This window comes from Lolium rigidum, chromosome 6 (assembly GCF_022539505.1).
Source record: "Lolium rigidum isolate FL_2022 chromosome 6, APGP_CSIRO_Lrig_0.1, whole genome shotgun sequence".
Taxonomy (NCBI): domain Eukaryota; kingdom Viridiplantae; phylum Streptophyta; class Magnoliopsida; order Poales; family Poaceae; genus Lolium; species Lolium rigidum.
Window position 1 is genome coordinate 129,127,269 of NC_061513.1, and position 63,439 is coordinate 129,190,707.

Below are 63,439 nucleotides of genomic sequence, written 5' to 3' on the forward strand. Positions count from 1 at the left end.
TTGCCGATTGTAGGCAATCGGCTCATTCCCTGAATCCCGGGCGAGTTGTCCGAAGAAGGGGCGATCACGCGTGCCTATTCACGTCGTCTTGCTCTCTCGACTTTTCCTTGGCGTGGCGCTCATATCGCTCCTCGTCGCGATCATGCCAACGGTGTCTCCTGGCGTCCCTAGCCAGACGATCTCTTTCATCATCGTCGTTGTATCGCCGGCGTTGGTCATATTGACCCACATACTTGTTGAGGAAGTGATCAGAGAGAGGTCGCTGATATCGTACGTTCCTCACTTCTTCCTCTGTGATGTAGCGCTTGCCATCGTGACGGAGCCGATCGCGTGGAGCGGCTTCCTCTGTGTCCTTGCTATGAGAGCAGCTGCCCTCATCTCCGTCCTTACCAGAGTGGTGCCCAGGTCCTACCATGTGGATATTGCACGAGAATCCTGGCTGGCACCCTCCATGGTAGGTGCACTCCACCATGTTAACGGCGGGGAAGGGGTGTGTGTTGACCTTCATGGCGTACTGGCTGAAAATTAGCCGCCCTTGTTCTATCACCATTTGGACCTGCTGACGCCACACCCTGCAGTCGTTGGTGGCGTGGGTGAACGTGTTATGCCACTTGCAGTATGGCTTTCCGTTCAGCTCTTGCACCGTGGGGATCTTGTGGCCTTCGGGTAACTTTAGTCGCTTCTCCTTGAGTAAGAGGTCGAAAATTTGCTCGGCTTTGGTCACGTCGAAGTCAAACCCTTTTGGAGGACCTTGTGGCTTCACCCATTTACGGGACACGGGGCTTGCCCCGAGTCCATTCAGCCATGCTACCTCTTGATCTCCCGCAGCACCTTCATCTTCATCCGCCTCAACCGGGACCATCGCACGCTTGAATTTATCCTGGTAAACATCTGGGTGGCGCTGTTCATATGCTGACAGCCTCTGCACCATGTGCGCCAGTGAAGGGTAGTCTGCTTGGGAGGCCACGTCTTTGATCGATGATGAGAGACCCACCACCGCCAACTCGACTGCTTCTTTTTCACTCACATGAACCGAATAGCATCGGTTCCTAACGGTCCTGAAGCGCCGGACGTATTCTCGCTTGTTTCCTCGCGCTTCGTCGTGCACTGTGCTAGATCGGCAATGCCGGCCTCGGAAGCCTGCGAGTGATACCGTATGTGGAGCTGCTCTTCCAACCAGCTTCCAAGTCCGGATTGAGTGCGGTGGAAGCGATGTGTACCACCCGAAAGCCGATCACTGTGAGGGACCGTGCGAAGAACCTCACGCGCAGCTCGTCCGATGCTTGAGATCGTGCCCAGCCGTGCCAAATATCGGCTCACATGCTCGATGGAGCCGGAACCATCCGATCCATTAAACTTGGTGAAATCAGGGAGCCGATATTTGGGTGGTAGCGGGATCAACTCGTACTCATTGGGGTACGGCTTGGAATAGCCGATTGTCCTCCTTTCGGCATCATGCCGAGCCGGTCTTTCGAATTGTACAAATCTGATCCGCGGTGATGGCTGCGAGCGTCGAACTGCGAAGATTCGCCGGGGTGGCATACTTAGCCAGCCATGCTTGCTTTTCCAGCTCGAGCCAAGCTGCGGGATCCGAGCTGCGGAGGTTTGTCGGAGTGGCATACTTAGCTAGCCACGTCACGCTTCTCAAGATCTCGTTCCCGAAGTTCCTCCTCGCTGTTCCGGAAGTCCCTGCTTGTTGCACTCTGGTTCGAGAGTGCCCGATTCTCTGCGGTCGGCACGTATGCGCACGTGTATCCGTGAGGGATCTCCTTAGGCGCCTCATGCAAGAATTGGTAGTCACTAGGGTCACCACCGATCTTGTAGACGACGTATGCCGATGAACTCGGCACTTCTGGTGCTGCCAACGCGAACGGCAGCGGTGGACGGGACTGGAGTGGCATCTCTCCTTGGTGAGTCCCCAGAGCTGGTCCTGACGGAGAGTACTGATGGCTCATGATTTCCTGGATCACGCGCAGAGCGACACGCTCCAAAGTGTTCACCAGGCTCTCAGAATGGCGGTGCGGCGAATGAGCCACCATGAAGTTAATCTCTGACGCCGCGACACTGGTGCGTTCTTCGGACGGGGTGGACATGTCCACTCCATCGAGCGCGCCTTCAGGTGAGAACCCTTTCCACCTGATGCCATGAGAGCGGGTTCTGTGAAAAGAGCCGATGAGGTCGGCTTCGAGGACCGCTTTGATCTCGTCATGCTTCTTCTTGAGCTCGTCGGTCGGATCCTCGTACTTGGTCGGAGTGCCTTCCGCCATCTCGGATGTAGATGGCGATGCGGTTGATGTCGAAGATAGTCCCACCGGGCGTGCCGAGAATGTGTTGCGGTCAGAAACCCACGGGCGGGCAGCGACGGGCAACACCGTAGAGCCGGGAATCTCCCAGGACTGCGGCTGGCCCTGGTCCCTCCGGCGACGGCCCGCAAAGCCTTCGGCACGCACGTCCGATGCTGATGCAAGGGCGTGCCACCTGACCTATACCTGGTCGGGGAAGGTGTTGGATGATGCCTCGCTTAGTTTCCTGCATGGCATACACGTAAACGTTAAATACGAGCCTCGATCGGCTCTCGGGTTATCTCGTGAATCGGCTCAAGGAGCCGATCCACCCATGATGCGTACGAGGTGTACGATCGGATGGTGGTCCTGCTTGATCAAAACAAAGCTGAAACGACCTACTACGATTTAGGGTTTTCACCGCATAATCGGAACATCCTACTCGTGATTGAGCACTGGCGGCCACGCACGGTGATCGTAAACCGACCCTAGACAAGGCCTAAAAACCAACACGAAGTTGATCCTCGGAACATCCTGTCTAGGGCTAGCAAACTACACCCTACGCGCCCTGGATCCTTCAACCCGTTTGTAAGGCCTAACCATGCAGATATTAAACTAATCCTTGAAGAACAAGGAGCAATCATAATGGATCGGATCTACTAAATAATGATCAAGCGGGGTGCCGCCCTTACACCCAAGATAGGTGTAAGGGCGGCTAGATGCCTAAGGGTCGCACGACGATAGCATATGATACGAAGAACAATGCTAACCCTAAAACATCTATGATAACTACGTTGCTCGCCATCAAAAAGGCTTCGAGCACGAGCAACGCATGAACGACGAATAAGCGGGTGCTTGCCTAGATCGCAAGATGCGATCTAGGCAGCATGATGCTTACCCGGAAGAAACCCTCGAGACGGGGGAGTTGGCGATGCGCCTAGATTGGTTTGTGGTGAACGTGATTGTTGTTTATTTCATAAACCCTAGATACATATTTATAGTCCGTAGACCATCTAACGTGGGAATAATCCCAACCGGGCACGAGCCCAAACTCCTTCTAACCGACACGTATCCTACTATGTTACAGATACACGGGCAAACTAGCCCAAATTTGGTATATAAGGCCGATTCATGTATTTCTTCTATGTATATTCTTCAAGCCCATCTTCAATCGCGGCCCACCTCTGATCCGGTCAAATTCTGGTGATAACAAGGTGTGCTTGTACATGGGCGAGCGCTGCGAGTGGAAGGTGCAGCTCCACTGGAGGGTCGAGCGCCCCGGCTTCATCAAGTCCTAGAGAGAATTTGCCGCAGGCTTGGTGTAATGTCCCAGGTTTAGAGACGATCGAGGGGTAGATTTAAGAAAGGGATGTGCATTGCATTGCAAATTCTGGGGAAATTTCGCGCTTTTAAAAAAAAACAGCATCGAAGGGGGACAAGTTTCTCTCTCGACACCTTACAGGGTTAGGGTTTCGAGAGTGCGACAAACCTGTTCCTTATTCAACTAAACTAGGGTTTTGAGGAGAGAGGGGAGAGTTTGCATCACAAACTTAAGTTGCATGATTGAATTACAAGTTAAGTTGTTTGATTGAATTCAAACCAAATTTTACTTTGAATTTCAAATTCAAACATTAAATAATCATCACATAATTCAAATTTGAGATAATTTCACAAACAATTACCATTAAGCAATGATACAAGTAATACAACTATTACATTAAGCTCAATAAGGAAAACTTGGGCTTTATTGATCATCACACACATAATACATTGTCACTTACAATATTCAAAATTGGAACAAATAAATATTACAACATATTACAAGAATTGGACAAAATGGAAAATGAAAAGAAAAGAAAAGTACAAATTAATGTTCTATCCTAACACTACAAGCTAGTCTTCATTTAGCCTTGTACTTGATGATCTCCATGATCCTTGGAGCATCGAGTTGATCCCACGCAAATAACAAACATAAAGCATATTATGCCAAGTGGCATTGCCACTTGGCGGGTTAACAAACAAATGAAATGAAGTGGATATGCTCAAGTTTACGCCGAGCGGATCCATGCCATGAGATAGGACCAAGTCCAAGTGCACGACACTTGCACACACACACAACCAGGCAGCACACAAGGGCTGTGTGCATGTGTAACACACACACACCGGGGTGAGTCACCACAAGCCTGCTGGTGGTCTTGTCAACCAACAAGAGCAAGCCGACGGCATATAAAAGCTTTTCCCAGCCAAACCCTAGTCATTGGATCATCCATCGTGCAGAACTGAACTTGTTCCTACTTGTCTAAATTAGGGTTTTGAGAAGAGAGCAGATGATAATTTCATTGAAATCTTAAGTTGTATGATTGAATTACAAGTCAAGTGGTATGTTTGAATTCAAACCAAATTTGAATTTGAATTTCAAATTCAAACATCAAACAATCATCACATAATTCAAATTTGAGATAATTTCACAAACAATTACCATTAAGCAATAATATAAGTAATACAATTATTACATTAAGCTCAATAAGGAAAACTTGGGCTTTATTGATCATCACACACATAATACATTGTCTTTACAATATTCAGATTTGAATTATGGAATCACAACATATTACAAGAATTGGACAAAATGGAAAATGAAAAGAAAAGAAAAGTACAATTTAATGTTCTATCCTAACACTACAAGCTAATCTTCATTTAGCCTTGTACTTGATGATCTCCATGATCCTTGGAGCATCAGGTTGTTTCCCTGCACACAAACACAAAGCAAATAAAAACAAGTGTTATGCCAAGTGGCATAGCCACTTGGCAGGTTAGCAAACAAATGAAATGAAGTGGATATGCTCAAGTCTCTGCCGAGCAGATCCATGCCACAGATAGGATCAAGTCCAAGTGCACAGCACTTGCACACACACACAACCAGGCTGCACACAAGGCTGTGTGCATGTGTAACAACACACACACACCAGAGTGAGTCACCACAAGCTGCAGGTGGTGCTGTCGACCAACAAGAGCAAGCCAGAAGCATATAAAAGCTTTTCACAGCCAAACCCTAGCCATTTGATTCAACCATCGGCAGAACTGAACTGGTAAGCCACCAAGAACACCAAGAACACCAAGAACAGCTAGAACAGATAGAACAGCCTCACTGTTCAATCTATTCCAGCACACCTCTGAATTAAATCAAGTTTCATCAAGTCACCAGGAGGAGCAGGGCAAGCAAAGCAACCATAAGATCAACACAGAGGCAAACCTCTACACCAACATCACATTCTAGGAGCTGGAGTGAGGTATACCAAGCATCATGGACAAACCAGATGGTTTTGTTCATATATAAGCATATGCATCAAGCACACATAATCAACAGGGTGTGATACCCAAGTTATGTCATCATCTGGCTATTAAGCCATATGGTGCAAGCAAGAGCAGAAAGGCCACTGGTCAATCATCAAAAGGGAACAACAGATATGACAATCATTGCATAACTGAAGAAATCCAGCAAGAGATGAGAGCACAAGTCAGCCTAGTTACACACACTTAGCACCTACAGCTAGATGACCATCAGACCTAGATAGACTATTGTCTATTTGATTTCAACATCAAGAGCCACTGGCAACCCAATAAATGGATCACCCAGAAAGCATTTGGTAAGCAACAGCAAGCCAACAAATAGGGGAGCTACCCTAGGGCAGCACATGACTACTGCCAGGGTCACCTCAAACCCCGGAACGAGCCAAACCAACAAGCCAAATACAAATATCATCACCCTGATTGGGTTCAAAGAAGGGCTAGGGTTCCCAACCACTGTTGGCATCCATCTAGCCAAGCCAATCAATTGTAATGATCATCACTGTATCACAGTTCACATCAATTATCCACTCCATCAATAAAGGCAACACAGATAATTGAAATTAACAAGTAAATCGTGGAACAAACATTTGCTAATGATCCAGAGGATCACTGCAAGCATCAGCTGATGCTTGAGCAAGTACCAGCACTGATCTGTGCCACACACATACACATAAATAGGTAACAGCAATGCACAGGCAATAGGTAGGCAAACCAATACCAGCTGTTAATGATCACATGATCATCAGAGCTTGCTATAGCATGCTAGAGCATGCTAGAGCATCACTAAGCAACAGAGCATGTACCAGATAATTAATTGGCCACGGGTAATCAACAACTGCTTCACAGATAACTAATAGATGAACTGTAATTGTATCCAGAAGCACATCAAATACATGATGTACCCCAGGATCAAGCCTGACATGAATAGCACACACATATAATTAAACCCTCATCACAACCAAAGCCACTAAGCAATCAAATGGATTTAATTGTAACAAGACAGTAGCCATTAGGCAGTCCTTGAGCATTACAAGATGCTCATGAACAAGCCTATAGGAACACAATTAAGCATCTGGCAAGCTTAGTAATAATAACAGAGCCATAGAAGGGAATTTAAGCAAGAAATGGATAGCACAGCAGGAAGGCAAGCTCTGGCATGGCCATGGCGACCATGATCAAGGCTAGTGAGGCAAAGCCGCATGAACAGCACAGCAGCACAAGCACCAGCGCAGCAGCCAAGCAGCATACGCACACACAGTGAGCTAGGCGCAGCAGAGCTACTGGAGGAAGAAGAAGAGCAGGCCAGAGTGAGAGAAAGGAGGGGATTGGAAGAGGCGTACCTGGGGCGAGCAGACAACTGCCGCAGCCATGGCGGCTACAGCAGCGCACGTCGAAAGCACGATGGCACCTGGCCAGGCTAGGCCAGGCTCCGCCTAGCGCCGCAGCGCCCGCACCACGGTGGCGAAGGCCTCGACGGCGCCATCACACCGGAGGCGCCGAAGAGCACCACAGCACAGAGAGGGCGACCGCGATGGGGATCGGCGAAGGGAGCGGCTAGGACCAGATCGACGCCGATGATCTGGTGCACCGTCAAGTGGCGGTGCTGATGCGCCCCATCTCGCCGGCGGCGATGGCCGGAAGCGGCCGGGAAATATCGGAGAAGACGGCGGCGACCACGGCGTCGCCAGAGCTCTAGGGTTAGGGTTAGGACACGGGCGTGAGGTGGTGGGCGAGTGAGCGACCGCTCGGGTCGGTTGGACCCGAGCTGGTTTAGCCCAACCCACTGGGCCACCCTGACAGGTGGGCCCAGGGGCAAAAATGACTTTTCACAATTTAATAAAAACCTGAAACTTTGAAATTCAATAGAAAATTGATAAAAGCTCTAAAAAAATAATTAAAAATATGTAAATGGTTCAGCATAAAATTCTCTATCTAAATAAAATATCAAAGAGAATTTTTGAAGATAATTAAGAATAGGTCTTAATTTGATGATTTAAATAATGATTTAAAACACACATATTATTTTCAATAATGAAAATAAGTCCATAAATACAATTAGAGTTTAAAAACACCTTGACAACATTTCAAGGTTGTATTTTACCCTAAACAGAGTATCCCTAAATTATTCTTAGTATTAACCTCTCACATGAGATAATAACGACATCGGAAGGGGGGAATCAAACCCTAAAACTGGAATCATGCATAATTGCTTCTTTAACCATTGCCCTTATCGGACAATGATGCTAATTTTCAGAACCAGAGGACAAGGGTCAGTCCACACCATCCAACTGCAAAACTTTGCAGTGTTCAGGCAAGTTCATCACTTGCTCATTTCATTTGAGTATTTCTATCAAATTACTTGCAAAGTACTATGATAATCTCTATTGCATAAAAACCAAAACCACTACTTTCATGATTATGAATATGACTATGTGGTGGGCAATGGAACCATGGATTGTGTTGATATGGTGGAGGTTCCATTGCAAGGGTTATATCCATCTAGGATTAAACAACAAATGTCGCCAGTGATTCTTGTGCCGTAATATCCGTGTTAACCATAAGATCCGGAGTGGGACGGAGTAGTCAAAAGTGTTTCCACCTCTCGTTCATCAACGGATGCTCATTACCGGGTGCACATGATCTTGCGAGACTTGATGCAGGGGTGGGAACCCGTAGAAGTCCCAACGGTAATGAGGTCTATGATGGGTTGCATCTGCCGGCGTAGGAATGTATGGTAGAGCCCTGCATTGACGTCGTGGTCGGAGTCCACCCTGAAATCTATGGGAATAATGGGGCCGGCGTGGACCCAGGGTCGGAGTATGCAACAAAGGGTGGGTGTTCGAGGTAGCGGAGGAACATGATTGGCTAGACCTTATACCGGGCCTCACACCGAAGGAAGTGTGGACGGGAAAGCTGCCCGGTTGGCACCAAGGTTAAGATCTCTTATGGGTAAAGCAACACACCTCTGCAGAGTGTAAAGAACTGTGACATGTCACTCCCTGTTCCGGGATGAGGAACTGCGAACGCGGCCGGAAAGGAGCTCCATGAAGTTCTAGTAAACCGGTGAAGGCTGACGGACATAGCTCTTTGGAATAAAAGCAATCTCTTGAAGAAATGTTTATCAAAACTTGCATTGGTATTGGACTTTTCGGTCTAATATCGTAGATAGAGCATTAAACACCTCTTATCTATAATGAACTTGTTGAGTACGCTCGTACTCATACCACTCTTAAATCCCATGCTTAGATTGTCTGAATCATCTGGAGGAGGACTACGACAACAATGAAGGAGCCGAGATCATCGGCTATGAAGAACCAGACCTCTCTGGAGGTATCGAAGGCGTAGACTACCTCATCGTCTACGGATCCGGGGAGGCTTCCGGAGGAGATTAAGCCTAGAGACATTCAGTAGTAGTAGTAGTAACCGAGCAGCCCGAACTCTTAGCATTTAGCTGCTCGAGAAAATAAATGTATAACTTAATGAGACGCTTATATTGTAAGCTAAGTTGGGTTCGCCTCGAACCCAGGAGTATTCCTCTTAGGACCCAAGAGGAGCTCCAAGACGACATGTGTATGCTATTTGTAATAATAAATGAATGAGTTATGGACCTGCTATGTTCTGTTGTACTACTCTGAGGGATGTAATATTTGCGGAATGGTACTTCGTGAATGTTATATCAACGACTGGCATACTACAACATGCAGTGGTATGCAGGGTCACCACATCGAACCAGTAGGAGCCAAGAAGCACGTTGAAGGTTGATGGCGGCGAAGTGTAGTGCGGCGCAACACCAGGGATTCCGGCGCCAATGTGGAACCTGCACAACACAACCAAATTACTTTGCCCCAACGTGACAGTGAGGTTGTCAATCTCACCGGCTTGCTGTAACAAAGGATTAGATGTATGGTGTGGATGATGATTGTTTGCAGAAAACAGTAGAACAAGTATTGCCGTAGATTGTATTCGATTAAAAGAATGGACCGGGGTCCACAGTTCACTAGAGGTGTCTCTCCCATAAGAATAAGCATGTTGGGTGAACAAATTACAGTTGGGCAATTGACAAATAAAGAGGGCATGACCATGCACATACATGTTATGATGAGTATTGTGAGATTTAATTGGGCATTACGACAAAGTACATAGACCGCTATCCAGCATGCATCTATGCCTAAAAAGTCCACCTTCAGGTTATCATCCGAACCCCTTCCAGTATTAAGTTGTAAACAACAGACAATTGCATTAAGTATGGTGCGTAATGTAATCAACACGTACATCCTTACACATAGCATCGATGTTTTATCCCTAGTGGCAACAGCACATCCACAACCTTAGAACTTTCTGTCACTGTCCCAGATTTAATGGAGGCATGAACCCACTATCGAGCATAAATACTCCCTCTTGGAGTTACAAGCAAAAACTTGGCCAGAGCCTCTACTAGCAACGGAGAGCATGCAAGATCATAAACAACACATAGATAATAGATTGATAATCAACATAACATAGCATTCACTATTCATCGGATCCCAACAAACACAACATGTAGCATTACAGATAGACGATCTTGATCATGTTAGGCAGCTCACAAGATCCAACAATGAAGCACAATTAGGAGAAGACGACCATCTAGCTACTGCTATGGACCCATAGTCCAGGGGTGAACTACTCACTCATCACTCCGGAGGCGACCATGGCGGTGAAGAGTCCTCCGGGAGATGATTCCCCTCTCCGGCGGGGTGCCGAAGGCGATCTCCTGAATCCCCCGAGATGGGATTGGCGGCGGCGGCGTCTCTGGAAGGTTTTCCGTATCGTGGCTCTCGGTACTGGAGTTATTATCGACGAAGGCTTAAGTAGGCGGAGGAGATAGGTTTAGGGGCGACGCGAGGGGCCCACACACTAGGCCGGCGCGGCCAGGGCCTGGGCCGCGCCGCCCTAACGTCTGGCCACCTCGTCGCCCCACTTCGTTTCCTCTCCGGACTTCTGGAAGCTTCGTGGAAAAATAAGATCCTGGGCGTTGATTTCGTCCGATTCCGAGAATATTTCCTTACTAGGATTTCTGAAACCAAAAACAGCAGAAAACAACAACCGGCTCTTCGGCATCTCGTTAATAGGTTAGTGCCGGAAAATGCATAAATATGACATAAAGTATGCATAAAACATGTAGGTATCATCAATAAAGTGGCATGGAACATCAGAAATTATCGATACGTTGGAGACGTATCAGGCGTCGACGAAGAACCGGCGGCAGCCGGATCAACCTCAACCACCTCCTCCTCGTCACCCTCATCCTCCTCCTCGTCATCAATCTCTTCGACATTGCACTCCCCATAGAATGCATCGATACCGGTGTCCAAATTCACCGCGGAACCGTTGAGCATGTCCATGTAGGATGTTGTGGACTCAAGATCGAACACCTTGTCTACGTCCATGGTGGGTGGCGGCGGCGCGGGCGGCGCGGGCGGCGCATCGGGCGGAACGGAGGGAGGAGAGGGCGTGGCCTTGGAGGGCGATGGAGGCGCGAGGCCGATGCGGCTGATTGCCTTTGTCCGCACCTTGGCCGGCGCGGCGCCCCTCGGCCCGGCCGCCTTGGTCTTCATCCTGCCCACCTTCTTGGCAGCCGGCGGGGCTTCGCCCGGTGAAGCTGCGGCCGACAAAGCTGCCGCCGCCGCAGGAGCTTCGAAGAATTGCTTCGGAAACCTCTTCCTCTTCAACGGGATGGTGGCGGAGATCATGGCCAACACGACGCCGGCGTTCGGCGCACCTCCGATGGGGACATCGACCACCGCGGCCGGAGGAGATGCATCGCCGGCGGTAGGCGGCTCTTGCGGACGATCCATGGCAGCGGGATCCGGCCGGGAAGGGCGCGGCGAAGGAGATCGGGCGGCGGCAGCGGCGGTTGGCTTCAGCGAAACCCTTCGCGCGCAGTGGAGTGGGTGATACCGGTTTGGCCCTCTATCCCCGCTCCCACCCCACACAAGTAGGGGGCGACGACTGATACGTCTCCGACGTATCGATAATTTCTTATGTTCCATGCCACATTATTGATGATATCTACATGTTTTATGCATACTTTATGTCATATTTATGCGTTTTCCGGAACTAACCTATTGACGAGATGCCGAAGGGCCAGTTGCTGTTTTCTGCTGTTTTTGGTTTCGGAAATCCTAGTAAGGAAATATTCTCGGAATCGGACGAAATCAACGCCCAGCATCCTAGAATCCCCGGAAGCATCCGGAACACCCGAGAGCCGCCGGAGAGGGGACACAGGCCCCCAGATGATAGCCCGGCGCGGCCCAGGGGTGGCCCGCGCCCCCCTGTGGTGACACCGCCTCGTTGACCCTCCGACGCCGCCTCTTCGCCTATTTAAGGGTCCTCGACCTAAAACTTCGATACGGAAAAGCCACGGTATGAGAAACCATCCAGAGCCGCCGCCATCGCGAAGCCAAGATCTGGGGGACAGGAGTCTCTGTTCCGGCACGCCGCCGGGACGGGGAAGTGCCCCCGGAAGGCTTCTCCATCGACACCACCGCCGTCTTCATCAACGCTGCTGTCTCCCATGAGGAGGGAGTAGTTCTCCATCGAGGCTCGGGGCTGTACCGGTAGCTATGTGGTTCATCTCTCTTCCTATGTACTTCAATACAATAATCTCATGAGCTGCCTTACATGATTGAGATTCATATGATGATGCTTGTAATCTAGATGTCATTATACTAGTCAAGTGAATTTTACTTATGTGATCTCCGGAGACTCCTTGTCCCACGTGTGTAAAGGTGACGAGTGTGTGCACCGTGTGGGTCTCTTAGGCTATATTTCACGGAATACTTATTCACTGTTATGAATGGCATAGTGAAGTGCTTATTTATATCTCTTTATGATTGCAATGTGTTTTGTATCACAATTTATCTATGTGCTACTCTAGTGATGTTATTAAATTAGTTTATTCCTCCTGCACGGTGTAATGGTGACAGTGTGTGCATCGTGTAAGTACTTGGCGTAGGCTATGATTGTGATCTCTTGTAGATTATGAAGTTAACTATTGCTATGATAGTATTGATGTGATGTATGCCTCCTTTCGTAGCGTGAAGGTGACAGTGTGCATGCTATGTTAGTACTTGGTTTGGTTATGTTGATCTGTCATGCACTCTAAGGTTATTTAAATATGAACATTGAATATTGTGGAGCTTGTTAACTCCGGCATTGAGGGTTCGTGTAATCCTACACAGTTAGTGGTGTTCATCATCCAACAAGAGAGTGCAGAGTCTAGCATCTATCTATTTATTCTGTTATGTGATCAAAGTTGAGAGTGTCCACTAGTGAAAGTATGATCCCTAGGCCTTGTTTCCAATACTGATATCGCTGCTTGTTTACTGTTTTACTGCATTTGTACTGTCCGCAATATTACCACCATCAACTACACGCCAGCAAGCACTTTTCTGGCGCCGTTACTACTGCTCATACTTATTCACACCACCTGTATTTCACTATCTCTTCGCCGAACTAGTGCACCTATTAGGTGTGTTGGGGACACAAGAGACTTCTTGCTTTGTCGTTGCAGGGTTGCATGAGAGGGATATCTTTGACCTCTTCCTCCCTGAGTTCGATAAACCTTGGGTGATCCACTTAAGGGAAACTTGCTGCTGTTCTATAAACCTCTGCTCTTGGAGGCCCAGCACTGTCTACAAGAATAGAAGCTCTAGTAGACATCAAGCACTTTTCTGGCGCCGTTGCCGGGGAGGAAAGGTAAAAGGCACTCATACTCCGGTTGCAGGTAAAAGTACTTTTATGGCGCCATTGTGTTTGTGCTCGAAGCTATTTCCTTTAGATCCTGCAATTGCATCTTTTTGTTTCTTGTTTACACTAGTAAGGCATAATGGACAACAATGAGCTTCTTATTCTATTTCCTGATTTAAGACATGGATGGTTTGATCCGAAAATTAAAAAACCCATGGAACATATTAGTATGAACGCTTTGAACACTATTGTTGCTAATGATATGGAAAATTCTAAGCTTGGGGAAGCTGGCTTTGATGAGCATGATCTTTTTAGTCCCCCAAGCATTGAGGAGAAAATTTACTTTGATGATACTTTGCCTCCTATTTATGATGATTATAATGATAGTAGCCTTTTGGTGCCGCCTACTATGGAGAGTGAATTTGATTATGATTACAATATGCCTCCTATATTTGATGATAGCTACTTTGTAGAATTTGCTCCCAGTACAATTAATAAGAATGACTATGCTTATGTTGGGAGTAGTAATTATTTTATGCATGAGACTCATGATAAGAATGCTTTATGTGATAGTTATATTGTTGAGTTTGCTCATGATCCTACTGAAAGTTATTATGAGAGAGGAAAATATGGTTGTAGAAATTTTCATGTTACTAAAATGCCTCTCTATATGCTGAAATTTTTGAAGCTACACTTGTTTTATCTTCCTATGCTTGTCACTTTGCTCTTCATGAACTTGTTTATTTACAAGATTCCTATGCATAGGAAGCATGTTAGACTTAAATGTGTTTTGAATTTGCTTCTTGATGCTCTCGTTTGCTTCAACTACTATTTCTTGAGAGTGCATCATCAAAACTGCTGAGCCCATCTTAATGGCTATAAAGAAAGAACTTCTTGGGAGATAACCCATGTGTTTATTTTGCTACAGTACTTTATTTTGTATTTGTGTCTTGGAAGTTGTTACTACTGTAGCAACCTCTCCTTATCTTATTTTATTGCATTGTTGTGCCAAGTAAAGTCTTTGATAGTAAGGTTCATACAAGATTTGGATTACTGCGCAGAAACAGATTTCTTGCTGTCACGAATCTGGGCCAAATTCTCTGTAGGTAACTCAGAAAATTATGCCAATTTACGTGAGTGATCCTCAGATATGTACGCAACTTTCATTCAATTTGAGCATTTTCATTTGAGCAAGTCTGGTGCCTCAATAAAATTCGTCTTTATGGACTGTTCTGTTTCGACAGATTCTGCCTTTTATTTCGCATTGCCTCTTTTGCTATGTGGGATGGATTTCTTTGTTCCATTGACTTCCAGTAGCTTTAAGCAATGTCCAGAAGTGTTAAAAAAGATTGTGTCACCTCTGAACATGTGAATTTTTGATTGTGCACTAACCCTCTAATGAGTTGTTTTGAGTTTGGTGTGGAGGAAGTTTTCAAGGGTCAAGAGAGGAGGATGATATACTATGATCAAGAAGAGTGAAAGCTCTAAGCTTGGGGATGCCCCGGTGGTTCACCCCTGCATATTTCAAGAAGACTCAAGCATCTAAGCTTGGGGATGCCCAAGGCATCCCCTTCTTCATCGACAAATTATCAGGTTCCTTCTCTTGAAACTATATTTTTATTCCATCACATCTTATGTACTTTACTTGGAGCGTCGGTTTGTTTTTTTTTTGTTTGAATAAATGCTTGTGTGGGAGAGAGACACGCTCCGCTGGTTCATATGAACACATGTGTTCTTAGCTTTTAATTTTCATGGCGAAGGTTGAAACTGCTTCGTTAATTGTTATATGGTTGGAATTGGAAAATGATACATGTAGTAATTGCTATAATGTCTTGGATAATGTGATACTTGGCAATTGTTGTGCTCATGTTTAAGCTCTTGCATCATATACTTTGCACCTATTAATGAAGAAATACATAGATCTTGCTAAAATTTGGTTTTCATAATTGGTCTCTCTAAGGTCTAGATAATTTCTAGTATTGAGTTTGAACAACAAGGAAGACGGTGTAGAGTCTTATAATGTTTACAATATGTCTTTTATGTCAGTTTTGCTGCACCAGTTCATCCTTGTGTTTGTTTCAAATAAACCTTGCTAGCCTAAGCCTTGTATTGAGAGGGAATACTTCTCATGCATCCAAAATCCTTGAGCCAACCACTATGTCATTTGTGTCCACCATACCTACCTACTACATGGTATTTCTCCGCCATTCCAAAGTAAATTGCTTGAGTGCTACCTTTAAACAATTCAAAATTTATCACCTCTGATTTGTGTCAATGTTTTATAGCTCATGAGGAAGTATGTGGTGTTTATCTTTCAATCTTGTTGGGCAACTTTCACCAATGGACTAGTGGCTTCATCCGCTTATCCAATAATTTTGCAAAAAGAGCTGGCAATGGGATTCCCAGTCCCGAATTAATTAACAAAAATAGACACTCCTCCATGGTATGTGATTGTTGGACGGCACCCGAAGGATTTGGTTAGCCATGGCTTGAGAAAGCAAAGGTGTGGAGGAGTGTCATCATAATAAAACTAAAAATAAAAAGGCACTCCTTCATGGTATGAGATTGTTGGCAGGCACCCGAGGATTTGGTTAGCCATGGTTTGTGAAAGAAAGGTTGGAAGGAGTGCCACTCAAAAATAAAATAAAATGGGAGCCGCTCTTTGAAGGTTTGTCTGGCAAGGGGGTTAGAGTGCCCACTACCATTCGTTGACAACAACAAACACCTCTCAAAATTTTACTTTTATGCTCTCTATATGTTTTCAAAACCAAAGCTCTAGCACAAATATAGCAATCAATGCTTCCCTCTGCGAAGGGCCATTCTTTTACTTTTATGTTGAGTCAGTTCACCTATTTCTCTCTATCTCAAGAAGCAAACACTTGTGTGAACTGTGCATTGATTACTACATATTTGCATATTGCAATTGTTATATTACTTTACATTGACAATATCCATGAGATATACATGTTACAAGTTGAAAGCAACCGCTGAAACTTCATCTTCCTTTGTGTTGCTTCAATACCTTTACTTTGAATTATTGCTTTATGAGTTAACTCTTATGCAAGACTTATTGATGCTTGTCTTGAAAGTACTATTCATGAAAAGTCTTTGCTATATGATTCATTTGTTTACTCATGTCATTTACATTGTTTGGATCGCTGCATTCATTACATATGCTTTACAATAGTATGATCAAGGTTATGATGGCATGTCACTCCGGAAATTATCTTTGTTATCGTTTACCTGCTCGGGACGAGCAGAAACTAAGCTTGGGGATGCTGATACGTCTCCGACGTATCGATAATTTCTTATGTTCCATGCCACATTATTGATGATATCTACATGTTTTATGCATACTTTATGTCATATTTATGCGTTTTCCGGAACTAAACTATTGACGAGATGCCGAAGGGCCAGTTGCTGTTTTCTGCTGTTTTTGGTTTCAGAAATCCTAGTAAGGAAATATTCTCGGAATCGGACGAAATCAACGCCCAGCATCTTAGAATCCCCGGAAGCATCCAGAACACCCGAGAGCCGCCAGAGAGGGGACACAGGCCCCCCAGATGATAGCCCGGCGCGGCCCAGGGGTGGCCCGCGCCCCCCTGTGGTGACACCGCCTCGTTGACCCTCCGACGCCGCCTCTTCGCCTATTTAAGGGTCCTCGACCTAAAACTTCGATACGGAAAAGCCACGGTACGAGAAACCATCCAGAGCCGCCGCCATCGCGAAGCCAAGATCTGGGGGACAGGAGTCTCTATTCCGGCACGCCGCCGGGACGGGGAAGTGCCCCCGGAAGGCTTCTCCATCGACACCACCGCCGTCTTCATCAACGCTGTTGTCTCCCATGAGGAGGGAGTAGTTCTCCATCGAGGCTCGGGGCTGTACCGGTAGCTATGTGGTTCATCTCTCTTCCTATGTACTTCAATACAATAATCTCATGAGCTGCCTTACATGATTGAGATTCATATGATGATGCTTGTAATCTAGATGTCATTATGCTAGTCAAGTGAATTTTACTTATGTGATCTCCGGAGACTCCTTGTCCCACGTGTGTAAAGGTGACAGTGTGTGCACCGTGTGGGTCTCTTAGGCTATATTTCACAGAATACTTATTCACTGTTATGAATGGCATAGTGAAGTGCTTATTTATATCTCTTTATGATTGCAATGATTTTTGTATCACAATTTATCTATGTGCTACTCTAGTGATGTTATTAAAGTAGTTTATTCCTCCTGCACGGTGTAATGGTGACAGTGTGTGCATCGTGTAAGTACTTGGTGTAGGCTATGATTGTGATCTCTTGTAGATTATGAAGTTAACTATTGCTATGATAGTATTGATGTGATCTATGCCTCCTTTCGTAGCGTGAAGGTGACAGTGTGCATGCTATGTTAGTACTTGGTTGGTTATGTTGATCTGTCGTGCACTCTAAGGTTATTTAAATATGAACATTGAATATTGTGGAGCTTGTTAACTCCGGCATTGAGGGTTCGTGTAATCCTACACAGTTAGTGGTGTTCATCATCCAACAAGAGAGTGTAGAGTCTAGCATCTATCTATTTATTCTGTTATGTGATCAAAGTTGAGAGTGTCCACTAGTGAAAGTATGATCCCTAGGCCTTGTTTCCAATATTGCTATCGCTGCTTGTTTACTGTTTTACTGCATCTGTACTGTCCGCAATATTACCACCATCAACTACACGCCAGCAAGCACTTTTCTGGCGCCGTTACTACTGGTCATACTTATTCATACCACCTGTATTTCACTATCTCTTCGCCGAACTAGTGCACCTATTAGGTGTGTTGGGGACACAAGAGACTTCTTGCTTTGTGGTTGCAGGGTTGCATGAGAGGGATATCTTTGACCTCTTCCTCCCTGAGTTCGATAAACCTTGGGTGATCCACTTAAGGGAAACTTGCTGCTGTTCTACAAACCTCTGCTCTTGGAGGCCCAGCACTGTCTACAAGAATAGAAGCTCCAGTAGACATCAACGACCCGCCCCGTAATCGAAAACAGCAAAAAACGATGCGGGGGCCGTTTTTACGGGACGTGCTAGACGGCCGGTAGAGCCGAAACCCGTATATCGGCGGTTATTATACGGGTTTGCCCCTTTTATGGGGTCTGTTACTCTAACTCCACGCAACCCTAACTCCACGCAATCCTAACTCCCATAGACACAAGCCAGTAAGCCACTCCCCGATGCAGATGGACCTAGCTGTTGTCGCTGCTTGCATCTCGCCATCTGCGACGCGGACGACCGCCTTCTTCGGTAGCTCGTAGCTCTGGCCGCCTTCCTCGACAGTGCGCGCCGCCGCCCGCCCCCACGATAATCCGCTGCGCCCGCCGCCTCCCTTAACAGCGCGTTGCTCTAATCCGTGCGCCGGTCACCTTCCTCTTTCCCACCGACCACCATCCACCTCTCCGCCTCATCTAGCTGTGTTTCAGCATCAAAGGTCTAGAGGCGTTGCTGTAATATGGGTAAATCAGGAAAACCCAGACTCGGACCCGAAGTTTTGGGCACCCAATTTGTTTTTGATAATTTTGGGGGAAAATCGGGTGTCAGTTCTGAATACCCGAAAAACCCGACCCAAAAATTCGGGTAAACCGAATGCCCACCATGATGTAGTCTCTCCGTCCTATAATATAAGATGTTACTCTGTTAATCCATAATAGATGTTGTGGTTTTAGATTACATTTAACTAAATATAAAGTAAAACAATGACAATTATTATGGATCAGATGGAGTGTTACAATCAATGTAGAAGTATATTGGTTGTAATAAAGGGTGCCACATTTTGTAACCCAAGCTACATGTAACTCTCTCTTTTGAAAAAAAATCAAAAATTACATTTTAAAGTTTCAAACAATTTTTGATTTTTTTCTGGGTGTAGGCAATGATTTATTCTATTAATGTGCAAAATCTCAACCCAAAATACTCTGTATTTTTGTCCGTGCAAAAATGACAAAAGCAAAATATTGATCATACAAAAATTTGAAACCTTTAAAAGTTTGGCGGGCTTTGTTATTTTCGTGTGGCACCAAATATAAGGTGTTCTGAGTTGAGATTTTGCACGGTGGTAGAATATATCAGTATGAACATCTAGGACTTTTTCAGAACTTTCTTACTCTTCAAAATGTAGTTTTAATTATTTTTTTCAACAAGGGGGCTAGATGTATCCCAAGCTACACTTGCAGTTTCCCTTTAATAACATATTATATTATGTGACGGTGAAGTAAGCTATAGACACCATAACGAAGATTATGTTTGAAATATGTCCTAAAGGCAATAGTGAAGATTATCATTATCGTATTTATTGTTCATGATATATGAGTCTCTACTAAGCTAGCTCGTTGATTAACAATGGTTATGGTTTCCCAACCATGGACATAAGTTGTTAGTTAATAACGGGATCATGACATTAGAAAAATGACATGATGGACATACTCAACTAAGCAAAGAAATGAGATCACGTCACAAAGTTCATATTGCCAAAGTTGATATATATATATCAAGTAACCTAATCCTTAAACAATGAGATTGTGTTACTCTCGAGCACATGAAAAATGCTTTTAGGGAATCAACCATCACACCGTAACAGGGTGATCATAAAGGTGTCTTTCAGGTACTGTCTGAAGTGCTTGTTGAGTTGCATGAATGAGGACTGAGATTTGTCTATCCATATGACAAAAAGCTAGATTTTATGTAGGCCCAGTCGGTAACATAACACCCTACACATCTTGCAAGCGTTGACTATGAGCTTGATCACATGGATATTGTATTAGGTATGAGTAAAGAGAACTTGCCATACAAGCCCTAGTTATTAATGAATCCAACTTTGTTGTGATCCATCTACTACTTACTCCAGAAACCAATTAAAACCATAGAAAACCATAGAAAACCACAAACCTAATTATCATACTTGTTCTTTATTAAAGAACATGTTCTTCAAAAGTTATTCTTTTGAATTATATAATAAATAAGCATCAACCATGCACTATAGGACTTAAAAATTGACAACTGCTCTTTACTTATTATACAACTACTATTCCTTGGTGTGTATGATTGCTACTATGCTTTTACCACTTGCTTATGATACTAAAACAAAACAACCCTGAATAAGAACCTTGTTTGAGAATCACTCTAAAAGTACAACACAACCAAAACTAATCATTACAACTCACTAATCCTAAATCATCGGGGTTAGTTCACGCTTAGAGCGATTGCATCTCATACTTATGCATTATTGCATCCTTGCCAATCTTTTAAACATCGTCCTTACCGGACGATGATGCTATTTCAGAATTTGGAGTTATTGCGTATCGAAGACCTTGCCTGCATAATCTTGCAGTCAAGAAAGGCAAGTTCATCGCTTCCTCATGTCATTTGAGTATTTTTACTAAATTACTTGCAAAGTACTATGTTTATCACTATTGCATAAAAAAGCAAAACCACTATTTTCATAACTATGAATATGACTATGTGGTGGGCAATGGAACCATGGATCGTGTTGATATGGTGGAGGTTCCATTGCAAGGGTTTATATCCATCTAGGATTAAACAACAAATGTCGTTCAGTGATTCTTGTGCCGTAATACCCGTGTTAACCATAAGATCTGGAGTGGGACGGAATAGTCAATTGTATTTCCACCTCATGTACATCAACGGATGCGCTTTACCGTAGACACTTGTATTCCAAGGGGGCAAGCGGTGGGCTGGGGAAGCCTGCAGTCCCCACGGCAGAGACCGTAGACACTTGTCGCCAGAGGAGCAAGCGGTGGGCTGGGGAAGCCTAAAGTCCCCATGGTTGTTGCAGTCTATGATGGGTTGCATCTCCCGGCGAAGGAGTTCATGGTAGAGACCTGAAGTGTTGTCGTGGTCGGGGGCCGTCCTTAATTGTTATAAGAGCACCGGCGAGGACCCAGGGTCGGAGTTTGCATCAAAGGGTGGGTGTATGAGGTAGCGGAGGAATATGATTGGCTATGACCTTATACCGGGTCTCACACCAAAGGAAGTGTGGACGAGAACTAGACTCGGTTGGCACCAAGGTTAAGATCTCTTATGGGTAAAGCAACACACCTCTGCAGAGTGTAATGAATCGTGACCTGTCACTCCCTGTTCCGGGCTTGGAACTGTGAACGATGCCGGAAAGGAACTCCATGAAGTTCTAGTAAACCGGTGAAGGCTGACGGACATAGTTCTTGTGAATAAAAGCAACCTTTTGAAGAAATGGTTATGAAAACCTGCATTGGTATTAGACTTTCTGGTCTAATGCTGTAGCTAGTGCATTAAACACCTCTTTCCTATAATGAACTTGTTGATTACGCTCGTACTCATCCCACTCTTAAATCCCCTACTTAGATATATGGAGGCATCAAGGGAGGATCTACAGTGCAAATCGAAGACCGAGGAGTCAACAGTTACTTCAAGGAACATGAACCTGTCAGAAGAGTCAAACACCACATTCAACAAGGATAAAACCTAGCTTAGCAATAGAAAGGAACTAGTTTCCTAAACCTATCTCCTATTTAGCTAGAATCTATTCTTAGCCTCTATAGCTAGTTAAATACTCTACAAATAGAGTTCTTGATAAGACTAGACTATGTGTCGTTCTTCTGGAGTTTATTTGCAGTTTCACCTCATTGTAAAGTAGGAGGCTGTGATGATCTTATGTAACAGAGTCAATGTTGTAATTCTATAGACATACCTTGGACCCGCATATGTTTCTGTTGTACCACTCTGAGCGATATAACACTAGTGGAACGGTGTTTCATTGGTGTTATATCAGACTTGCATACTACACCATGCAGTGGTATGCCGGGTCACCACAGTTGGTATCAGAGCAAATGCTTTGACCCTAGGATTAAAACCCTTTAAAGAAGACCTATAGGATTGGTAGTGTCTATAGGAAGTTGTCTTATGCTAAACCAAATCTTCTTATGACTTGAGATGGATATTCACTTGAGAATAATCCTGACACACACGAGTCAACTTTTCTTACCTATCTTTCCTAACTGGAATTAGTTAATGAATTCCAAACACATAGCACACCATTAAGACCCTAAAACAATAGATCAGTAGACCACAGTTGGTATACAATACTTGGTAGTCCAAAGAGAGGATACAACCATAAGGAAGATATTCTATTGGAAGGTGTATACCAACACATGTTATGGTTAAGTAATAACTATTACAACCTGTAATAGGAACGATATCGAGTGATAAAGATAAGAATATTAGGAAGATATCCTACTAGAAGGTGTATACCCAGACAAGTTAGGGGTAAGTAAAATCTATCCAAACTTGTGAAACATTTGATAGTAAGTGATAAATCTAAGTTAGATGAAGTAGTATAGACCATGACGAGTCAATCATGGGAGGTAAGGAAGAGAGATATGAATAATATATGCTTATTTACAAGGTAGAGTTGCTAATCATATATGATTCACCTGAGAGTCATTATGTGATGGACTATAATATCATAAATATTTAGGAGGAGACCAATAAGAAGCCAGTTGTTCAACAACAGTGCAATAATTGTGTTCCAAAACCATGGGAAGTGTGCCAATCACATCATGACCATATGTTTATGGAAGAAACACTTGGAAGTATTGGAGTTATATCTCCATAGTTATATGTTTACAGTATCAATGTTAGAACTTAGACATATCATGTGAGGCAGTCCTCAACAAAATGGAAGTCAATCTAGTACCTCCAAAGGAAACTAGGTTAGCCTTAACTATCCTAGACCACTTTGTTTCAAGTTTATCTCATTACAAATGTGTAATTAAGGTAAAGGTTGAGACAAATAGTAGACTTCTATATATAAGTGCTAAGTTTCACGATATAAACCTATATTATGTGGTGTTATATACTACACATCTCAGCCTGATGTTTAGAGATGTCTTACTCAACTAGTATATTCAGGCTTATGATGGTGTGTACTATATGCACAAAGCTGAATCTTCTTGGATCTTATTGGATTTTCATTGTTTGACTAGATCCATACATGAAGTTTGACTTTGATATGCAAATGCATGTTGCAATATCCAGTTCTTACTTGATGATATAGATCTAGAGGGTAATGGTATTCGTGTGAGGAAGTGACGAATTCTGAATATTTTGAAGACAAGATGAAGGGTCATCAGAAGAAGGAAGTAAAATTGTGGGAAGCAACCACAAAACTCTGAAGGAAGTACCAACCAAAACTCATGCGTAGTCTCAACAGAGGAGTACTTTAGTACATGAGAAGCATGAAGGGGATAAATATGATGATTATGGAGAAGTAGAAGTAGAACCATAATCATTATGGAAGAGGGAATGCATAGGAAATCACTTAGAATACTATATTCATAGTGTCAGCTAGTTGTTTTCTTGCAAAATAAACCCAAAATGAAGGAAAATAATATATGAAATCATAGCAGATATAAGAAGACCACAGTTGGTATCAGAAGACCACAGTTGGTATAGGATCAATACTGGAAGATAGAGTAGAAGATGTCTCGTCCAATTGATCAAAACCTATAATAGAGTCCATTTTTACATAACAAATAGCCACAGTGTTATTCAGTAGTCCACAAATGGATTCTTTGTAACAAGAAGTTGTGAACAAATAAAATTTTGTCAGCCAAATAACTATAACTTATAATCATTTAGTTGAAGGATTCACATTGGATGTCCACAATTGAGTGGATACACCACAAGAATTCTTCACAAGACCTTAGAAGAATATAAACCATAAGCTACACCTAGACCAATATTCTAACCATCAATCCAATGGTTGGAAGAAAAGGAGTTGAAGACAATAAGAAAACTCTAAGGGGTAGAGTAAAGATTGAGTTGGATGTACAATAACTCAATATTTTGAGCAAGAGAGATGATGAAGGTCTGAACTGAGAGGAAGTTCAATCTTATTTCATAAGATTATAGAACGCTACTTTCAGGAGGATGTTAGACCAGAAGTTGAGGTTTATACCTCGAGGAAGTAAGAAGTGGATTATAACTTGAGCAAGTGAATAATATTTACTCAGAAGTACGATAGTTCAAGTAAACTAAGGTTAATGAAGTTGGATGAAGAAAACACCGGAGACCAATAATAGCTCAAGAAGGTCAAAGACTGAAGGAGTTTAACTATACCAAAATCAAATACTAATTGAAAGATTCCTTTCATGGAACCTAAAGGAGTCAAAATAGTTATAGGTATCAACTATAAACCATGATTGGATGGACTAAATGAGTCTAATCCATTTTTAGGGAAATAAACCATCACGACCATTTCCATGGTAAGTACCTTACCAAGTACCATTATTGTAGTTTTGGTAGTAAGGGAAAACACAGACCTATTTATCAATGAGGAGTATGTTATCTAATTAGTCTTCAGTTAAGACTAGCAGCACCAGAAGAAGTCCCAATCATTGAATCTTCAAAGAGAACGGAATTAAGCTTATTAAGTTGGATGAAATTAATGGATAAAAGTAAAAAAGCCATGGTTCAGAGACAGACACTATTGGATTCCAGGAAGGATCTGGACAAGGGATATATTCAATTATATCCATCAAGATCTACATGGAGTTCAAGAAAAGATGTAGTCTGCACAAGTCAGATCCACACTCCGGAAACGTGAGAGAGTTCAAACTTCGAGGACGAAGTTTAGTTTAAGGGGTAGAGACTGTAATATCCCATTATTTGGGGTTACAAAAATAGAGGAAACAGATGTGTGCATTGCATTCATGCATAGAAAATCTGGGGAATTTTCGCGCTTTAAAGTAAAACAGTCACAGTAACTGAAGTTTTACTTGACCTTGGTGGAATTGAAGTAGCTCATCAAGTCAAGCGTTATAAACCTCAATGTGACTTTGTTTAAAACCTTGTTTTGGGTAGAGATAATTTGATCTAAAGGGTTAGATCAAATAGAACTAAAACCAACACAATAACATATTAAACAAGGATCAATTACTTGATCTTGTTAAAGATCATAATGTGGTATTATTTGCCATAACATATGAACATATATTCAATGGTAAATCAAGTAACAATAAAATGAAGAAACCATTCTTCACTTATCTTTTCCATGTCTTAAACTAATCCTTGATCCTACCATGAACCTCATGGTATCCATTTCACTTCATTCTTGGAAACAAGACAAGGAGATAAACTCTAGAAATATATATTCCTCTCTACTACATATTAATATACATCAAACCTAGAGAAGTGAGAGTTCTATGTTACTTATTAGAGGATAATGATAAACCTTGAACTGAACCTTGGATATACATCCATGTATTCAAACCATCACCTTTAAGAGAAACCCTAGGATATTATTTCAGACCATCCCTAGAGAGAGAACCCAATTATGTTAAACATAGATATTGATGATCACATCATTCTCTATGGAGCCTAAACTTAGGTTAGTGTTGAAGTCCTTCCAAATGAGAGAAACCATAGATACCAATTTTTATCTTTACATATTTAAGAATCAAGAACAACCTTGAGCTAAAGTATTAGGTTGTAAACCATTTCCTCTTGGAGTGGTGAGATAACCTAATATCAAGTGAAACAAAATTATATCCATGAATTGATAAAGTAAGAATGAGATTAATCCAACCAAGATAGCCAAGTGGAGTCTTAGCCTAGATACCTAAGAAGATATTAAGAGTACACCCTAAACCCTAGAATAACTATTCGTTTATGAGGGAGCTCAAGTTATGGTGTTACACTCAAGTTAGTGAGGCAACACTTGGATTTGAGGGAAAGAACTATCCATATACCCAGATGATTATATCATCATTCCCTGGAAAGAACCTGATGTCTACGGGTGCTTCTATTCTTGTAGACAGTGTTGGGCCTCCAAGAGCAGAGGTTTGTAGAACAGCAGCAAGTTTCCATTAAGTGGATCACCCAAGGTTTATCGAACTCAGGGAGGAAGAGGTCAAAGATATCCCTCTCATGCAACCCTGCAACCACAAAGCAAGAAGTCTTTTGTGTCCCCAACACACCTAATAGGTGCACTAGTTCGGCGAAGAGATAGTGAAATACAGGTGGTATGAATAAATATGAGCAGTAGTAACGGCGCCAGAAAAGTGCTTTGCTGTCCAGGACTGGCGTGTGGTTGATGGTGGTAATATTGCAGACAGTACGAATGCAGTAAAACAGTAAACAAGCAGCGATAGCAGTATTGGAAACAAGGCCTAGGGATCATACTTTCACTAGTGGACACTCTCAACGTTGATCACATAACAGAATAAATAGATAGATGCTAGACTCTACACCCTCTTGTTGGATGATGAACACCACTAACTGTGTAGGATTACACGAACCCTCAATGCCGGAGTTAACAAGCTCCACAATATTCGATGTTCATGTTTAAATAACCTTAGAGTGCATGAAAGATCAACATAACCAAACCAAGTACTAACATAGCATGCACACTGTCACCTTCACGCTACGAAAGGAGGCATAGATCACATCAATACCATCATAGCAATAGTTAACTTCATAATCTACAAGAGATCACAATCATAGCCTACGCCAAGTACTACACGATGCACACACTGTCACCATTACACCGTGCAGGAGGAATAAACTACTTTAATAACATCACTAGAGTAGCACATAGATGAATAGTGATACAAAACACATTGCAATCATAAAGAGATATAAATAAGCACTTCACTATGCCATTCATAACAGTGAATAAGTATTCTGTGAAATATAGCCTAAGAGACCCACACGGTGCACACACTGTCACCTTTACACACGTGGGACAAGGAGTCTCCGGAGATCACATAAGTAAAATCCACTTGACTAGCATAATGACATCTAGATTACAAGCATCATCATATGAATCTCAATCATGTAAGGCAGCTCATGAGATTATTGTATTGAAGTACATAGGGAGAGAGATGAACCACATAGCTACCGGTACAGCCCTTAGCCTCGATGGAGAACTACTCCCTCCTCATGGGAGACAGCAGCGGTGATGAAGATGGCGGTGGAGATGGCAGCGGTGTCGATGGAGAAGCCTTCCGGGGGCACTTCCCCGTCCCGGCGGCGTGCCGGAACAGAGACTCCTGTCCCCCAGATCTTGGCTTCGCGATGGCGGCGGCTCTGGATGGTTTCTCGTACCGTGGCTTTTCCGTATCGAAGATTTAGGTCAGGGACCTTTAAATAGGCGAAGAGGCGGAGTCGGAGGGTCGACGAGGCGATGACACAACAGGGGGCGCGGCCCACACCCTGGTCGTGCCACCTTAGCATCTGGTGGCCCTGTGGCCCCCCTCTGGCGGCTCTCGGGTGTTCTGGAAGCTTCGTGGAGTTTTAAGACTCTGGGCGTTGATTTCGTCCAATTCCTAGAATATTTCCTTACTAGGATTTCTGAAACCAAAAACAGCAGAAAACAGGAACTGACACTTCGGCATCTCGTCAATAGGTTAGTTCCGGAAAACGCATAAAATCATCATAAAGTGTGAACAAAACATGTAGGTAATGTCATAAAACAAGCATGGAACATAAGAAATTATCGATACGTCGGAGACGTATCAGAACCCTAAGTAATATCTCAGGCATTCTCCTGGGATATAAACTAATGAGGCAACCATGCATAGTAGTCCCATTCAAGAAGTTAAATTAGATGTACTATACCTTAGTTGATCAAGACAATGCTTGATCATGGAAGTGAGAAACCTATTTAATGAGAGATACCTTAGGAATCCAAACCTTGATCATTATAAATTGAGTGATGATCATAAACCCTAAGAACTTGAGGTAGAGATATTAAGAACAAGTTGATCATGCCTAATCCATGATCATGCTCTTGAGGTATGTGAGGATAAGTTAAATCCTAATAGGATAAGTAGATATCCTTCACCACATGAAATCATAGGGAGGTAACTAGTAAGAAACCCTAAGCTTATATCCCAATCTTAACTTGTGATTCACTTGGTGATCATAAGTAAAATCCTACCACATTTATATTCCACTTATCCCTCAATTAAAAAACATAAGAAAACCTTAGAGTCAAACTCTATACTTTATATGGTGAGAAACCATTCATCACTATAACCAAAGTTAACTATAAAGAGAACCATAGCCACTTTAATTACTTTAATGATGGATTAGGATAATAATAATAGAAGTCCATTGGAATCAGATAAAACCAATTATTAAGTCCTTAGTAACTAAAGGAGCACATGAAATATTAAGCAAGTAACCATTTTATCATTGCATTGGGGAGAGTAAACCTAGCCAATGCAATATGGTGGCATCTCATCTCTATAACCAGAATTGCATCCTCATTAATATCTTATGTTTCAATTCATGAACATAAGAAACCCTTGTGCTATATTTTATAATTAAAACCCATAAGTGGCGATCAACCACTTATCATTATAACCAAGACCAAACCCTGATGAGAGTAATACCTACTCTAAGTATTTCAAGGTGTTATTAAAATAATAGTGCCAGTATTAAACTTGAATTAGAATTAAGATAAACCTCACAAGACCTTAATAAATAAGTGTTCACATAAATTCATGTGTAAGTGACAAACATTCTCAAAGGAGAGATCAAGTCTTTAGAGATATTTTAGCACATGAAATCATGCCACTTAGTCACTTACTTAATAGAACTCCATAAACAAGTCTTACTTGGTGGCTTGTTCCTTACAAAGTAATACCCAACAAAACCCTACATATCATCAAATAAGAACAATATCACTTGGAAACTACTTTGAGTCCTTCCAAGATGATATTCAAATTCATGTCATATGGGTACTTAATTCAAAACCAAATAGTAATTAATCAACCAATATTCTAGGAACCATATTAAAATTGCTAATACACCACAACAATCTTTTAAGTACCTTGAATGTATTCCAGCAGAAATTCAAACAAGCAAATCCTACAAAGGAGATTGAATTCAAAACTGAATTTAAATAAGCAAATCCAAGACAGAAAAAGAAAACAGAAAAGAAAATAAGAAAGAGGAGGGGCATACCTATCGGGCCACCACAGCCCAGCAGCAGCCTGCAGAGCAGCCCAGCACCACGGCCCAAGTCGCAGCCCAGACAGCCCACTTACCGATTCACTCGGATAAGAGCGAAGACGATGAACTCGTCTTCGTCTCCGTCTTCCTCGGCGCGAGCATGCTCGACAGCTCGACGCCGACAGAGGTCCACGTCCCGGCCGCCGATGTGGACTTCCGCGTCCATCGACGACCACTGAAGACCATATAAATACGGGAGAGCAAACCCTAGCGCCCATTTTTCTTCTTCCTCGCCGCCATACCAAAACCCTAGCTCGTCGGCAACCATCTCGCCCCGGTGATTCTGACCACCCCAGAGGCCGCCGATGAGCGCAGGAGGAGCGCCTTGACGTCCTCGATCATCTGGTACAGCCACACATCAAGGGGAGCTCGGAGGAGGAGTAATTTCGTCGTTCCGTTCCGCGGTACTGAGGGAGAAATGGTGACCGCCGCGTCGTCTCCGTCCTCCATTGATCTCAGTGACAGTCCGGGAAGCATCCAGGTGATCTTCCGCTTCTCGAGAGCCCCCTATCGCATCCTGGTTCGCATCATAGCACCTCCACGCCGTAGACCTCTGTCCGCCGCCACGGCACCTCGTTGCTGGTTTCGTTCCGGTGGCAATTAGGGAGCGGCGCCGCCACCATAATGCTCACCGTGACGCGCTGAGTCGAATAGGCATAATGGTGCATCTTCGGGAGTAGCCAAACTCCGGCGACAATCACCACTGCTCGCCGACCACCGTGAGCCATGCCACATCGGCGCCACGGTGACAGCTGACGTGGGCTCTGGCCCACTAGTCAGTGGCTAGGGGTAGTTATAACCGGGTACATCTAGTATTCTTCCATTTAAATTTAATTCTAGAAAATTGCTGTAACTTAGCAAGAATATAGAAAATTCAATTCAACTCAGAAAAATGTAAATGAAATATCAAAATTCTTAAAAAAGTAAACTCTATTCAATAAAAATATAATATGAAATTTTTATTTTCAATAAAAATTTAATTGTTTAATAATTATTAATCAAGCCTTTTCATTTATCCTAAATTAAATTAAAATTCAATAATTAGCAAAACTTTCCAAATTAAATAAAAAAACAGTAAGAAAATAAAGAAAACATTAAAACTAATTTTCTTTATTTGTTAATTTGTTAAATCCTGATTAGAGGGATTTAAACCCTAAATCATAATTACCTTAATTATTAATTCACTAAAAATAATAATATGACAAATTCAATATTATTTTTATTTCAAAACTATTAATAACTCCAATCTTATAATGAAGTTATTAACCTAAATACTATATAATAATTAGGAAACCTAGTTCCTTTATACATAAAGTAGTAGTTCCATCATTTTATTTGGAACCTTAAAAACCCTAATCCATTCAAGAAACCTAGGTCCACTATTTCATGTGAACCTTAATTTGCTTCTAACCCAAACCTTAGGTTAGAACATGTGATCATGATACTTTCCTAGCTCCATAGTAACAACTAAACAATTGCCATGTCTTCACAAAATAATAGAGACCCATCTCTAATACATTGGCATTACATGTGTTCATGCCTAGATGATCAAATAGGACCAACCCTAGTTCCTATACCTAGAGGCAACAACCTTAAATATCCATATTTAGCATCACACCCTTGTGATGAACCCTAATAGCAACCATGCCCCTTGTCTTGCATTACCTAACCATACTCCACTGAACCCTATTAGTGTAAGACAATTATGAACCATCCTATTTAGGAACTAATTATTACTTACCTAAGGGATCCAGTAGAAAACCTTGTACCTATAAACCCTAATTGCAATACTTCTTATTGTTTAAGAAATATGTTCTTCAAAAGTTATTCTTTTGAAGTAAATAGGAAGTAGTCATCAACCTTGCCTAACAGGACCTATAAACCCTAGCTATTTATTACCACTAAGATATATCACCATGATAGCAACCATTAATTGCTTAAGATACTCATGCTTCACTAAAACCATACAAGCCCTAGTTATTAATGAATCCAACTTTGTTGTGATCCATCTACTACTTACTCCAGAAACCAATTAGAACCATAGAAAACCATAGAAAACCACAAACCTAATTATCATACTTGTTCTTTATTAAAGAACATGTTCTTCAAAAGTTATTCTTTTGAATTATATAATAAATAATCATCAACCATGCACTATAGGACTTAAAAATTGACAACTGCTCTTTACTTATTATACAACTACTATTCCTTGGTGTGTATGATTGCTACTATATGCTTTTACCACTAGCTTATGATACTAAAACAAAACAACCCTGAATAAGAACCTTGTTTGAGAATCACTCTAAAAGTACAACACAACCAAAACTAATCATTACAACTCACTAATCCTAAATCATCGGGGTTAGGTCACACTTAGAGCGATTGCATCTCATACTTATGCATTATTGCATCCTTGCCAATCTTTTAAACATCGTCCTTACCGGACGATGATGCTATTTCAGAATTTGGAGTTATTGCGTATCGAAGACCTTGCCTGCATAATCTTGCAGTCAAGAAAGGCAAGTTCATCGCTTGCTCATGTCATTTGAGTATTTTTACCAAATTACTTGCAAAGTACTATGTTTATCACTATTGCATAAAAAGCAAAACCACTATTTTCATAACTATGAATATGACTATGTGGTGGGCAATGGAACCATGGATCGTGTTGATATGGTGGAGGTTCCATTGCAAGGGTTTATATCCATCTAGGATTAAACAACAAATGTCGTCCAGTGATTCTTGTGCCGTAATACTCGTGTTAACCATAAGATCTGGAGTGGGACGGAATAGTCAATTGTATTTCCACCTCATGTACATCAACGGATGCGCTTTACCGTAGACACTTGTATTCCAAGGGGGCAAGCGGTGGGATGGGGAAGCCTAAAGTCCACACGGCAGAGACCGTAGACACTTGTCGCTCGAGGAGCAAGCGGTGGGCTGGGGAAGCCTAAAGTCCCCACGGTTATTGCGGTCTATGATGGGTTGCATCTCCCGGCGAAGGAGTTCATGGTAGAGACCTGAACTGTTGTCGTGGTCGGGGGCCGTCCTTAATTGGTATAAGAGCACCGGTGAGGACCCAGGGTCGGAGTTTGCATCAAAGGGTGGGTGTATGAGGTAGCGGAGGAATATGATTGGTAATGACCTTATACCGGGCCTCACACCAAAGGAAGTATGGACGAGAACTAGACTCGGTTGGCACCAAGGTTAAGATCTCTTATGGGTAAAGCAACACACCTCTGCAGAGTGTAATGAATCGTGACCTGTCACTCCCTGTTCCGGGCTTCGAACTGCGAACGCTGCCGGAAAGGAACTCCATGAAGTTCTAGTAAACCGGTGAAGGCTGACGGACATAGTTCTTCTGAATAAAAGCAACCTTTTGAAGAAATGGTTATGAAAACCTGCATTGGTATTAGACGTTCTGGTCTAATGTTGTAGCTAGTGCATTAAACACCTCTTTCCTATAATGAACTTGTTGAGTACGCTCGTACTCATCCCACTCTTAAATCCCCTGCTTAGATATGGAGGCATCAAAGGAGGATCTACAGTGCAAATCGAAGACCGAGGAGTCAACAATTACTTCAAGGAACATGAACCTGTCAGAAGAGTAAAACACCACATTCAACAAGGATAAAACCTAGCTTAGCAATAGAAAGGAACTAGTTTCCTAATCCTAGCTCCTATTTAGCTAGAATCTATTCTTAGCCTCTATAGCTAGTTAAATACTCTACAAATAGAGGTCATGATAAGACTAGACTACGTGTCGTTCTTCTGGAGTTTATTTGCAGTTTCACCTCATTGTAAAGTAGGAGGCTGTGATGATCTTATGTAACAGAGTCAATGTTGTAATTCTATAGACATACCTTGGACCCGCATATGTTTCTGTTGTACCACTCTGAGCGATATAACACTAGTGGAACGGTGTTTCATTGGTGTTATATCAGACTTGCATACTACACCATGCAGTGGTATGCCGGGTCACCACAACTTGCGACCTCCAATTCCCACAGACGGCGTCAATTGACGAGGGATTAACTCGTCAATGCCTACAAACTGTAGACTTAGGGTTTCGTAAGAAGTAGAGGGAAAGTAGATCTCGAAGGTTTCAGCCGACAAGGGTGCTCGACTAAAGGTTACCGTGGTTCTGTTGACAAAAATTCGATCCCTCGTTTCTCCCTCGGCTCCCCTTTATATAGGAGGTGGAGCCAAGGCTTTTCGTGTCGTACAAGTTACAAACTACCCGAGACATATTGGGCCTTTCCTATTTTGATACAATGCTCCTATTACAACTCTACTTTCCCTTATCCGAAGATCTCTAGCCTTCTGGGCCTCCAAAGCTTCGGGTTTTCCTGGGCCTCATGTCCTGCTAGGCATACCTATGTCACATACCCAAGTTACTAAAATAACACATGATCCCCAAATCTAGGCTTTAACAATCATATACACACATCAAGATACATCAACATTAAGCCTCATTGTTGGAAACACCAGGATTACAAGGGTAGTTCTTTCAAATACGACATGTGAGTGCCGCAATCGCCAAATCCAACCCCTAGTGCTAGATTATGGTTTTACATCCACGAGATGAAGTCCAAGCAATGTTGGGTGTTACATTTAAGTAGGAATTATGTGGACTACTAGGTACAACCGTTGGTGGTTAGACCTAGAGTTTTCATCCCGAAGCTCAAGACCCACCAGTCATAGAGCAACATCAAGTACAAGTCAGACTTGTGCTACCTTCTCCCATTCTCTGAGCCAACAAAACCATACATCCTAGTCATGAGAACGTCGAACTCAAACTAAATATCCATGCATTTCTTATGTGTCTTACCGTACACGTTAGTGCATTGAGCGGGTTACTGAAGTTTGAAAGTCCCTTAGCCAACTCAAGAGATCCGTGGGATGACCTGATTACTGCATTCTTTTCATCGGTAGGTTACAAATTACAAGGAGGTTCAGAAATAAAACATAAGTTGCTACTAGGACCTGCAAGTTTACATAAAGGATCCTAACATATAACAAAGAAAAGCAACTGAATCCTTCGCCACCACGTCGATGTTCTCCACTCAACATCCTGGCAAACATCGTCTGCATCGGGAACACACCACATAAGATGAGGACAATGTGAAGCACCATGACAGAGCCGGTGAATGGCCTCCACATCGACATATCGCCTGGAGATTGAAGAACATCTAGCATCTAGTTGCTGAGGAGGGCATCATTTCAGCCATCAAAAGAAGGGACAAGACGGCTCCGACAATCGCAAGTCTCCTGCTGAGGAAATCCTAGATACTTATGTTGCAAAATATCCCATAGTACAGATCAAATATTGGGCCGGAGATCATCTTCTCCGATGTCTCCATCACCATGATGGCCTCTCGTCGGAGCTAGACCGGCCAAATCAAGCATATTTTGGACATTGTCAAGATTTAGTGCAGGAGATGTAGGAGTAGTATTTCCCCCCATCTTCGGTCCCATCCTATGGAGCACCATGACCAACAGTATCACCACTACCCCTCACTGAAAACCACATGCGAGATCCGATGATGTTCTCCCAGACTTCACAATGCAATAAGCCACATGGGCAACTCCTAGACCTAGACCAGCTAGACCAAACCCTAGCTCTATCACTACAATTGTACATAGGAGGCTAGCTTCCTCTCCCACGCCGTCTCCAGCAAGCTAGGCCACCAGAGAACAGGGAGAGTAGCCGGGGACACAGAGCTCTCAAGGAAAAAATGGATGAGATAAAAAGTTTAGGGGAAAATGGTGGGCGACAAAACCACATATAATCTTGCTGTTGCATTCACCACACGACCAAACCATGCCCAAAACAACACTGAAAACAAGTGTCTGAGAAGCACGTAGAGAAGCATGCTACATCGCTGAGCTAATCTCCAAGTTGAGAAAAAATAACAAATAACATGGTGTAAAAAGTTAGCCACGTTAGGTACATAACATAAATCATCAAATTATTTATCGAAATTTGATGTACGTTTAATTTCAAGTGGGATGTTCTCCTTTCCATCAATTGCTTAACGTAAATACAAAATTGAATATTTGTGATGTTCCTATATGATATCCACATGTAAAAATTCTTTCCCGGTTTTTCAAATTTTAAAATATGTTTACACTAAGTTTTAAATATCATGATCATATAGTCACAGTAGGGTTATTTGTTTGCAGTTGTGAACTTTGATTAAAGGATGAAAATTCTGATGTGCCAATTCTCCGTACGAGAATTCTTCTTTGAACGATTGAAACATGTAATTTATTGTGAGTGACATCACACACACATAAAATCTTATTATCAGTACCCTAGGTAGACCAAAAAATTTGCTGAAAATCGCATGTCCTAGGAGTCCTATGAAGGAAGCATTGACTTGCGTTTCTTGAATAACAAACTAGAAGGGGATTATGTCTCTAGTGGATAGCCGATATTTTTGTACTAACAAATTAAACAATTCTTACGAGATTCCGTGATACCGTTCTTAAAAGAAAACGGGAAAAGAACAGGAGATTATGTAACATCGATGCACTGAAAGGTTGGCGCGTCATCATGTTTAAGATTCTTTTGTACATGTTGCAACTACTCGCAAGTTGCAATCCAACAACAACCACAGTAGGTCCGATTCTCATACTGTGAGCTCGTGTCACCCATGCCGTTCGTGGGAGCACGAAAGATTCTTCCTCTGACTTTGGGATCTTGCGTCACTGCCTTGCTTTTCGCTCAGATAAAGCACTAATAAACCAGTTGAATTAATGTGCTTCGTGGTCTAGATTCAGAGCATTTGGATTCCCAGCCTGTACGGAAGCCAGCTGATCCAACGACCAGGTGCACCAGCCATGATCTCCCAAGAGTTTGTGCTCTCATCTGTTGCTGGTTATAAGCTTCAAGTCAGGCGATTCTTTTGCTGTCAAATATGCTTTCAGCAATTAGGAGCAGGCAGAGGTTACCTTGCTCGTGGTGTGCACGAAAAGATCCTGAATTAACGATTCTTTTTATGGTTTTAGCCGTATGTATTTGCTCTCAGCTAGTGTTTTGTTTGGCACTCTGTCGCCTTGTAGTAGTAACAAAAGCCAAAAGGCATATATTCCCTTGGAAAGATTTCGTTCGTTTCCGATCAATCGTGTGGGTGCAAGTTCTGTCTTTTTACATTTCGTCAGTATTGGTAGACTGCAGCTAGGCTGTGCTAGATGACAACAAAACGTGCTCCTGCCAAATTGTCAAAAGCTCCAAAGTCTCCCATGGATCCAATTGGCTTGCTGCTTCATGGAGCTGATGGGGATGGGTTGGCCTTCGACTCCGGCATACCGGTGCCTCCCAACAGGTGAACGTGGCAACTCGGTGTCCCAACGGCAATAGTTTCTCACCAATCCCCTGCACTTACTTGCGTCACTGTTATGCCACTCTGGTTAGATTAAGTTGTCCCAAGGTGCCCTTGCTTCTGATCTGGAAAGATTCATGATTCTGTTTCAACATTATTGATATATATATACTTGTCAAGTTGTGCGACGACTTTGATTTGATACGGTATTAGATTCATGGGATGGGTATCTATTGGCCGCCTATAGCCGTTCCTTCCAGTAATCTCGACCTCTTAAAATATGAGCTTATTTACTTTGTTAAATGGGTGACAGCCTATTCATACCTCCTAATCATATTAACATATGCCCATTGGTTAGCTAAGTATAAGGGATTGATTTTCGACAGAATAAAACTTGAGACAAAGCATCTCCAACGGTTGACCTCAAACCCCCTCAATTTGTGTTTTTGGCAGATCAGGGTAAAAACAAGACCCAATAGTTGCCCCTAAACGTTCATCGTTTGTCATCTTCCTCGTCTAAGCACTTCTCCCACTATATCTTCTCAAATTTGGGGACACCTCATGAGTCCACAGGAGTGGGGCCATTGAATCTTCTCACCCCCCACGCCGCATGCCGCTCCGGCCGTCGTTCCGCAATGAAATTTCCACCGAACAACAACCATTTTGATCTAAGCCGTTGTTGTTGTCCGCCTATGATGTTCGCCACACCCTCTACATAGTTGCATACCCCAACGGGTGGCCAGCCGAGCAGGCGGTCGACGTCGTGTCGTTCAACATCGGCATGGACCCGTCAACCTAGATGAAGCGACGCACTATGATGGCTCGGCCGCCTTTCGAGTCTTGTGCGTGACTGGAAACCTTAGTTTTTTTTTATTGAACTATGTTTCTATGTATTAGAAATACCATGTTGTGAGGATGTTCATTTTATCTATTTAGGATGTTTCAAAATTCTGAAATTAAATGCAGAACATTTAAATTATATAACACCATTCAATTTTTTGTTCAATTATATGTGTGGATTATTCATATTTGGATTATAGTCATAGAAATTATAAAATTGTTGTAGAATAGAAAAGAAATAGGAGAAAACGAGATGGGGAAGAGTAGACACTGATGGGGCGCAACAATTGGGAAACATGCTATCTGTTTACCCCGCCACCATCTCCACACTTAGCCTGCTATATCTGAAGTGCATTGTAGATTTTAGGGATTGGCTAATGCAACCACTTGTGTAGATAAAAAAAGCTCCCGACCATACTAGTGTATTGTGGTGGGAATGTATTTAAGGAGATTGGAGGGAATTGAGTGAAATGGGGGGATTCAACAAATCCCCACCGATCCCCAAACCCTTGGGGTGAAAATATCAAATAAGTAAACAAGGCGTTAGGGAAAACAGATTGAGATGCTCTAATACATCTTCTTCTTCAACGATTGTTTTTATTGAAAGTAGCACAATGGAAGAACTTTCACAACTCCCCAAGATGAAGTACTACTATATTTGGCAACTGAGTGTGGCTTAGTTGGGTAGAAATTTGTATGGTTGCTGAGCAACTTTTGTTCAAGGTCTTGTCTACTTGCGGTATCTCGCATTCATGATAGGCTACTTCGTAACTTTCAAGCTACTGAAGCCATATTTCTTAAGGGTGGCCTTCTTCAACTACTTTTTCGTTGAGGTGGTTGCCAAATGTGAAGAGCATGAGGCCTCCCATGCCATGATCGATGATGACTAGATGGTTCATGTCAGATCATGTGGTGTTAAACAGTGTGTGGTTGTTGGTTTATGACAATGTTGGTGAATTGGGTATGGTCGGTGAACTTGTGTACTTGATGTGCGTAAGTGCTGGTTGGTAATCTCACCACTTCAAGTAGAGGTTATCACGTTGCCCTCTTGCGCCCAACCAACACATGTGATTGCATTAGCAAAGCCCTAAAATTTACAATGCACTCAATCAAACATCAAGATTCAATTTATCCATTCATGCAACTCCAGGTTGTGCATGCAGCTAAACACGATCCACGGAGCCATGTTACACGCATAGTTGTCAGAAACATGATTCTACTATGCGATTCTACGACTTTACGATCTAAATTGAGTAAAACGATTCAACGATTCTGCTAAGTAGAATCTAAGATCTTATGATTCTAAGAGTTAAGATCCTACGATTTGCGATCCTACGATTTGCGATCCTACCATACATGTTCCGTTCCGATTCAGAATCATGATTCTGACAACTCAAGCATGCGAGAAATCGATAAAGTTAACTAAACACGCCCTATGCAAATACATGCTCTCGTGTGTGAAAGAATCGAGGCAGGGTACACTTCGGTGGGCTAAATGACAATGGTGTAGGAGGATAGTGGCCTTGTGTGCTTTTTTGGTCTTTGTTGAGTATGTGGGTTTTGTTCCTGTGGGACTTATTCTCATTCGTAAGTTTTTCTGTTTTTTCTTATATTTATTGTTGTGTGGGCTTGTGTACAAGAGGTAAACAAGTTGTTTAGTCACCGAGACATCCTCCACCGTAGGAGCATGGCGTTGTCGTGTGTGTGTTCCCTTTGTGAGCCCGAGAGAACTCATAGAATTACTCACTATAGGAGAGTGCCTTGTCACACTATGTCTGGGTGCTTGCATGCCTAGTGATCGTGGAGCATATCAACTTATCGACGGAGCCATCAGCCTGGCAATGGCTCTTATCGACGATGAGCTCAATTGTTTGGGAGGATCTGACCAAGATGCCGGCAACACTCTGGGCCATCTGGCATGCCCGTCGAAAGGTGATACACAAGGAGATTTCCCATAGTCCGATGTAAACGCGCTCTTTACGGAAGCTCTGGCCCTTCTAGCTGACTTGTATGTAGAACACAACATGATTGCATCCGACTATATAGAGGTGGTTAATACAAGGGTCTAACATGGGATTTTTCAGCCATATTCTTTGTGAGATCAAAGAAGAAACAAGCACAAGAGGGGGCAGGTCGTTCCGCCATGAGAACAGAAGATCGAACATGGAGGCTCACTCCCTAGCGAGCCTAGCTATTTCACTTTTGGCATGGAGCCATGTTTGGTTTCTAGATCCATCTAAGGGGCTCAACATTCCTTCAAATCTTTCTTGCAATGAATGAATAAAGAAGCAGTTTTTCTTTAAAAAAACTCGCCGAGTGACGTTGGGAAAAGAAAAGAACAAGCAATGAAGTAGATGGAAGTGTACATCGCGCCGGGCTTTGGGCGTTTCGGCAGCGTCCATCCCAAGTGTAAAGATGTGAGTGATCTATTGATCATGTCGATTTTTCCCTTATCCAATCTGATTATTTACGTGTTGCACTTTTCTGTTTTTCTATATGTATTTTTTTTTGGCATGCCTCCTTTCCTTGTTATTTGTAGGATGTGTGTTTCGCCATACCCTAGTTGTGTTTTATAGAAATGTGAAACTAAATTGTCGCAAAAAGTTTAACCATGGTGCTATATGTATTTTCCCATGTTTTCGTCTAGTTATTTGTTGGTTCACTTTTTCGCTATCCGTAGTAGAATTTTATAGAGAAGTGCAACTACCTCCTCAGGAATAGTGCAACCAGGTCCTATTATGTATTTTCATGTCTTTTGTTCAATTTATTTAACGATGCTTCGAAGCAATGCAACCTAGCTATATCCGACCCTTGCATCCCTAGCAACAAGTTATCTACATATTTTTGCCAAATTCATGGGTTCGGTCTTCCAAGGCCTGTTAGAGCTCTCTTCAATATGTTCATGGATAGATCAATCGGTTTCAGGTCAAATAGAAAGAACATAAATGTTCCACATCTAGGAAAGCGCCTACACCTCATGGCTTAAACTGTTATTCACATTTCCTCGCTGACCATCGTGCGGAAGGGTACGTCGTTTAGAGTGAGTGCAACCATGCTCCGCTGCTTCAACCAATTATTCACATGAGATCTCAGGCTTCGCACCAATCCCCTGCTCTCTTATGCCACTCTGATTAGTTTTAATCATCTATGGTACCTTGCCCCAGGTCTGCGAAGATTCATGATTCTGTTTGAGCATTATCGATACCTGTCAAGCTGAGCGACGACTTTCATTTTATATTTGGATTCATGGGCTGGGTATCCACCGGGCGCCTATAGCCCTTGATTCTAGTAATTTCGATCTCTTAAAATTGGAGCTTATCTACTTAGTTAAGTACTGTTCAACCAGTATAATTTATCTCCTACTCATATTAACATAAGCCCATTGGTTGCCAAGAACAAGTGATTCGCTTTGGAACAGAATACAATCTTGAGAGTTGAGACAGAACATAAAGATCTTCTTCAACGGTTCTTTTTTAGTGAACGTAGCGTACGTCGTGGACGAACTCTCCCCACTCCACCAGATGTGTGGAGTGTTAATTATATGCCTATCTGGCAACTGAGCGTGGCACAGTTGGCTAGCAGTTGCGCTCGCTGAGCCAACTTGTGTTCTCCTGCCTCCTGGCGATGCCTCTCACATGCATGGTTTTTCTTCTAGTAGAAAGAAATGTGGGTGCATGTTTCGTCCGTCTATTTCACCCAGTTTCGTGCTTTGCCATTCATGTTGCACAGTTTCACTTAGTTTCGTCGTGTTTGGGAATTCTGAATCGAATTGGTATGCAATAAAAAAACGCTGCTACCAAGCAAGGAGCTCTGTGCAAGGTAGAAAGACATTTCCCCAAGTAGTGCTTGGACAATTTTTTTTTTTTTTGTTCAACTTCACTTGCCATGCAGGCATGCATAAGGTATCATCATAAACTGCCACACAATAACAACTCAAGCCAGTTTTAAGGACAGAAGAAGCTAGAACCAAGGCTAACCAACCACTAGACCGCAAAAGTTTACGGCTAGCTTTCTCTCCCACTCCAGTCCCGTACTCTTCACCACCACCACTACTTCACCGGTTTCTTCTCAGACACAAAGAAGAAAGATCTTTTATAGCCTCTTGGGTCCTCGTCGACCTCTCTTGTTTAGCCCACGTACGTAACCTCCTCTCCTTCCATGACCAAACCGATGTTCCGACTCCTTGTCGCGCTGATCCTTGCCGCCGTCTTGGCGGCGTCCACCGATGCCCGTGCTATCCACCCTCTCTTCCTCCCCTTCGGCGAAGGTGGCCGTCGCCTCATCGGCATCGACAGTTGCGACGAATGCATAGCCTTATGTCAACAGGTACATACCCGGCCGTGAAAACCTATAATGCACGTATGTACCTTATGTGCACGCGCGCCGGTTCTTCTTACCTATGCACATGTGTACGGCACCCGTGCGCGCAGGTGCACTACAGGACGCTGTGCAGAAGGCTAGCGACGCTGCCGGCGGTGACAACTCCGAAGCAGCTGCTGGACGTGGCCCTGCGGGTGTCGGCGGCGAAGGCGGCCATGGCGGCGATGCGGCTGGACGGGGCGATCAGGTCAGGCGGTCGGGCCACGGGTAGGGCGATGATGTCGTCGCTGCAGACGTGCAGGGAGAGCTACGCATCGCTGGTGGACTCGCTCAAAACCTCCCGGACCACGCTCAAGAACGGAGGCAGCCATGACGATCTCATGTCGCTGCTTTCCGCCGCCGGCACCTACTCCACGGACTGCAAGGACGTCTTCGACGAACGGCCGGAGCTCAAGTCGCCGATATCCGGCGCGCAGCGCCACATCACCCGCCTCGTCAGCAACTGCATCGAACTGGCTGCCACCATCAAGCAGCCCTGAGTGGTGGATGCTGCAGGCTAGCGGTGTGTGCATGAGTTCCGGTCTATGCACCTGAGATTGGACACTCTAATTCAGATTTTGGCATGTAGTATTATTTCCCACAATTACGTGTATTTTAGTGTAAATGGCTCTGTATGTAGATTTGTCATCTGGGCACTACGTTCCATAGGTAACTTGTGGATAGAGATAAATTGTCTTTAGCTGACGCCGGGACAGACTAACAGCCTGAAAGGTGTATTCAGAATAAGTTAGTAAGTTACTCCTTCAATTGTTTGAACAGAACTTCTTTTTCATTCAGCTTATAAACGTAGCTATTACCTTAAAATCCTTTTGGCTTCCAACTTGGGCGTAGAACAAGAAAGTTTGTGCAAATACTAAAAAAAGCTACGTGAAAATGAATTTGACGAGAAAGTGAAGCAGTAACCAATTAATTTCAGTAGGAAGTAGGAACAGATAATATCTCAAAACAAAAACCAGCACAGCATAATTTTAAAAACAAACACATGGATGCAGAAAATATGTAAACAAAATTACATTATGTCACATAGCATAACTACATTTGTGCACGGTGGTTGGCCTAGCCGGTGTCACGCGCATGTGGTCGATGCCTCCCTTTCCGTCCACGTGTCAGTGTCATATTCATGGTTGGCATGACTTAGGACTAAAGTGGGTAAACAAAAAAAAGGGTGACATATCTATATTTTACGGGTGGGAGTACTTAGGGGCCAATACAATGGTTTTATCTTAGCGGTGTCACAAAGGATAATTTTGTTGAGGTGAAAAGGATGAACCAAAAAATGGTTTGTCTTCTGTTAGCTAAGAGATAATCTCTTAGTAAGACAAGATAAGACATTTTCGCTATTGTGTGAGATGCTTCTCTTACTCGCATGATTTCTTGTTTAATTTTGATAACCTCATAATTTTAGGAGCATCCAAAGAATAATTAGTAAACATAACTTAAGAGATGATCAATTGTATGCTATGTTTTTTCATCTTGTCCAAATGCCGCGGAATAAGATAGAAAAGACGTTATCAACCATTGTACATGGCCTAAAGTGAGTTTCTAGAAGGACCCTATATGCATTTAACTCTGAGCTTAACATAGTGTTTACTGGATGATGATTCTTTGTCCAACAAAGAAGACATCAATGTATCAGCCATGGGCACCCCCTCAGCCCGGGCAGCCACCTAGGATTACCGATGGTCTTGTCTTGTGTTTTTCTATTTTCTATAGTGATTTTGTCCAAAATTTTGGTATTTAGGCTTGTGGAAGTTGAGCATGAGTGGCGTGGCTGGCAGAAAGAGGCACGGTGGATCAGTGCCAGGGCGTGTTCAAAGTGGGATAGGTACGCTGAACACGGCTGGATGCATTCTGACTACTTTAGGTATCCCCTCGTACATGGAAGCTAAATTTGGGAGGACGTTTTGAATGTCAAGGGAGCTCTTCATGCGCTAGTGAGAGCTGTGGAAGGCCAATTTGACTACTTTGTTCAAGGAATAAATGGAAATGGCATTCTTGTCTTAATCCAAAGGTGGTGACAACTTTCTGTTTACTAGGTACGTATACTCACCACCAATGACCCAGCCCATGAGCAGATCCCAGTATTGTTTTATTTGCACCTTTGGGATCGCGGCCCTCGCAGATCTGGCGATCCATGTGTGAAGGACGAGATATGTTGCGGCATGGGTTGATAAAAAAGGATTGGGGATGGTTCTACTACGAATTGCTGGAACGACAATTGGATCCCTCGGGACCATTGCCTTAGACCTTATGCTTGCACCAAGATTAACCCTCCCATGTTGGTTTCAGACTTTCTGATTTCAGCAACAAGAACTTGGAACATGCAGAAGCTAGAGGAGTATTTTCTTCCGATATAATGGATGTGGATGTCATCAAAGAAATCCCAATCAGCTATATAGCACAGCCGGACTTTTGGGCTGTCTTTTGGGCATGGCACCATGACAAATCTTGGGGTTTTTCAGTTCGGTCAGCGTATCACATGAGTGCATGACCATGGAAACGAAGCAAAGAAGAGAACACTTTTTGGAAGGTCCGACAAAGTCTTCTAACTCTGATTTGGATGAGAAGAATTGGCAGAAATTGTAGAGAGTAAAGGTACCTTCAAAACTGAGAATTTTTGCATGGCGACTTGCACGATCATGTTTTCCAACAGGCGAGGTTCGTGAGCATAGACACATGACAATGTCAGCAGTATGTTCGGTCTGCAATTTGGAAACAGATCCGTAGAGACATTCCTTGTTGGACTGTCACATGGCAAGATCATTCTGGGCCTTGAAAGATGATGATGTAACTCTTCCACTTTTCGCTGACGAAACACATGATCCGAAATTATGGTTATTCTCTCTCAGCAAGGTGTTGGGACAGGAGAAGTTCGTCGAGGTACTCGTTACTCTCTGGGCTATATGGTGGACACGAAGGAAGATTATCCATAAGGAAGAATATCAATCGTCTCTCTCAACCCATAGTTTCATTACTCAATACCAGGAGGATCTTATTACTGAGATGGCTGGACCAGTTTGACCCGTCCTCCCGAGCCGCCCCCGCGTGGCGCCGGGGGGAACTCTACCCCGTTGTCGCCGCCTCCCTCCTCTCCCCCTCCCCTCCCCTCCCTCGCTGCCGCCAGGGGGCGCGGTCTGGCAAAGGCCGGCCAGCGCCGGCGGCGGCGGGGATTCTTCGTCATCTCGCGCGTGGAGGTCGGGCGTGGGTCGTCTTCCTCGGGCTGGAGCGCGGCCCTTTCGTCGGGGACCACGATGCCGGCGCCTGGCCTTGGCTCGGTGACGCCATGACGGACGACGAGGTGGTGGAGTGCCCTACCGATGGCAGAGGGAGGGGTGGGGGCGGGCTGCAAGGGGAAACCCTAGGTCCCCTTCTCCTCGCCTCTCGGCGACCGGAAGTGGAGGGCTGGCTTTCGGCTGCGGCGGTGCCCAGGCGTGTGAGGTGTCTTCGGACTACGCGATCTGCTTGGTGTCTCCGGTGGCAACCATGGCCAGCCTGGGATGGTCGCCGGCGTGGGGGCCCGACCTGAATAAAGGCGGTGGTCCTAGGGTCTCTCTTGGGCAGAGATGAAGACCTACCGGAGGCCTTCCCTTCATGATCTGGCCGGAGTGTTGAGTTCCGGAATGCACCGCCGGCGAATGTAACAGTGTTTCTATTGCCTGGAGTTTGATGGATCGGTGGTATTCGGTTGTGCGCGCCCATGCATTTATTCCGACTGTTTGGTTTCTGAGGGTGCTGCGCGAAGCTCTTTTCTATGTTGACACCAAGTGACAGCTGATCCATGGTGAAGTCAGAAGAAGAGAATATCATGAAGTCCGGATTTGGAGGACCAGCTAATGGAGTTTCAAGTCTTTGCGCTGTTGAGGGGCTTGCTTGGTGTTCCGAACTTCGCAACAGTGGTATGAAAGTGGGAGCGGCAGCACATGTAAAGTTTGGAGTCTTACCTTTCAGGGTGAAAACTCAAGGTCTGGCCTTTACAGGTTGTGCGTGGCAATGTCCTTGTTGAAGGCATTGTTTTGAGAGCGGAGACTATCTTCAGGGTGAAAACCTAAGATCTTAAATCGGACGACGACGATGCTGGTGTACTGTTCCCTTCTTGGAGCCGTTACTTTTGAAGAGTCCGAATTTCAGGTGTTGTCTTGGTGGTGGATGTATTTTGTTGCTAGGGCTAGGATACTGTAGCGGGGCTTTTATTTCTTAGTTTTCTTTTTCTCTTTTTTGGTTGTTTGCATCCGTAATGTTATTAGGATATTGCGTTGTTGCAGAGGTTGAGTATAATTAGTATATTCTGATATTAATATATTCCTTTTATCGAAAAAAATGTGCGAAAGCAGGAAGTCAAATTACCTACTAGAGTATAGGTACGTGCTGCATGGACACCTCCTCCATGGGCAAGGTCAAAATCAATGTTGATGGTGCCATTGCCAAGACAGAGAACAAGGGAGCTTTCAGTGTGATTTGCAGAAATGAAGAAATGATAAGGGTGTTTTTTTTTTGAAACGGAGGCAAAAAATTTACCCCATTCATTCATTATTCATTCATTAAGTAGAAGGTGTCCGATTTTTAGGAGAAAACCGAAAAACCAACAACAACAGTGCCATAGCACACCCAAACCACACACTCCGCCACAAGGGCACACCCAGCCACCCAGGCTACCCACAAAAGCTAAGAAGCTCAAGCCGGCCTATACCAAACAGATGGCTCTTCGGAGAGAGATCGACAGCTCCGCTTCTGACGACGAGCCTCGGAGAGGAGATACGCAAGACAAGCGCGGAATAGGACCTTCACCGGACCACCCATCGTAGGTCATCGTACACCGCCCGAGGGTGTGTTTTTGGGTGATTCGTCCATTGCTATTGATGGACTCATGGACCCGGAGGTACTAGAAGCAATGGGAAGCGCTGAGCCTCGCCGCCGACCTGCAACTTAGCAATATCCAAGTATCCTCGGATTGCCTCACGGTAGTCAAGGAAATCAACGGAGGTTTGGGACGTTGGAAAATATTGCATGGTTATCAAGGTGTTATCCAGAAAGGAGCTGTTCTAAGATGTTACTTTCATGCATGAGCAGCGAGAATCAAATGGCAAGGCCCACAGGCTTGCTAGAGCAGCTACTAGCCTACTACTCTAGTTTATGGTAGGCGTATTTGGCTTGTAAATCCCCCAACTGAAGTGGGAATCCCCGTAAATGTTTTGTTAAACAATCAATAAAAGCCTAGGCCGTTCCTCTCAAAGAAGAACATAAGTGATCAAACAATCAAAGCCCATCTCACCACAGGCTCCTCGTCCAGTGCGCCTCCATGGCGACATGATTAATAGCCGCTAGGTCTTACTCCATTCCTCATTCTCGACTGTCCCGTGGGACTGTTTCGTCACTGGCCTCTCTACCCTCCTCCTCAATACCCTTCTTTTTCGTGTCACTATATGCAATCTCGCGTGCTGCTGAACCGCTACATGCTACCGGGCAACACATAGTCCCCCTCTTGTGTTCCTTTATGCAGCACCAAAAATTTATATCTCTTGTTTTTGCCTGAACACACAATCTTTCTCACCATGATACTGCCATCTGATTACCCCATACTATGATTAGCTGTGTTTCATGCATATTTTGGGTTTCTATGGAATTGACGCCTTATGGTGTTCCAGGTGACATCGTTGATGATTATGTGATGACCAGGGAGAGCTAACCATCAATGCGCAACCTCTAAAACATTACAACATCTTATGTAACATTTACAACATGATCATTGAGAATGAGCAAAGTCGTGATGGAAACTTCAAATACGACCATGTGAAAACGACTACCATACCTGTGCACGATCAGCTTCATAAGAGTTCATTGACATTCATCGAAGGATTGAAAACAAGCAGGGGCAAAAGGAACTTCAAGATGATCTTGTCGAACAATTGTGGCAGACATAGTGTCAAGGTTTAGTTTATTTACATGTAATTTAGTTGAACTATATACTGAATTTGAATTGTTGTGCTAACAAATTACGCATCCGAATATTTGTTCAAATGTATGCAGTAGTAGTATTAAGGGTTAAATTATTAAGGTGTCAAAATATACACCTATTTGAGTCTGTATCCACAAACTGAAGAGAAATAGTGATCTGAGAATAGGGAGATAGCTGTAAAAGAGGGTGAAAGTAGATGCTAAGGAAAAATAAGTAGGCACCCAAAATGGTCTATTAGATGTCAAAGAAAAAAAATAGGTCTGTTAGGGGCACAAAAAGATGAGTGGACTGCTGGAGATGTTTGAAGTCCTGCATACTTTCAACCTAAACTTCAAAAACATTACTGTTTCACGAGTATTCATTTCATTCATCTCAAATCAGCTCGAGATTTTTGTGTAGTACAAAAGGGAATAAATAACAAGTTTAGCACCAAAAATAATAAATCAATAATGATACAAGTTAACTCAAGAGGAAAACAGTGTTTGTTTCTTCAAAACTGTACTTGATGTGTAACTTACAGTAACCAGGATGAACAAGCCACCAAAAAAACCTTGCACGGTAGAGCTTCTTGGGATAAGACTTCCATGTCCATTTCCCAATGCCATCTATACGCTGTAACGAGCAAGAACTATGTATCCCCAGAGCCTCTCATTGATATCTTCTAGTGGACAGGCCAGAGAAAATTCAGAGAAGTCTCAGTTCGTATTCACCAGCCATTGTAATGTATCTAACCCAGGGAAGCGCCTGGTACCCACTCTTTTCAATGATCTTTAGATATCGAACCTATAAAATACAAAATCCCATACTTTTTACTTGAGAAAAATGAAACGGCACCAATGATAATATAGCAAATTTCTAACACTGCAAAATCTAATTACCTGAATACCCGATACAGTGAAATATGGTATCTCAAATTTCACTCGTATTGGTGCCTTCTTTTCAGGGACCGCTTCTTCTGCAGTTATACTTGGTAGACTAAATTCTGCTCTGCACATGTACTCCTAAGAGAGCAGATGCAGAAAATCAGCACACTTGAAGTAGCAACAAAGAAGCCAATGGAATCGGTCATACTCACTTTGCCACCAGGGAATGATTTTATTTTCCAGACCATTGCATCTCGCTCAGGGGCATATGCAGCAGAACCCATTGAAGTTCTTATATTTGGGTTTGTGGCATCTGAAGGAACAGGCACTTCAATTTCAACATTTGTTGCTGTGCTGGAAATGAAGAAGAAGAAAAATACTATTATTTTCCAAAATGTCGCAAGTGTAACAGGAGCAAACCAAAAAAAAAATGCAGACGGACCTTCTTTCCTTAAACTGACTTCTTGCCTTAACCATGAATTCTATCCGGCTTCTTGAATGTTTTTCAACTTGCGCTTCCACCCAGATAAGAGGTTTCACCTAAATAGCATAAGGGCAAGCACATGAAAATGAGACAAAAACGAAAAATTTCAAGTATAAATGAAGTCTCTTGTGATTGTAAAATACGATTAAGAAGAAAAACCTGAGTGTTGAGCCTGTATGTCATTAGATCGAAAGATCCGTCTGGAGGTATGAATGATATAGTCCTATCATTCTCGAATCTGGTCAATCGTACACACCTTGTAGCAGAATAGAGAATGGTCATGCTCAAGTCTTGACATAACAAACTTGATGGGAAAAAGCAATATTGTTGCTTACTGATGAAATTTGATATCATCAAGATCTATTGCCTTCCCTTTAGTTGCTCGACCCTGAGCCTCCAAAAGAACTTTGTCATTCAACCCAAGTTTGCACTCGGGCATTCCACTGTTTGAAAACATTTCAGGTTTAGTAGCGTTATACATGTCTATCTTGAAAAAGGAAACATCGATAGCAAATATAGTTAGATGGAAGGAAAACTCGTAAGAAAGATAAATAGACCTTAAGCAAGTCTGGCACCCTATAAACTACTACCTCCGTTTCAAGGAATAAGGCGCACACGTATTCCAAGACGAACTTTGACCATAAAAGTTGAGCAACAAAATCTTAATTATATTATATGTATATAGTATCATTGGATTCGTATTGAAAAATACTTTTTAATGATGCTAATTTCATACAAACAATCTTTATCTATTTAAAGTAATTCTTGGTCAAACAAAAAGCTCGTAAAACGAGGGCGCCTTATTCCTTGAAACGGAGGTAGTAGTGTCATTTGTGATATATTAATTTCAAAACGAGCCATGATATTCGAGCAATGCTTCACATTTCCAAAGCATCAAATGTCTTAAATTGGTAATGTGAAGCAATATCAATTTTAAGACCTAAGAATGTAAGGGATTATTTGCGCCTGCCTTCAAATTCATTTAACTTTATGGTTGAAGGACCTTTGTGGAATGCAAGATATATATGGTGCATACAGAGTACAGACATCATCAACCTGACAAGTACAAGCATAGCATACTCATAATTCAGTACCACATTTGGACATTTTTGAACTTTCTAAATTAATAGTGATTATATTTAGTAACTTCTGGAATTAACCTGTTTTACAATTACCAGAGATATAGAACTCCCTTTCTACTATAACTTACTTTATGATTATTATGGTGCAGAGCAATAGGTGCCAACTCCTAATTGTAAGGTCCACGGTAAAGGAGTATCACCAAAGAACTAGCCATGGAAAGAGCCACATGGAAGCTTGCTATCCATGTGCCAGAACCATGAGTTGGTTACGAGATCTTATGGGTTTCACCTCTAGCCTACCCCAACTTGTTTGGGAATAAAGGTTTTGTTGTTGTTGTTGTCGTTGTTTACTTCAAATAAAGTAGGGAGCTGCAAAACCAATATCGCTAGTGTACTCATCTTTCAGTACCACGTTTGGTACATTCAACTTTCTTTTTTGATATTGATTACGTAGTTTAGCTTATAATGATTAAGAGTTGACCAGCTGACCCACCAATTGTAACTTAAGTGTTGTCTGGGCACTTCAACTCGACTGGTGTGAGTGGTTGAGTAGTCACCGACTAACCTCGACTAGTCCAGGATGCCTACGGCTGCACACTGAACCCTAGTCCCTTCGATGCACTAGAACACCTTCCAGCCTCCAGAGAAAGTTGCCTCCTGGGTATTGAGCCCTAGCCTGGCCACCGACTGCCGGCGTCACTGATTGCCACAATGCTGGCTGTTGCTGCCACCATCCGTAGTTGTGTGATCTTTCTCATCTGCTGTCCTTCTTTCCTTGTGGTGTTCTCCTTTTCTTTCCACTCCTTCCAATCCTCTCTGTGCTGAACTATCGATTTGATTTGTGATTTCCTCTCTTACAGCCATATCATGCTAGCATCATGTCGCAGACAGAGGTATGACAAGAAGTTGCTGCAGATGCAGCTGTTGAGCAGTATGATCCATCCATAGATCCTAAGACGATAACAACAAAGTCCAAGGACCATTTATGTTTATGATGATATTGGTGGTTTAGTAGTATGGTATTCATTTTTTTTATACTAGCTAGTGAACGACCCATAGTCACGACTAGTCTATGAGTCGTACCCTAGCTACTCGACTCGACACTTAGACTCTCAATCCTTGTTAACTTGTTTTATGAGCACCAGAGATGTATCAATCCCAGTTCTACCTTACTTGTTTTACGATGATTATGGTGCAGCTACAAACCAACTGAAGTAATCAATTTACCAACTCCTAATTGTCAGATCCCCAATGAAAATGATAACATTTATTTAGGTAAACTATGAAGTCTCAAGACCAATAGCACAGTTATGTACACCATTGTTCCAAACATCAATTGAACAGGCTTATCGATTTGTCACTGAAACATGACAAAGACAGCTTAACTTTGAATTTCTTTCCAGTCTGTGTAACAAGGCATTTAGTGGGTTCTCTGTTATTCAGTACAAGAATTGTGCTGCACATAATAGATGAAGAGCCTACTAGGATGGAACTTCTGCTTTCATCAGCAATTTTTTTTATTGCAGGACCAGGTTTTAGAACACAAATACAAGGTTGTGTACAGAAATCAATACACATGTGAAAGCCATGAAAGACATGACAGATAGTCAGAGAAATCATTGACTGAAGTATCGTTAAGGTTTAACTAAGACATAGATTCATGTGTGGGCATAATAGGCGCATGTATACTAGCATACTCGCTCAGAACACTCCATGCCCAAAGACAAGAAACAAATCTAGTATGGTGTGCCAACAAATATGCACTTACTTCACTTAGATCATCAATCAAAATGTTTAACTGTATGATACATGGAATTCTATAAGATCACAGAAATGTGTCCAAATGATTCATTTATCTGTGAGATACTGTGTAAGATATCTTCCTCTTTAGCAAAGTGAACTATATCGAACCAGTCAACAGAAGCATTTCAGACTGTCATACTGTCATTATTTCCACAAAATAGTATTGCGAACTGACCTCAAATATGTCCGCATTTTCAGTGCGCCAACAACGTCTGATCTCACAATCTGCCCATTGCTATTAACAAGAATGTTAACGCTCTCCACTACATCCAAGAATACCTGGAAAAGAGGATGATTGGCAGCATGTCAAGAACCATCAGAACCTACCAGGCGACATTAAAAGAGGAAGCAAAGAATGAAAAAACTTACTTCGTTCTTTTTGTACCGAATCCCCTCACTCCGCCACGAGACAGCATTCGTTACGGCCATCGGTGGCCTCTGTGAGACCTCCATCTTGTAAGCGTCTGTCTTGATGAACTCGCTCAAGATCTTTGCCTCTGTGTATTGTGGGTACCCAAAATCCATCATCTCATCAAGCAATTCATACTATACACAGAAGAATATACAAGAAACCATGAGTCAAATCACAGCAATAGAAAGCTCGAAGCAACTGAAAATAACATGCCTTCCAAACCCAATTCCTGTCACAAACAGTTACATACCACGACGACAAAGTTATCTCTCAGTGATTCCTCCTCCAGTTCCTCGAAATAGTGCTTGAACACCTACACGTGCACACGCAGAAAGTACATGAAATGGTGCTCAATGTGGCACTGCGGAGATGAGTCGGGCGTTCATACATCGACAACGCGGTGGAGGAAGAGGAGAATGCTGGCGGCGTTGCAGTTTTGGCGGGAGGCGGTGAGGAGGAAGACATTGTTATGCTGTATAAACATGTAGGTGACTCCCGCGTCGTCGTAGACCACCGGCGAGTAGGCCTCCGCATCGCCCTGCCCGATCACAGCAACTTAGCGCAAAGTCAAAGCAAGGATCTTTATCATGCTGCAATAGAGGCGTTTAGGATTGCAAGAGGGGTTGGTTGCTACCTCCTTGTCAAGGAGCTTGGTGAAGAAACGCTCGGCCTGGATGGCGGTGACGTCGCCGCGGAAATCGCGCCAGACGAGGACGCGGCCCTTGATGTCGAGCAGGAAGAGCGCCGACACCGCGCCCGCCATCGGCGCCCGGCGCGGCGGGATCTCTCAGTCGCTTGCCGGATCTGGATCGTCGTGCCTACTCACGGCCGACGGGCATGCCGGGCGGTAGCTGCGGCCGGGCGAGAGGGGCTCGCCGGATCACGGCGGTGGGAGGTGGATCGGGGTCGGGGTGCGGGGATCGTGGGGGAGTCGGAAATGAAGGGGGTGAGTGGGTGACGAGGGGCAACCGGGAAGGGTACGGCTGATTTTTCCTCGGTTCCACTGCAAAATGGACCCCCAGATGTTCCTTGCCTAGTGGAAGTTTTTTTGCCGAGGCAAACGACATCGGGATCTCTTTCTAGTGCAAATTTTAGATCAAAATTCACACTACAAAACCGAAATGAAATATAAGTGAAATTTACAAAACCTTATTATCATCATTGTAATAATTAAACGTGAGTGATAATTAAGTAATTCTACGGTTATCGAATACAGCTGCAACATGTACTGTAACTCATGAATAGCACGAATCGTGAATCAATTTAACAGACTGAAGTATTTTTGTGTTGCAACTCATGACTAGCACAAATCATAACAGAAAATTAACGATTATGTGTAATTTTTGTAGTTTCAACTCATGTTGTTGCTCGTGATTTTTCTCTATTTTCATAACATGTTGCAACTCATGGCTAGTATGAATCAAGCTGCAATCCAATAATGTTATGGTCGGCTAAGAATTAAATTAATTTTCTAGTGAATAGCAAAATCGATACTAGTAAACATATCCATATCCCCACCATCTGTTTAGGATCTACATATGAGTTACCACAAGTAAAAAAAAAAGTTACATCACTCTCCTCTAAAAAATCCTAGAGAGGCAATTCTTGGGACACTCCCCCCCCCCTTCATATGTTGGCTTTGCCAGTGTGGGAGTATGGGGAGATCTCGGTCTACTGGATGGAGTTGTAGTGTCCCCTTATTTAGCGCGTTTACTAGGCTACAAGATGTTCATTTGTGGTGGCAAGGGTGCCAATTTCGCGAATACTTTTCGTCAGATCTCTCCATCTTGAATGTTTCGGCTGTGACGACGTTGATGGATGGTTGGCGTAGATTCGTGTAGGGCGGTGAGGTTGGGCTTTTTAGCATTTGTCGACCCAATAGCTTCCCTTTGCAGTTTGACCTCCATCAATGGCATGAGGCCTTTGAGTTTCCTACAGGTTTCGTTGTTGAACTTGTGGATCTTTCGGTTGAGACAACTTTGACATTTTCATGTCCAGGGCGATGATCCAGCAGGACCGTGGCCTTGATGACTTCTTGTCGGTGATTACCAATGACTTGTTGGCTCCGAGGATGGAGAGGCAGCGTTGGGAGTGGCCATTGGCCCGTTCCAGAGGAATAGGACAATCGCTCCCCAAGGACCTCGATGTATTATCTCTATTTCTTAAGGGTGTATGTGTCCTGTTGGTTTGATCAAGTAGTAGATCTGCAGGTCATATTCACAGAAAAAAAAATGGTGCCACATTAAGCACATCAATTTTAAAAGGTGGTCATGTGAGTGACATTGGCGTGAGTGGCACAATGAACGACGGTAATAAACTAATGATGGTCTGGTGCTGTCGACTGTATTGCTCCTGGATGCGCCTACTATGACGCCAAACGTTTTGCTGACGGCCCAAACCTTAGCCCCACGAGGATAAGTAGAGAGCGAAGAGAATGATCCAACCGAATTTTGCAAGGGTTTTTTTAGCTCCCTCTATGATGATAAGTGAAACGCAAAGAGGATGTCCAACTGAATTTTGCGAAGGGTTGATCTATCGACTAACTTCTATATGTCAGAAAGTTTACACATCCTATCGACCTATGAGTAACTCTTAAAATTGCAAGCTAAAGAATTGGAGACGAAGGATAGGGTGGAAAATCATCAGAGACTGACATGGCGATGACATAGCAGAACTGCAGAATCATACTCTTGAATTATTTTTTTGCCACAATTTTATTTACGCGACGCCCAAAGACTCCGAGGCTGAACTGCTTACAGAAGACAAGAATGTCACACGGTGGCTAACATCAGAAATCCCGACACCAATAACGCGACAAACTGTAACACTCACAATCAAGCACAGACCTACAAACATCGGACACCCTAGCTTATACGGTAAGTTATTGGAACCATCCAAATCCAGATGAAGGCCTGAACATACCGGACTCCTTAATAGCACCGTAGCTTGATTGCTGTCTGGAAATGAACGTTCTGCAGGACAGAATGTACCAAGTTGGTATAGAACAGCTGCTCCATGTGCTTGCTCTACATCTCCCTCTTGTAGATTTTGTCCAGGAAGGACCTCAGGACTTTCTGAACTGCTTTGCTTGGCTGGGCCTCGATGTCGGCAATCAGCTTATTGTAGCTCTCTTTCTCATATTTGTGAAACACTGCCTGGTGTATAAAAATGAGAAGAAGGTGTCAACTGAACTAGAATGTCCTGTTAATAAAATACTAAAATAGAATGTAACAACAGGGTGTCAGGTTCTGTCATCGCTAAATGAATATGCTCACTTCTCAAATAAAAAAGGCTCATTGTCTACACTATTTCAGGCATCTTCAACCAAATGAGCGCCAGCCACGTATAGTGTTGTTCTAATCAGGGATTCAGGGATGCTGATCCTTCATACCAGATTCTTCTGTAAATGATATCCGCAATAGACTATTCAGACATGATGAGAAATGATAAATACAGAGAATGATGTAGGCAGACCTCCAGATTTAGCTCTTTGTACAAACCCTTCACATTTGCAACAGACTCAGGATCTGACTTCCCATAATTTTCCTGTTGGTAAGACATAAAGGGCTCAGGAGGTGCCTTTAGGTTAGTTAAAAATAACACCAAAGTAGCACTTACAAGTAGAATGCGCTTTTGGCTCTCGTTAGCATGCTCAAGAGCTTGCACAACTAACCAGGAGCACTTGTTGTCTTCAATGTCAGTTCCGATCTGTGATAAGGGTCCATACAGATGAATTCAGAAATCATGTGAAAATAGGCCTTGACCATGACCAACATACTAGTTCCACTTTCACCCATTCAAGTTAGTACAACAGTGACACACACCCTTGGTGGAAAAAAGGGTACACTCACACTAACCTTGCCAATGATTTCAGGATCTCCAAAACAATCTAGATAATCATCCTGCAAAAAGTAATCATTAATCAGAGGCAATAAAGTATTAAGTACTATTTCTTTCTCTTCCAGAAGAAGTGGTTTACCTGGACTTGAAAGTATGTTCCCATTTCAACAAGAATGTTCTTTACATCTCCAAAGTTATCCAAATTCTCACCCGACAGCAGCAATGCACATGCAACCTTGGGCAAAGTAGGAACATAGAATACTGTTACTACTTAACATTACCACCAGGCTAATTAAATATACAATGCTAACACTTACCGGAAGGTAAAACGAATAGTATGATGTCTTGTATTGCACAATGCGCCGGTGACTGTGCAAAGTGTCAAACATTAAAGAAATCATCAACAGTGCTAAAGGAATAATGCAAAAAACGGCAATGGAACAAGATTTTGTGGACTCCGTGAACCATACAAGGAAGAAATCGTCCAGAAAGCAACATGAACTTACACATTCAAGTTATATTTCGTGAGATCTTTTTCTCCCTCGTGAGTGGTGATAAGATCCAACAACTGCCCTGAAGCTGACTTGAACTCAACCTTGACAAAAGAAATAGAGCATCAACCACTTGTAAGAAGCATCAAGTATACTTGGCATGACCATATATGCATATGACAGAGGATATGGTTACCTCATTGAACAAATCAATGAGATCAACATAATAAGGTTTTCCTTTATAGTGGCGTTGAAGGATCCGTGAAATATGGCTGCGAAGGATAATCCCATCATTTACTGCAATGAGGCCAACCTGTACAATAAAAAATAGGTAATTGGTTTCATATGATACATATGAAAGTATGAGAGCCCTTGCTTGTTATCGAAAATTTCTAAGTAATTAACAGCCGGCGGAAACTTAATAAGTCTATAGTCTAAATCACTTTTCTTGCGAGATCTGTACAAATATGAAGTTGCCATAAAAAAGGTAAAAACATGAAGCATAAACTAGATTTCTTTATGATGAACAATTTATTATTACTATTGATGCTGCTTAACACCAAGTCCAATCGAAGAATCCCGTCTGAAATAACGACTTAATACAGCCACGAAAATAATAACTGTGTAGACTTAGCAGATTATATAGAAAGGACAGATACTTCTCAAACTGACCTGAGGCACCCTAAACCAGCAAGGCTGACCACGCCGCGTCTGGGAGTTGTCCATGATATCATCGAGCACAAGAAAATAAGCTTGAAGCTACAAAATGATCAAGATTAATCATTGGTGCCATCTTAGCAGAGATTTTCAGCTACTAACCCAAAAACCCTCCAAAGTAAACATGAGAAGAAAGTTTACCCATTCAATGCACCAACCAAGGGTGCAGGCAAGAAATGTCTCCTCCTTGCTCAAAACATCTACACCTTTCAATATTTTGTAGCTATCGATGACAGAGAGCCCACGGTTGCACTTTCCTCCGAGCACATTGTAATCCAACATCTACTCCAAATGAGAGAAACGGTTTGAAAGATTGTTAACTTAGCGATTATTATCGTCATTATCAAAGCAAAAATTATTCACTGACTCAAAATAATAGAAAAACTCTTGTGGCTTTGCTCCTTTTTTGCGTTTTTGTCGTTTGGTCCGCTTGCGGGTCTTCCTCAAAAAAAAAATAGAAAAAACTGAATAAAGAGCATCTTACGTTATATGTGTATTTCCCTTCACACCACAAGGCACAAACACTGTCAAACGAACATGAGAATAAAATTGAAAATGACAGGGCATCCAATTATAACACCCATTCATTAACACTCAATATCCATCCACTAACAACAGCTAGCAGAAGCAATCAAACACTTCAATAGCACAAGTTTGACCAGCTTAACTGAAAAGGTTCTCAAAAATCTACGAGAAAATGTGTGATACTTTCCTATTTTCATTTACGTGGCATACTCTTACCGTCTAACTAATGGGAAGTGACATGACACAAACGAAAAGACACAAACCATTGGGATTTTTATTTTCCAATTTCCAGGATGTAGCCCTGACCATTAATTTTACTGGCAACAAATTTTGAAGTCAATGAAGTAAGATAATGGGAGTATTAATGGTTGCTCATATGGAAAATAGGTCCATAATATTTGAAGATTCCATTAGTCAAAGTGACACAATATTTTTAAGGGACAAGAATTTTCTGACTACAGGCAGTAGTATTGCTCGAGATCTTTTACAATTTTGCTATAATCCCAATGTAGCATTGCACAGCCGAAATTCCGCACAATTTAAGTTTTTATTTACCCCCACGTCCATACAGTAGCCCATGAAGTAAGTCAATAGGAGATAGTATGTCCCAACATGAGTGGCAGTTTAGCAATAGGCCCTGTAACATCTGAATTTTCCAGCGTTTGATAGCTTGTTGAATTATATCTTCTGTTCAAAATTCTTGAGGCGTCTTAATAATTGGGTTGTGTGCGTCTTTGGATGCTGAGTCTCCAAGCCTTTGGTTGGTTCAGTGTGCCAATGGAACCGGAATAACTCAAGTGTCAGAAATCATAGAGGGGCTCACCTAAGGCCTTGTTCATTTCTAGTGTATTTGATTTCGTTCCAAATCCCGAAAAAAATCCCCAATAGATCGTTCACCTAGCTTCCGGGTTTGGACAAGATAATCCCGAGATATCCCACAAATCGCCTTATTTATGCCTATATTAAAAACACTCGAACATGCTAGTGTATTTTTTTTGGAAGAGTATTTGACAGGATTGGAGGGGATTGGGTGAAAGTATTCACCAAATCCCCTCCCATCTCCAAATGGGAGAGGAATAAACAAGGCCTAATTGAGGTGAAAGTACAACAAGAAAAGGTGGTGTTCAGAAATTATTTCTTGATTTCAGTTTACTGAACCTTCATGTTCTCTTGCTCTGCAACTCTCAGCCGTTCTTCTACAGGAACACAGATAAATGCACGAACCGGAAGAACTTGACCGGTCAGTCACCAAATCCTTGACAGTCGCCCTAAGACCCCCAAACCCGGTAGGAAACTCAAAGCTTCGACGCGAGGATGTAGGCCTCCTCTGCTCTAAAACCGGATCAAACAAACCGCACTACCAGAAATAAACAAGGAAAGGACTGGGGGCCTTACGCGGTCGATCCACTGGAGCGACTCATCGGTGAACTCGAAGGCGGGGTCCTCGAGCATCTCCTGCTTGAGCTTGTTGTATATCTCCGCGAACTCGGCCTTGGAGTCGCCACTGGATCCGTTCGACAACGCCACCGTCGCCGTCGCCGCCGCCGCCATTGCGCGCTAACTCTGACCTCACCACACGCGCACTCGAGCGAGCGAGAAGGAACAGAAAATCTTGTGGAGAGTATTGGGGAGGAGGATGAGGAGCGAGGAGCTTCTCTACTGCGGTCGCTTCGAACGGAATTCTGTAGGGCAAACGATTCTGCGCACACGTTTATTTCAGGACGGGATTCGCCGGCTCAAAAAAACAAAGAAAGAATGACGGGCGATCAGATGCCTGTCAGACCTTGTCACTCTCTTTTTTTTTGAGCAAAGTGTACGTGTTCAGACCTGAAGAAGATTACAACACACGCACACACACTGAAGCAAACTGGAGAACCACCACACAGCCTGAGGTCTACGAACAGCAGCGCCGCCCAAACGGCGCCAAAGATGAAGACGACAAGCGTACCACTGATCCAGAGCCAACCGGAGCCCGTCCGCAGCAAAGCTGCCTTGAAGAACCGCAGTAACCATTCGGCGCGACTGCCGGAATCGAGGACGATGAAGGAACATCGGCGGGGAAATACCCCGAGCCACCGTAGGCTCGCCGACGCCAACTCCCGCCGCAGCAGGAGCAGACATCGACGGTGACCACCAACTCCCGCAGCCCCACTCCAGAAGCTTCAGAGAAAGCCACCTCCTACACACTAACCTTGACCACCCCACGCCGGCGTTGGAGGAGACGACGACGCGTCGACAAAGGGCGCAAGGACAGGATCCCCACCGAGTACGGACGGCCTTGTCGCCACACCATCCGCACGGAGGAACTTCCACAGATTCGCCGTCCCTGCACAGAGCGGCCGACGAGGAGGAGCTCGAATCGGGAAGACCAAACCGCCGTATGCAGCTCCGCCGCTCCAACCGAAGCATCGCCGCCGGCAACACACGCCCACACCCTATTTACACCCGAAACGCACGGATCCGGGGTTCCCCCACCCTTCCGCCGCCGCAGCGGTCGGAGAAGGAGAGGGGAACCCGCGGCGGCGCCGGGGAAACGGTGGAGCAACTGCGACGCCCTCCTCTCTCTTTCTCGATTTACTGTAGCAGAGGATAAGGAACGGGAGAGAAAGATTACAGCCACTCTCTGACGAAGATGGAAACGCCTGTTCTGTCTCTCGCGTTGCCAAAGCAAGCTGGCAGCCGTTCATCGTTGATCTAATGGCTCAGATCTCTACTTACCACTTCGTGCCTAAAGGGAGAACAGAGCAACGTCGATTCTTGATCTAACGGCTCTCCAACAACCACACTTAGGCTTTCACTTTGCTTTATAAAGTAATAACCACATCCATACAAGATTCAGAATCAAGAGAAACGAGTTTGATGGAGCAACAACACGGCCATGCCCAACGATGAGGTAAAAGCGATGCAGCTCATCGACTCGATTGCGTAGACAAACGGCGCGTCACCGATAGTAGGTTCTCCAGCATGCCGTCTAGTCAGTCTCTATCCTGCTACCTACTAAACGGGTACCATTGCTGCAAAAAAACGCCAAGAACTTGAACACATAGTTAGAAACCCGTTGCAGAAAGATACATTCAATCACCATCTTGTTGCAGCTATTCGAGAGGGTATAAGTATTGGGCGCAAGCACTAACCAGAAGAAGTGTCTCCTCCTACCAGTACGGTTTGCATTTATCTCTACGGAATCGCCAAGGTCTAGGGCCCTGCAACTCAGGTCCCAACGCCTCAAGGACAAAGTTCCAAAGAAACTTTATCGCCGGGACAGGAAAACATGATGTGGGTCGTACACTTTGGAAACGCACACGACGGGCACGGGGCACCCGACTCATTGTGTTTTGAGACCTCCACCCCTGAGTAACAGTCGTACAAAGATATTAATCTTAAGAGGAATCGGGGATTTCTAAAGGGAGACAGAGCAACGTCGATTCTTGATCTAAGGGCTCTCCAACAACCACACTTAGGCTTTCACTCCGCTTTATAAATAAAGCAACCACATCCATACAAGGTTCAAAACCAACGAAAAAGAGAAACTGGGTCTGCTCGGACAACAACACAACCATGCTCAAAGACAAAAATAAAAAGTGATACAGCTCTAGGACAAAGACTAACTCATCGACTGGACTGCATAGATAAATGGCGTGTCGCGGCTGGAAGGTTCTCCAGCATGCCATCCAGTTGGTCCCTGTCCGTACCCCGCTTGAAAGGAGCTACACATTTTTTTAGCTTTTTCAATTTTTTTATGGCGGAAGCGGAAACGTAAAGATGAATGCTTGTGAAAGAGTTGATCCTATATGCAATGCGAACAATGGTAAAATGAAACCCAATAAGTAAAGAAAGAGTAAAGGGAAGCCGTACAACTGGAGTAACGAGCGGAGATGAGGCGCGATATGTTTCCCGTAGCTCCCTCCAAAAAAGGAGGTACGTGCCTTCTCCACTAAGAAAGGTCGGTCGAGGCGGCTAACCTTCACACAAGCCTTCAAAACTAGATTTGGCTTGTGTGAGTGGTGTGCTCGAGCCACAAGTTCATCTGCCTTCTTCTTGGAGATGTCCATGGCGATGATCTCATTCAAGACTTCATTGGAGGTCATTCTTCGGTAATCTGAGTTTGGTTGAATGGATTTCAACCTTTGTTTCTCATAAGGCAAGAGAGCGGTATAGAACTTTCTCTTGAACCACTTGTCGTCGGCGTGTGAGGCTCAAAGGTCTCGCATTTGCACGACGAGGGCAGTGAGCCGTCGGTACATGTCCTCAATGGACTCTCCTTCATTCATCATGAAACCATCGGCGGTGCTGAAATCATCAAATTTGGAATCTTGAATGCTTGTGTTGCCAACAAAGAGAGCATTGATCTTGTCCCGAGCTTCCTTGGCGGTCTTACATGTGCGGATGTGAGCTTGATCCTTGGGAGTGATCGCCAAGTGTATCATGTGGAGGGTGGTGGCATTTAGTTGGTCCACCACTTCCCTCCTTGAGAGATTGTCCGGGTCATAGGGCTTGAAACCCTCCTTGATGACACACCATAACTCGGTGGAAGAGCTGCAAATGTGGGATTGCATTAAAAACTGCCAATTTGCAAAGATTGAAGAATCTAGAGCGGGAGGTGGTCCTTGTGATACGATGTGTGTCATAGGAGTAAGGACACTCGGAGAACAGTTATTTGGTGGATGCACCTTATGACTATTCCCCGGGTTTTTCTTCTCCTCTTTGGTATCTTCCTCCCCTTTTGTCGAAGTGTCGGAGTCTCCCACTTTGTCTTCCTTATTAGGTTTACCCTTTTTGGGGACAAAGCTAATGAGAGGAACTTTAGAGGAAGCCTTTTAAGTAGAGACCTTGATACTAGGAATGAGATTTTCTTTGGAACCAAGGAATCCGGCCATCAAGGCTTGCATTTGAGACATGATGGATGAGTCCAATCGCTTAAGGTTATCCAACATAGTCGGAATGCTTGTTGTAGGTGGTGGAGTAACTCTCTCCCCGCAGAGGGTGGACACACCTTCCCCTTATTTGTCAGACATTTCACCCATAACGCTTAGGCGGTGAAGCCCGAGTCAAGAGCCGAGGCTCTGATTGATGGGATTCGTAGCATAGAAAACAAAAAAATTCCTACCGCACGAACGAATAACAAGCCAAGATCCAATCTAGAAGATGGTAGCAACGAGAAGATCATGAGACTAACCCTCGAAGATTTCCAAAGCCTACGGGATTAGATCTCGTTGTTGCTGTAGTCGATCACTTGCCGCTTTCAAAAGCGCGTAGAAGATCTTGACGGTGCCACAGTCGGGCAGCACCTCCTTGTGTCACCCTACGGTTCGTGAACTATGC

The 63,439-nt window shown here is 43.5% G+C and overlaps 3 protein-coding genes across 3 annotated transcripts; 1 reads left to right on the plus strand and 2 right to left on the minus strand.

Annotated features, from left to right (window-relative positions):
* Positions 1-41,737: 41,737 nt before the first annotated feature.
* On the plus strand, positions 41,738-42,426 carry LOC124660485. The gene is made up of 2 exons (XM_047198301.1): positions 41,738-41,893; positions 41,998-42,426. Exons 1-2 carry the CDS (start codon positions 41,738-41,740, stop codon positions 42,424-42,426), a joined length of 585 nt encoding a protein of 194 aa, XP_047054257.1.
* Positions 42,427-48,230: 5,804 nt separating this feature from the next.
* Positions 48,231-53,325, minus strand: LOC124665163 (AP-1 complex subunit mu-2). The gene is made up of 11 exons (XM_047202565.1): positions 53,179-53,325; positions 52,933-53,082; positions 52,795-52,857; positions 52,502-52,678; positions 52,308-52,411; positions 49,583-49,690; positions 49,407-49,503; positions 49,206-49,303; positions 48,976-49,117; positions 48,779-48,901; positions 48,231-48,683 (listed from the first exon to the last, which is right to left on the minus strand). The coding sequence occupies exons 1-11, from the start codon at positions 53,305-53,307 to the stop codon at positions 48,585-48,587; spliced, it is 1,290 nt and encodes a 429-aa protein (XP_047058521.1). The 5' UTR covers positions 53,308-53,325; the 3' UTR covers positions 48,231-48,584.
* Positions 53,326-55,219: 1,894 nt separating this feature from the next.
* On the minus strand, positions 55,220-59,643 carry LOC124665164 (farnesyl pyrophosphate synthase-like; the record flags this gene model as incomplete). Its single annotated transcript, XM_047202566.1, is given in 11 exon segments — positions 55,220-55,699; positions 56,019-56,090; positions 56,163-56,252; positions 56,402-56,446; positions 56,524-56,619; positions 56,702-56,753; positions 56,891-56,979; positions 57,072-57,188; positions 57,548-57,634; positions 57,734-57,874; positions 59,513-59,643. Coding segments are annotated over 11 exon segments (1,049 nt in total), but the record flags the coding sequence as incomplete, so codon positions are not given.
* Between the last annotated feature and the right edge of the window lie 3,796 nt (positions 59,644-63,439).

Coding starts and splice junctions, on each gene's coding strand:
- LOC124660485 (XM_047198301.1), top strand. CDS start 41,738: ATGTTCCGACTCCTTGTCGCGCTGATCCTTGCCGCCGTCTTGGCGGCG. Junction 41,894..41,997: donor GCATAGCCTTATGTCAACAG/GTACATACCCGG, acceptor CCGTGCGCGCAG/GTGCACTACAGGACGCTGTG.
- LOC124665163 (XM_047202565.1), bottom strand. CDS start 53,307: ATGGCGGGCGCGGTGTCGGCGCTCTTCCTGCTCGACATCAAGGGCCGC. Junction 53,083..53,178: donor CCAAGCTCCTTGACAAGGAG/GTAGCAACCAAC, acceptor GTGATCGGGCAG/GGCGATGCGGAGGCCTACTC. Junction 52,679..52,794: donor GAGATAACTTTGTCGTCGTG/GTATGTAACTGT, acceptor TTCTGTGTATAG/TATGAATTGCTTGATGAGAT.